The following is a 71132-nucleotide window of genomic DNA, read 5'->3' on the forward strand; positions in this document are numbered from 1 at the left end:
TCCGTAATCTCGGTCTCCGTCGTCACTTCGTTCGTGCCAGTAGTGGTCTCAGCTACAATGGACGAAATCCAACACCAATAATTAATCAATCAATCAATCAATCCAATCAATCAATCAATCAATCAATCAATCAATCAATCATCACATCAGTCCTTCAATCAATCAGTCGATCATTCAAAAATCAACAAATCAACAAATCAATCAATCCATCGATCAATCTGTCAAATAGATTAAACCTTCAACAATCCAAACATTCGTCCAACCACTCCTACAAACACTCGTACAAACACTCGCACAACCACTCATCAAAACATTCATCCAATCAGTCTCCCATGCATTCTCTCCATCAACAATTCAATCCACTTGTCCAACTACTAAGTCAACACAACACACATTATCATTCACACACACACACACACACTCAAACACTATCTCACACTCTCCTTCCCAAACAAACACACTCACTCACTCACTCACGCACTCACTGACTCAATCAGTCAATCAATCAACCAATCAATAAATCAGACAATCCCACACTAACTCACCCACACACACACACACACGAACACAAATTAGTTCACATCCATCCAATCGAGTGCACTACATGCAATCCACCAAATCACCAGTAGTATCAGTTCTGTGCACAACTAACTCAAACACATCTCACACAAACAACACTGCGTACATTGCATACACACAATCAACTAACACACTCACCTGTTGTACTCTCCGTCAACATAACCTCAGTTGCCGTAGTGTCGGTCTCCGTAATCTCGGTCTCCGTCGTCACTTCGTTCGTGCCAGTAGTGGTCTCAGCTACAATGGACGAAATCCAACACCAATAATTAATCAATCAATCAATCAATCAATCAATCAATCAATCAATCAATCAATCAATCAATCAATCATCAATCATCATCAGTCCTTCAATCAATCAGTCGATCATTCAAAAATCAACAAATCAACAAAAATCAATCAATCCATCGATCAATCTGTCAAATAGATTAAACCTTCAACAATCCAAACATTCGTCCAACCACTCCTACAAACACTCGTACAAACACTCGCACAACCACTCATCAAAACATTCATCCAATCAGTCTCCCATGCATTCTCTCCATCAACAATTCAATCCACTTGTCCAACTACTAAGTCAACACAACACACATTATCATTCACACACACACACACACCACACTCAAACACTATCTCACACTCTCCTTCCCAACACACACTCACTCACTCACTCACGCACTCACTGACTCAATCAGTCAATCAATCAACCAATCAATAAATCAGACAATCCCACTAACTCACCACACACACACACACACACACGAACACAAATTAGTTCACATCCATCCAATCGAGTGCACTACATGCAATCCACCAAATCACCAGTAGTATCAGTTCTGTGCACAACTAACTCAAACACATCTCACACAAACAACACTGCGTACATTGCATACACACAATCAACTAACACACTCACCTGTTGTACTCTCCGTCAACATAACCTCAGTTGCCGTAGTGTCGGTCTCCGTAATCTCGGTCTCCGTCGTCACTTCGTTCGTGCCAGTAGTGGTCTCAGCTACAATGGACGAAATCCAACACCAATAATTAATCAATAATCAATCAATCAATCAATCAATCAATCAATCAATCAATCATCAATCAATCATCACATCAGTCCTTCAATCAATCAGTCGATCATTCAAAAATCAACAAATCAACAAATCAATCAATCCATCGATCAATCTGTCAAATAGATTAAACCTTCAACAATCCAAACATTCGTCCAACCACTCCTACAAACACTCGTACAAACACTCGCACAACCACTCATCAAAACATTCATCCAATCAGTCTCCCATGCATTCTCTCCATCAACAATTCAATCCACTTGTCCAACTACTAAGTCAACACAACACACATTATCATTCACACACACACACACACACACACACTCAAACACTATCTCACACTCTCCTTCCCAAACACACTCACTCACTCACTCACTCACTCACGCACTCACTGACTCAATCAGTCAATCAATCAACCAATCAATAAATCAGACAATCCCACACTAACTCACCACACACACACACACACACACGAACACAAATTAGTTCACATCCATCCAATCGAGTGCACTACATGCAATCCACCAAATCACCAGTAGTATCAGTTCTGTGCACAACTAACTCAAACACATCTCACACAAACAACACTGCGTACATTGCATACACACAATCAACTAACACACTCACCTGTTGTACTCTCCGTCAACATAACCTCAGTTGCCGTAGTGTCGGTCTCCGTAATCTCGGTCTCCGTCGTCACTTCGTTCGTGCCAGTAGTGGTCTCAGCTACAATGGACGAAATCCAACACCATAATAATCAATCAATCAATCAATCAATCAATCAATCAATCATCCATCAATCAATCATCACATCAGTCCTTCAATCAATCAGTCGATCATTCAAAAATCAACAAATCAACAAATCAATCAATCAATCCATCGATCAATCTGTCAAATAGATTAAACCTTCAACAATCCAAACATTCGTCCAACCACTCCTACAAACACTCGTACAAACACTCGCACAACCACTCATCAAAACATTCATCCAATCAGTCTCCCATGCATTCTCTCCATCAACAATTCAATCCACTTGTCCAACTACTAAGTCAACACAACACACATTATCATTCACAGACACACACACACACACTCAAACACTATCTCACACTCTCCTTCCCAAACACACTCACTCACTCACTCACTCACGCACTCACTGACTCAATCAGTCAATCAATCAACCAATCAATAAATCAGACAATCCACACTAACTCACACACACACACACAACACACGAACACAAATTAGTTCACATCCATCCAATCGAGTGCACTACATGCAATCCACCAAATCACCAGTAGTATCAGTTCTGTGCACAACTAACTCAAACACATCTCACACAAACAACACTGCGTACATTGCATACACACAATCAACTAACACACTCACCTGTTGTACTCTCCGTCAACATAACCTCAGTTGCCGTAGTGTCGGTCTCCGTAATCTCGGTCTCCGTCGTCACTTCGTTCGTGCCAGTAGTGGTCTCAGCTACAATGGACGAAATCCAACACCAATAATTAATCAATCAATCAATCATCCATCAATCAATCAATCAATCAATTAATCAATCCATCAATCAATCATCACATCAGTCCTTCAATCAATCAGTCGATCATTCAACAAATCAACAAATCAACAAATCAATCAATCCATCGATCAATCTGTCAAATAGATTAAACCTTCAACAATCCAAACATTCGTCCAACCACTCCTACAAACACTCGTACAAACACTCGCACAACCACTCATCAAAACATTCATCCAATCAGTCTCCCATGCATTCTCTCCATCAACAATTCAATCCACTTGTCCAACTACTAAGTCAACACAACACACATTATCATTCACACACACACACAACACACACACTCAAACACTATCTCACACTCTCCTTCCCAAACACACTCACTCACTCACTCACTCACGCACTCACTGACTCAATCAGTCAATCAATCAACCAATCAATAAATCAGACAATCCCACACTAACTCACACACACACACACACACGAACACAAATTAGTTCACATCCATCCAATCGAGTGCACTACATGCAATCCACCAAATCACCAGTAGTATCAGTTCTGTGCACAACTAACTCAAACACATCTCACACAAACAACACTGCGTACATTGCATACACACAATCAACTAACACACTCACCTGTTGTACTCTCCGTCAACATAACCTCAGTTGCCGTAGTGTCGGTCTCCGTAATCTCGGTCTCCGTCGTCACTTCGTTCGTGCCAGTAGTGGTCTCAGCTACAATGGACGAAATCCAACACCTAAATAATATCAATCAATCATCAATCAATCAATCAATCCATCAATCAATCATCACATCAGTCCTTCAATCAATCAGTCGATCATTCAATCAATCAGTCGAAATCAACAAATCAACAAATCAATCAATCAATCCATCGATCAATCTGTCAAATAGATTAAACCTTCAACAATCCAAACATTCGTCCAACCACTCCTACAAACACTCGTACAAACACTCGCACAACCACTCATCAAAACATTCATCCAATCAGTCTCCCATGCATTCTCTCCATCAACAATTCAATCCACTTGTCCAACTACTAAGTCAACACAACACACATTATCATTCACACACACACACACACACACACTCAAACACTATCTCACACTCTCCTTCCCACACACACACTCACTCACTCACTCACTCACGCACTCACTGACTCAATCAGTCAATCAATCAACCAATCAATAAATCAGACAATCCCACACTAACTCACACACACACACACACACACGAACACAAATTAGTTCACATCCATCCAATCGAGTGCACTACATGCAATCCACCAAATCACCAGTAGTATCAGTTCTGTGCACAACTAACTCAAACACATCTCACACAAACAACACTGCGTACATTGCATACACACAATCAACTAACACACTCACCTGTTGTACTCTCCGTCAACATAACCTCAGTTGCCGTAGTGTCGGTCTCCGTAATCTCGGTCTCCGTCGTCACTTCGTTCGTGCCAGTAGTGGTCTCAGCTACAATGGACGAAATCCAACACCAATAATTAATCAATCAATCAATCAATCAATCAATCAATCAATCCATCAATCAATCATCACATCAGTCCTTCAATCAATCAGTCGATCATTCAAAAAATCAACAAATCAACAAATCAATCAATCCATCGATCAATCTGTCAAATAGATTAAACCTTCAACAATCCAAACATTCGTCCAACCACTCCTACAAACACTCGTACAAACACTCGCACAACCACTCATCAAAACATTCATCCAATCAGTCTCCCATGCATTCTCTCCATCAACAATTCAATCCACTTGTCCAACTACTAAGTCAACACAACACACATTATCATTCACACACACACACACACACTCAAACACTATCTCACACTCTCCTTCCCAAACACACACTCACTCACTCATCACTCACGCACTCACTGACTCAATCAGTCAATCAATCAACCAATCAATAAATCAGACAATCCCACACTAACTCACACACACACACACACACGAACACAAATTAGTTCACATCCATCCAATCGAGTGCACTACATGCAATCCACCAAATCACCAGTAGTATCAGTTCTGTGCACAACTAACTCAAACACATCTCACACAAACAACACTGCGTACATTGCATACACACAATCAACTAACACACTCACCTGTTGTACTCTCCGTCAACATAACCTCAGTTGCCGTAGTGTCGGTCTCCGTAATCTCGGTCTCCGTCGTCACTTCGTTCGTGCCAGTAGTGGTCTCAGCTACAATGGACGAAATCCAACACCAATAATTAATCAATCAATCAATCAATCCATCAATCAATCAATCAATCAATCAATCAATCCATCAATCAATCATCACATCAGTCCTTCAATCAATCAGTCGATCATTCAAAAATCAACAAATCAACAAATCAATCAATCCATCGATCAATCTGTCAAATAGATTAAACCTTCAACAATCCAAACATTCGTCCAACCACTCCTACAAACACTCGTACAAACACTCGCACAACCACTCATCAAAACATTCATCCAATCAGTCTCCCATGCATTCTCTCCATCAACAATTCAATCCACTTGTCCAACTACTAAGTCAACACAACACACATTATCATTCACAGACACACACACACACACTCAAACACTATCTCACACTCTCCTTCCCAAACACACTCACTCACTCACTCTCACTCACGCACTCACTGACTCAATCAGTCAATCAATCAACCAATCAATAAATCAGACAATCCACACTAACTCACACACACACACACACACGAACACAAATTAGTTCACATCCATCCAATCGAGTGCACTACATGCAATCCACCAAATCACCAGTAGTATCAGTTCTGTGCACAACTAACTCAAACACATCTCACACAAACAACACTGCGTACATTGCATACACACAATCAACTAACACACTCACCTGTTGTACTCTCCGTCAACATAACCTCAGTTGCCGTAGTGTCGGTCTCCGTAATCTCGGTCTCCGTCGTCACTTCGTTCGTGCCAGTAGTGGTCTCAGCTACAATGGACGAAATCCAACACCAATAATTAATCAATCAATCAATCAATCAATCAATCAATCAATCAATCAATCAATCATCACATCAGTCCTTCAATCAATCAGTCGATCATTCAAAAATCAACAAATCAACAATCAATCAATCAATCCATCGATCAATCTGTCAAATAGATTAAACCTTCAACAATCCAAACATTCGTCCAACCACTCCTACAAACACTCGTACAAACACTCGCACAACCACTCATCAAAACATTCATCCAATCAGTCTCCCATGCATTCTCTCCATCAACAATTCAATCCACTTGTCCAACTACTAAGTCAACACAACACACATTATCATTCACACACACACACACTCAAACACTATCTCACACTCTCCTTCCCAAACACACTCACTCACTCACTCACTCACTCACGCACTCACTGACTCAATCAGTCAATCAATCAACCAATCAATAAATCAGACAATCCCACACTAACTCACACACACACACACACACACGAACACAAATTAGTTCACATCCATCCAATCGAGTGCACTACATGCAATCCACCAAATCACCAGTAGTATCAGTTCTGTGCACAACTAACTCAAACACATCTCACACAAACAACACTGCGTACATTGCATACACACAATCAACTAACACACTCACCTGTTGTACTCTCCGTCAACATAACCTCAGTTCCGTAGTGTCGGTCTCCGTAATCTCGGTCTCCGTCGTCACTTCGTTCGTGCCAGTAGTGGTCTCAGCTACAATGGACGAAATCCAACACCAATAATTAATCAATCAATCAATCAATCCATCAATCAATCAATCAATCAATCATCAATCAATCATCACATCAGTCCTTCAATCAATCAGTCGATCATTCAAAAAAACAAATCAACAAATCAACAAATCAATCAATCCATCGATCAATCTGTCAAATAGATTAAACCTTCAACAATCCAAACATTCGTCCAACCACTCCTACAAACACTCGTACAAACACTCGCACAACCACTCATCAAAACATTCATCCAATCAGTCTCCCATGCATTCTCTCCATCAACAATTCAATCCACTTGTCCAACTACTAAGTCAACACAACACACATTATCATTCACACACACACACACACACTCAAACACTATCTCACACTCTCCTTCCCAAACACACTCACTCACTCACTCACTCACGCACTCACTGACTCAATCAGTCAATCAATCAACCAATCAATAAATCAGACAATCCCACACTAACTCACCACACACACACACACACACGAACACAAATTAGTTCACATCCATCCAATCGAGTGCACTACATGCAATCCACCAAATCACCAGTAGTATCAGTTCTGTGCACAACTAACTCAAACACATCTCACACAAACAACACTGCGTACATTGCATACACACAATCAACTAACACACTCACCTGTTGTACTCTCCGTCAACATAACCTCAGTTGCCGTAGTGTCGGTCTCCGTAATCTCGGTCTCCGTCGTCACTTCGTTCGTGCCAGTAGTGGTCTCAGCTACAATGGACGAAATCCAACACCAATAATTAATCAATAATTAATCAATCAATCAATCAATCCATCAATCAATCAATCAATCCATCAATCAATCATCACATCAGTCCTTCAATCAATCAGTCGATCATTCAAAAAATCAACAAATCAACAAATCAATCAATCCATCGATCAATCTGTCAAATAGATTAAACCTTCAACAATCCAAACATTCGTCCAACCACTCCTACAAACACTCGTACAAACACTCGCACAACCACTCATCAAAACATTCATCCAATCAGTCTCCCATGCATTCTCTCCATCAACAATTCAATCCACTTGTCCAACTACTAAGTCAACACAACACACATTATCATTCACACACACACACACACACACTCAAACACTATCTCACACTCTCCTTCCCAAACACACTCACTCACTCACTCACTCACGCACTCACTGACTCAATCAGTCAATCAATCAACCAATCAATAAATCAGACAATCCCACACTAACTCACACACACACACACACACGAACACAAATTAGTTCACATCCATCCAATCGAGTGCACTACATGCAATCCACCAAATCACCAGTAGTATCAGTTCTGTGCACAACTAACTCAAACACATCTCACACAAACAACACTGCGTACATTGCATACACACAATCAACTAACACACTCACCTGTTGTACTCTCCGTCAACATAACCTCAGTTGCCGTAGTGTCGGTCTCCGTAATCTCGGTCTCCGTCGTCACTTCGTTCGTGCCAGTAGTGGTCTCAGCTACAATGGACGAAATCCAACACCAATAATTCAATCAATCAATCAATCAATCAATCAATCAATCAATCAATCAATCAATCAATCACATCAGTCCTTCAATCAATCAGTCGATCATTCAAAAATCAACAAATCAACAATCAATCAATCAATCCATCGATCAATCTGTCAAATAGATTAAACCTTCAACAATCCAAACATTCGTCCAACCACTCCTACAAACACTCGTACAAACACTCGCACAACCACTCATCAAAACATTCATCCAATCAGTCTCCCATGCATTCTCTCCATCAACAATTCAATCCACTTGTCCAACTACTAAGTCAACACAACACACATTATCATTCACAGACACACACACACACACTCAAACACTATCTCACACTCTCCTTCCCAAACACACACTCACTCACTCACTCACTCACGCACTCACTGACTCAATCAGTCAATCAATCAACCAATCAATAAATCAGACAATCCCACACTAACTCACACACACACACACACACACGAACACAAATTAGTTCACATCCATCCAATCGAGTGCACTACATGCAATCCACCAAATCACCAGTAGTATCAGTTCTGTGCACAACTAACTCAAACACATCTCACACAAACAACACTGCGTACATTGCATACACACAATCAACTAACACACTCACCTGTTGTACTCTCCGTCAACATAACCTCAGTTGCCGTAGTGTCGGTCTCCGTAATCTCGGTCTCCGTCGTCACTTCGTTCGTGCCAGTAGTGGTCTCAGCTACAATGGACGAAATCCAACACCAATAATTAATCAATCAATCAATCAATCAATCAATCAATCAATCAATCAATATCCATCAATCAATCATCACATCAGTCCTTCAATCAATCAGTCGATCATTCAAAAATCAACAAATCAAAAAAATCAATCAATCCATCGATCAATCTGTCAAATAGATTAAACCTTCAACAATCCAAACATTCGTCCAACCACTCCTACAAACACTCGTACAAACACTCGCACAACCACTCATCAAAACATTCATCCAATCAGTCTCCCATGCATTCTCTCCATCAACAATTCAATCCACTTGTCCAACTACTAAGTCAACACAACACACATTATCATTCACACACACACACACACACACACTCAAACACTATCTCACACTCTCCTTCCCAAACACACACTCACTCACTCACTCACTCACGCACTCACTGACTCAATCAGTCAATCAATCAACCAATCAATAAATCAGACAATCCCACAATAACTCACTCACACACACACACACACGAACACAAATTTGTTCACATCCATCACATCGAGTGCACTACATGCAATCCACCAAATCACCAGTAGTATCAGTTCTGTGCACAACTAACTCAAACACATCTCACACAAACAACACTGCGTACATTGCATACACACAATCAACTAACACACTCACCTGTTGTACTCTCCGTCAACATAACCTCAGTTCCCGTAGTGTCGGTCTCCGTAATCTCGGTCTCCGTCGTCACTTCGTTCGTGCCAGTAGTGGTCTCAGCTACAATGGACGAAATCAACACCAATAATTAATCAATCAATCAATCCATCAATCAATCAATCAATCATCAATCAATCAATCAATCATCACATCAGTCCTTCAATCAATCAGTCGATCATTCAAAAATCAACAAATCAACAAATCAATCAATCAATCCATCGATCAATCTGTCAAATAGATTAAACCTTCAACAATCCAAACATTCGTCCAACCACTCCTACAAACACTCGTACAAACACTCGCACAACCACTCATCAAAACATTCATCCAATCAGTCTCCCATGCATTCTCTCCATCAACAATTCAATCCACTTGTCCAACTACTAAGTCAACACAACACACATTATCATTCACAGACACACACACACACACTCAAACACTATCTCACACTCTCCTTCCCAAACACACTCACTCACTCACTCACGCACTCACTGACTCAATCAGTCAATCAATCAACCAATCAATAAATCAGACAATCCCACACTAACTCACACACACACACACACACGAACACAAATTAGTTCACATCCATCCAATCGAGTGCACTACATGCAATCCACCAAATCACCAGTAGTATCAGTTCTGTGCACAACTAACTCAAACACATCTCACACAAACAACACTGCGTACATTGCATACACACAATCAACTAACACACTCACCTGTTGTACTCTCCGTCAACATAACCTCAGTTGCCGTAGTGTCGGTCTCCGTAATCTCGGTCTCCGTCGTCACTTCGTTCGTGCCAGTAGTGGTCTCAGCTACAATGGACGAAATCCAACACCAATAATTAATCAATCAATCAATCAATCCATCAATCAATCAATAATCCATCAATCAATCATCACATCAGTCCTTCAATCAATCAGTCGATCATTCAAAAATCAACAAATCAACAAATCAATCAATCCATCGATCAATCTGTCAAATAGATTAAACCTTCAACAATCCAAACATTCGTCCAACCACTCCTACAAACACTCGTACAAACACTCGCACAACCACTCATCAAAACATTCATCCAATCAGTCTCCCATGCATTCTCTCCATCAACAATTCAATCCACTTGTCCAAATACTAAGTCAACACAACACACATTATCATTCACAGACACACACACACATACTCAAACACTATCTCACACTCTCCTTCCCAAACACACTCACTCACTCACTCACTCACGCACTCACTGACTCAATCAGTCAATCAATCAACCAATCAATAAATCAGACAATCCCACACTAACTCACCACACACACACACACACACGAACACAAATTAGTTCACATCCATCCAATCGAGTGCACTACATGCAATCCACCAAATCACCAGTAGTATCAGTTCTGTGCACAACTAACTCAAACACATCTCACACAAACAACACTGCGTACATTGCATACACACAATCAACTAACACACTCACCTGTTGTACTCTCCGTCAACATAACCTCAGTTGCCGTAGTGTCGGTCTCCGTAATCTCGGTCTCCGTCGTCACTTCGTTCGTGCCAGTAGTGGTCTCAGCTACAATGGACGAAATCCAACACCAATAATTAATCAATCAATCAATCAATCAATCAATCAATCCATCAATCAATCATCACATCAGTCCTTCAATCAATCAGTCGATCATTCAAAAAATCAACAAATCAACAAATCAATCAATCCATCGATCAATCTGTCAAATAGATTAAACCTTCAACAATCCAAACATTCGTCCAACCACTCCTACAAACACTCGTACAAACACTCGCACAACCACTCATCAAAACATTCATCCAATCAGTCTCCCATGCATTCTCTCCATCAACAATTCAATCCACTTGTCCAAATACTAAGTCAACACAACACACATTATCATTCACAGACACACACACACACACACTCAAACACTATCTCACACTCTCCTTCCCAAACACACTCACTCACTCACTCACTCACGCACTCACTGACTCAATCAAACAATCTATCAACCAATCAATAAATCAGACAATACCACACTAACTCACACACACACACACACACATACACACGAACACAAATTAGTTCACATCCATCCAATCGAGTGCACTACATGCAATCCACCAAATCACCAGTAGTATCAGTTCTGTGCACAACTAACTCAAACACATCTCACACAAACAACACTGCGTACATTGCATACACACAATCAACTAACACACTCACCTGTTGTACTCTCCGTCAACATAACCTCAGTTGCCGTAGTGTCGGTCTCCGTAATCTCGGTCTCCGTCGTCACTTCGTTCGTGCCAGTAGTGGTCTCAGCTACAATGGACGAAATCCAACACCAATAATTAATCAATCAATCAATCAATCAATCAATCAATCAATCAATCAATCATCACATCAGTCCTTCAATCAATCAGTCGATCATTCAAAAAATCAACAAATCAACAAATCAATCAATCCATCGATCAATCTGTCAAATAGATTAAACCTTCAACAATCCAAACATTCGTCCAACCACTCCTACAAACACTCGTACAAACACTCGCACAACCACTCATCAAAACATTCATCCAATCAGTCTCCCATGCATTCTCTCCATCAACAATTCAATCCACTTGTCCAACTACTAAGTCAACACAACACACATTATCATTCACAGACACACACATTCAAACACTATCTCACACTCTCCTTCCCAAACACACTCACTCACGCACTCACTCACGCACTCACTGACTCAATCAAACAATCAATCAACCAATCAATAAATCAGACAATCCCACACTAACTCACCCACACACACACACATACACACGAACACAAATTAGTTCACATCCATCCAATCGAGTGCACTACATGCAATCCACCAAATCACCAGTAGTATCAGTTCTGTGCACAACTAACTCAAACACATCTCACACAAACAACACTGCGTACATTGCATACACACAATCAACTAACACACTCACCTGTTGTACTCTCCGTCAACATAACCTCAGTTGCCGTAGTGTCGGTCTCCGTAATCTCGGTCTCCGTCGTCACTTCGTTCGTGCCAGTAGTGGTCTCAGCTACAATGGACGAAATCCAACACCAATAATTAATCAATCAATCAATCAATCAATCAATCAATCAATCAATCCATCAATCATCACATCAGTCCTTCAATCAATCAGTCGATCATTCAAAAAATCAACAAATCAACAAATCAATCAATCCATCGATCAATCTGTCAAATAGATTAAACCTTCAACAATCCAAACATTCGTCCAACCACTCCTACAAACACTCGTACAAACACTCGCACAACCACTCATCAAAACATTCATCCAATCAGTCTCCCATGCATTCTCTCCATCAACAATTCAATCCACTTGTCCAACTACTAAGTCAACACAACACACATTATCATTCACACACACACACACACACACTCAAACACTATCTCACACTCTCCTTCCCAAACACACTCACTCACTCACTCACGCACTCAATCACGCACTCACTGACTCAATCAGTCAATCAATCAACCAATCAATAAATCAGACAATCCACACTAACTCACCCACACACACACACACATACACACGAACACAAATTAGTTCACATCCATCCAATCGAGTGCACTACATGCAATCCACCAAATCACCAGTAGTATCAGTTCTGTGCACAACTAACTCAAACACATCTCACACAAACAACACTGCGTACATTGCATACACACAATCAACTAACACACTCACCTGTTGTACTCTCCGTCAACATAACCTCAGTTCCCGTAGTGTCGGTCTCCGTAATCTCGGTCTCCGTCGTCACTTCGTTCGTGCCAGTAGTGGTCTCAGCTACAATGGACGAAATCCAACACCGATAATTAATCAATCAATCAATCAATTAATTAATCAATCCATCAATCAATCATCACATCAGTCCTTCAATCAATCAGTCGATCATTCAAAAATCAACAAATCAACAAATCAATCAATCCATCGATCAATCTGTCAAATAGATTAAACCTTCAACAATCCAAACATTCGTCCAACCACTCCTACAAACACTCGTACAAACACTCGCACAACCACTCATCAAAACATTCATCCAATCAGTCTCCCATGCATTCTCTCCATCAACAATTCAATCCACTTGTCCAAATACTAAGTCAACACAACACACATTATCATTCACAGACACACGCACACAAACAAACACTCAAACACTATCTCACACTCTCCTTCCCAAACACACACTCACTCACTCACTCACTCACTCACGCACTCACTGACTCAATCAGTCAATCAATCAACCAATCAATAAATCAGACAATCCCACACTAACTCACCCACACACACACACATACACACGAACACAAATTAGTTCACATCCATCCAATCGAGTGCACTACATGCAATCCACCAAATCACCAGTAGTATCAGTTCTGTGCACAACTAACTCAAACACATCTCACACAAACAACACTGCGTACATTGCATACACACAATCAACTAACACACTCACCTGTTGTACTCTCCGTCAACATAACCTCAGTTGCCGTAGTGTCGGTCTCCGTAATCTCGGTCTCCGTCGTCACTTCGTTCGTGCCAGTAGTGGTCTCAGCTACAATGGACGAAATCAACACCAATAATTAATCAATCAATCAATCATCCATCAATCAATCAATCAATCAATCAATCAATCAATCATCACATCAGTCCTTCAATCAATCAGTCGATCATTCAAAAATCAACAAATCAACAAATCAATCAATCCATCGATCAATCTGTCAAATAGATTAAACCTTCAACAATCCAAACATTCGTCCAACCACTCCTACAAACACTCGTACAAACACTCGCACAACCACTCATCAAAACATTCATCCAATCAGTCTCCCATGCATTCTCTCCATCAACAATTCAATCCACTTGTCCAACTACTAAGTCAACACAACACACATTATCATTCACACACACACACACTCAAACACTATCTCACACTCTCCTTCCCAAACACACTCACTCACTCACTCACTCACTTCACGCACTCACTGACTCAATCAGTCAATCAATCAACCAATCAATAAATCAGACAATCCCACACTAACTCACCCACACACACACACACATACACACGAACACAAATTAGTTCACATCCATCCAATCGAGTGCACTACATGCAATCCACCAAATCACCAGTAGTATCAGTTCTGTGCACAACTAACTCAAACACATCTCACACAAACAACACTGCGTACATTGCATACACACAATCAACTAACACACTCACCTGTTGTACTCTCCGTCAACATAACCTCAGTTGCCGTAGTGTCGGTCTCCGTAATCTCGGTCTCCGTCGTCACTTCGTTCGTGCCAGTAGTGGTCTCAGCTACAATGGACGAAATCCAACACCAATAATTAATCAATCAATCAATCATCCATCAATCAATCAATCAATCAATCAATCAATCATCAATCAATCATCACATCAGTCCTTCAATCAATCAGTCGATCATTCAAAAATCAACAAATCAACAAATCAATCAATCCATCGATCAATCTGTCAAATAGATTAAACCTTCAACAATCCAAACATTCGTCCAACCACTCCTACAAACACTCGTACAAACACTCGCACAACCACTCATCAAAACATTCATCCAATCAGTCTCCCATGCATTCTCTCCATCAACAATTCAATCCACTTGTCCAACTACTAAGTCAACACAACACACATTATCATTCACACACACACACACACAACACAAACACTATCTCACACTCTCCTTCCCAAAACACACTCACTCACTCACTCACTCACGCACTCACTGACTCAATCAGTCAATCAATCAACCAATCAATAAATCAGACAATCCCACACTAACTCACCCACACACACACACATACACGAACACAAATTAGTTCACATCCATCCAATCGAGTGCACTACATGCAATCCACCAAATCACCAGTAGTATCAGTTCTGTGCACAACTAACTCAAACACATCTCACACAAACAACACTGCGTACATTGCATACACACAATCAACTAACACACTCACCTGTTGTACTCTCCGTCAACATAACCTCAGTTGCCGTAGTGTCGGTCTCCGTAATCTCGGTCTCCGTCGTCACTTCGTTCGTGCCAGTAGTGGTCTCAGCTACAATGGACGAAATCCAACACCAATAATTAATACTCAATCAATCAATCAATCAATCAATCAATCAATCAATCAATCAATCAATCAATCATCAATCAAGTCACATCTTCAATCAATCAGTCGATCATTCAAAAAATCAACAAATCAACAAATCAATCAATCCATCGATCAATCTGTCAAATAGATTAAACCTTCAACAATCCAAACATTCGTCCAACCACTCCTACAAACACTCGTACAAACACTCGCACAACCACTCATCAAAACATTCATCCAATCAGTCTCCCATGCATTCTCTCCATCAACAATTCAATCCACTTGTCCAACTACTAAGTCAACACAACACACATTATCATTCACAGACACACACACACACACACACTCAAACACTATCTCACACTCTCCTTCCCAAACACACTCACTCACTCACTCACGCACTCACTGACTCAATCAGTCAATCAATCAACCAATCAATAAATCAGACAATCCCACACTAACTCACACACACACACACACGAACACAAATTAGTTCACATCCATCCAATCGAGTGCACTACATGCAATCCACCAAATCACCAGTAGTATCAGTTCTGTGCACAACTAACTCAAACACATCTCACACAAACAACACTGCGTACATTGCATACACACAATCAACTAACACACTCACCTGTTGTACTCTCCGTCAACATAACCTCAGTTGCCGTAGTGTCGGTCTCCGTAATCTCGGTCTCCGTCGTCACTTCGTTCGTGCCAGTAGTGGTCTCAGCTACAATGGACGAAATCCAACACCAATAATTAATCAATCAATCAATCAATCAATCAATCAATCAATCAAATCTATCAATCAATCATCACATCAGTCCTTCAATCAATCAGTCGATCATTCAAAAATCAACAAATCAACAAATCAATCAATCCATCGATCAATCTGTCAAATAGATTAAACCTTCAACAATCCAAACATTCGTCCAACCACTCCTACAAACACTCGTACAAACACTCGCACAACCACTCATCAAAACATTCATCCAATCAGTCTCCCATGCATTCTCTCCATCAACAATTCAATCCACTTGTCCAACTACTAAGTCAACACAACACACATTATCATTCACAGACACACACACACACACTCAAACACTATCTCACACTCTCCTTCCCAAACACACTCACTCACTCACTCACTCAATCACGCACTCACTGACTCAATCAGTCAATCAATCAACCAATCAATAAATCAGACAATCCACACTAACTCACCACACACACACACATACACACGAACACAAATTAGTTCACATCCATCCAATCGAGTGCACTACATGCAATCCACCAAATCACCAGTAGTATCAGTTCTGTGCACAACTAACTCAAACACATCTCACACAAACAACACTGCGTACATTGCATACACACAATCAACTAACACACTCACCTGTTGTACTCTCCGTCAACATAACCTCAGTTGCCGTAGTGTCGGTCTCCGTAATCTCGGTCTCCGTCGTCACTTCGTTCGTGCCAGTAGTGGTCTCAGCTACAATGGACGAAATCCAACACCAATAATTAATCAATCAATCAATCAATCAATCATCAATCAATCAATCATCAATCAATCATCACATCAGTCCTTCAATCAATCAGTCGATCATTCAAAAATCAACAAATCAACAAATCAATCAATCCATCGATCAATCTGTCAAATAGATTAAACCTTCAACAATCCAAACATTCGTCCAACCACTCCTACAAACACTCGTACAAACACTCGCACAACCACTCATCAAAACATTCATCCAATCAGTCTCCCATGCATTCTCTCCATCAACAATTCAATCCACTTGTCCAACTACTAAGTCAACACAACACACATTATCATTCACACACACACACACACACACTCAAACACTATCTCACACTCTCCTTCCCAAACACACTCACTCACTCACTCACTCACGCACTCACTGACTCAATCAGTCAATCAATCAACCAATCAATAAATCAGACAATCCACACTAACTCACCACACACACACACACACACGAACACAAATTAGTTCACATCCATCCAATCGAGTGCACTACATGCAATCCACCAAATCACCAGTAGTATCAGTTCTGTGCACAACTAACTCAAACACATCTCACACAAACAACACTGCGTACATTGCATACACACAATCAACTAACACACTCACCTGTTGTACTCTCCGTCAACATAACCTCAGTTGCCGTAGTGTCGGTCTCCGTAATCTCGGTCTCCGTCGTCACTTCGTTCGTGCCAGTAGTGGTCTCAGCTACAATGGACGAAATCCAACACCAATAATTAATCAATCAATCAATCAATCAATCAATCAATCAATCAATCAATCAATCAATCATCACATCAGTCCTTCAATCAATCAGTCGATCATTCAAAAAAATCAACAAATCAACAAATCAATCAATCCATCGATCAATCTGTCAAATAGATTAAACCTTCAACAATCCAAACATTCGTCCAACCACTCCTACAAACACTCGTACAAACACTCGCACAACCACTCATCAAAACATTCATCCAATCAGTCTCCCATGCATTCTCTCCATCAACAATTCAATCCACTTGTCCAACTACTAAGTCAACACAACACACATTATCATTCACAGACACACACACACACACACACTCAAACACTATCTCACACTCTCCTTCCCAAACACACTCACTCACTCACTCACTCACGCACTCACTGACTCAATCAGTCAATCAATCAACCAATCAATAAATCAGACAATCCACACTAACTCACACACACACACACACACACACGAACACAAATTAGTTCACATCCATCCAATCGAGTGCACTACATGCAATCCACCAAATCACCAGTAGTATCAGTTCTGTGCACAACTAACTCAAACACATCTCACACAAACAACACTGCGTACATTGCATACACACAATCAACTAACACACTCACCTGTTGTACTCTCCGTCAACATAACCTCAGTTGCCGTAGTGTCGGTCTCCGTAATCTCGGTCTCCGTCGTCACTTCGTTCGTGCCAGTAGTGGTCTCAGCTACAATGGACGAAATCCAACACCAATAATTAATCAATCAATCAATCAATCATCAATCAATCAATCAATCAATCATCAATCCATCAATCAATCATCATCAGTCCTTCAATCAATCAGTCGATCATTCAAAAATCAACAAATCAACAAATCAATCAATCCATCGATCAATCTGTCAAATAGATTAAACCTTCAACAATCCAAACATTCGTCCAACCACTCCTACAAACACTCGTACAAACACTCGCACAACCACTCATCAAAACATTCATCCAATCAGTCTCCCATGCATTCTCTCCATCAACAATTCAATCCACTTGTCCAACTACTAAGTCAACACAACACACATTATCATTCACACACACACACACACACACTCAAACACTATCTCACACTCTCCTTCCCAAACACACTCACTCACTCACTCACTCACGCACTCACTGACTCAATCAGTCAATCAATCAACCAATCAATAAATCAGACAATCCCACACTAACTCACCCACACACACACACACACACGAACACAAATTAGTTCACATCCATCCAATCGAGTGCACTACATGCAATCCACCAAATCACCAGTAGTATCAGTTCTGTGCACAACTAACTCAAACACATCTCACACAAACAACACTGCGTACATTGCATACACACAATCAACTAACACACTCACCTGTTGTACTCTCCGTCAACATAACCTCAGTTGCCGTAGTGTCGGTCTCCGTAATCTCGGTCTCCGTCGTCACTTCGTTCGTGCCAGTAGTGGTCTCAGCTACAATGGACGAAATCCAACACCAATAATTAAATCAATCAATCAATCAATCAATCAATCAATCAATCAATCAATCAATCATCACATCAGTCCTTCAATCAATCAGTCGATCATTCAAAAATCAACAAATCAACAAATCAATCAATCCATCGATCAATCTGTCAAATAGATTAAACCTTCAACAATCCAAACATTCGTCCAACCACTCCTACAAACACTCGTACAAACACTCGCACAACCACTCATCAAAACATTCATCCAATCAGTCTCCCATGCATTCTCTCCATCAACAATTCAATCCACTTGTCCAACTACTAAGTCAACACAACACACATTATCATTCACAGACACACACACACAACACTCAAACACTATCTCACACTCTCCTTCCCAAACACACTCACTCACTCACTCACTCAATCACGCACTCACTGACTCAATCAGTCAATCAATCAACCAATCAATAAATCAGACAATCCCACACTAACTCACCACACACACACACACACACGAACACAAATTAGTTCACATCCATCCAATCGAGTGCACTACATGCAATCCACCAAATCACCAGTAGTATCAGTTCTGTGCACAACTAACTCAAACACATCTCACACAAACAACACTGCGTACATTGCATACACACAATCAACTAACACACTCACCTGTTGTACTCTCCGTCAACATAACCTCAGTTGCCGTAGTGTCGGTCTCCGTAATCTCGGTCTCCGTCGTCACTTCGTTCGTGCCAGTAGTGGTCTCAGCTACAATGGACGAAATCCAACACCAATAATTAATCAATCAATCAATCAATCAATCAATCAATCATCAATCATCATCAATCAATCATCACATCAGTCCTTCAATCAATCAGTCGATCATTCAAAAATCAACAAATCAACAAATCAATCAATCCATCGATCAATCTGTCAAATAGATTAAACCTTCAACAATCCAAACATTCGTCCAACCACTCCTACAAACACTCGTACAAACACTCGCACAACCACTCATCAAAACATTCATCCAATCAGTCTCCCATGCATTCTCTCCATCAACAATTCAATCCACTTGTCCAACTACTAAGTCAACACAACACACATTATCATTCACAGACACACACACACACACACACTCAAACACTATCTCACACTCTCCTTCCCAAACACACCACTCACTCACTCACTCAATCACGCACTCACTGACTCAATCAGTCAATCAATCAACCAATCAATAAATCAGACAATCCCACACTAACTCACACACACACACACACACACGAACACAAATTAGTTCACATCCATCCAATCGAGTGCACTACATGCAATCCACCAAATCACCAGTAGTATCAGTTCTGTGCACAACTAACTCAAACACATCTCACACAAACAACACTGCGTACATTGCATACACACAATCAACTAACACACTCACCTGTTGTACTCTCCGTCAACATAACCTCAGTTGCCGTAGTGTCGGTCTCCGTAATCTCGGTCTCCGTCGTCACTTCGTTCGTGCCAGTAGTGGTCTCAGCTACAATGGACGAAATCCAACACCAATAATTAATCAATCAATCAATCAATCAATCAATCAATCAATCAATCAATCAATCAATCAATCACATCAGTCCTTCAATCAATCAGTCGATCATTCAAAAATCAACAAATCAACAAATCAATCAATCCATCGATCAATCTGTCAAATAGATTAAACCTTCAACAATCCAAACATTCGTCCAACCACTCCTACAAACACTCGTACAAACACTCGCACAACCACTCATCAAAACATTCATCCAATCAGTCTCCCATGCATTCTCTCCATCAACAATTCAATCCACTTGTCCAACTACTAAGTCAACACAACACACATTATCATTCACAGACACACACACACACACTCAAACACTATCTCACACTCTCCTTCCCAAACACACTCACTCACTCACTCATCACGCACTCACTGACTCAATCAGTCAATCAATCAACCAATCAATAAATCAGACAATCCACACTAACTCACCACACACACACACACACACGAACACAAATTAGTTCACATCCATCCAATCGAGTGCACTACATGCAATCCACCAAATCACCAGTAGTATCAGTTCTGTGCACAACTAACTCAAACACATCTCACACAAACAACACTGCGTACATTGCATACACACAATCAACTAACACACTCACCTGTTGTACTCTCCGTCAACATAACCTCAGTTGCCGTAGTGTCGGTCTCCGTAATCTCGGTCTCCGTCGTCACTTCGTTCGTGCCAGTAGTGGTCTCAGCTACAATGGACGAAATCCAACACCAATAATTAATCAAATCAATCAATCAATCAATCAATCAATCAATCAATCATCAATCAATCATCACATCAGTCCTTCAATCAATCAGTCGATCATTCAAAAAATCAACAAATCAACAAATCAATCAATCCATCGATCAATCTGTCAAATAGATTAAACCTTCAACAATCCAAACATTCGTCCAACCACTCCTACAAACACTCGTACAAACACTCGCACAACCACTCATCAAAACATTCATCCAATCAGTCTCCCATGCATTCTCTCCATCAACAATTCAATCCACTTGTCCAACTACTAAGTCAACACAACACACATTATCATTCACACACACACACACACACACACTCAAACACTATCTCACACTCTCCTTCCCAACACACACTCACTCACTCACTCACTCACGCACTCACTGACTCAATCAGTCAATCAATCAACCAATCAATAAATCAGACAATCCACACTAACTCACCCACACACACACATACACACGAACACAAATTAGTTCACATCCATCCAATCGAGTGCACTACATGCAATCCACCAAATCACCAGTAGTATCAGTTCTGTGCACAACTAACTCAAACACATCTCACACAAACAACACTGCGTACATTGCATACACACAATCAACTAACACACTCACCTGTTGTACTCTCCGTCAACATAACCTCAGTTGCCGTAGTGTCGGTCTCCGTAATCTCGGTCTCCGTCGTCACTTCGTTCGTGCCAGTAGTGGTCTCAGCTACAATGGACGAAATCCAACACCAATAATTAATCAATCAATCAATCAATCAATCAATCAATCAATCAATCATCACATCAGTCCTTCAATCAATCAGTCGATCATTCAAAAAATCAACAAATCAACAAATCAATCAATCCATCGATCAATCTGTCAAATAGATTAAACCTTCAACAATCCAAACATTCGTCCAACCACTCCTACAAACACTCGTACAAACACTCGCACAACCACTCATCAAAACATTCATCCAATCAGTCTCCCATGCATTCTCTCCATCAACAATTCAATCCACTTGTCCAACTACTAAGTCAACACAACACACATTATCATTCACACACACACACACACACACACTCAAACACTATCTCACACTCTCCTTCCCAAACACACTCACTCACTCACTCACCACTCAATCACGCACTCACTGACTCAATCAGTCAATCAATCAACCAATCAATAAATCAGACAATCCCACACTAACTCACCACACACACACACACACACGAACACAAATTAGTTCACATCCATCCAATCGAGTGCACTACATGCAATCCACCAAATCACCAGTAGTATCAGTTCTGTGCACAACTAACTCAAACACATCTCACACAAACAACACTGCGTACATTGCATACACACAATCAACTAACACACTCACCTGTTGTACTCTCCGTCAACATAACCTCAGTTGCCGTAGTGTCGGTCTCCGTAATCTCGGTCTCCGTCGTCACTTCGTTCGTGCCAGTAGTGGTCTCAGCTACAATGGACGAAATCCAACACCAATAATTAATCAATCAATCAATCAATCACATCATCAATCAATCCATCAATCATACATCAGTCCTTCAATCAATCAGTCGATCATTCAAAAAATCAACAAATCAACAAATCAATCAATCCATCGATCAATCTGTCAAATAGATTAAACCTTCAACAATCCAAACATTCGTCCAACCACTCCTACAAACACTCGTACAAACACTCGCACAACCACTCATCAAAACATTCATCCAATCAGTCTCCCATGCATTCTCTCCATCAACAATTCAATCCACTTGTCCAACTACTAAGTCAACACAACACACATTATCATTCACACACACACACACACACACTCAAACACTATCTCACACTCTCCTTCCCAAACACACTCACTCACTCACTCACTCACTCACGCACTCACTGACTCAATCAGTCAATCAATCAACCAATCAATAAATCAGACAATCCCACACTAACTCACCACACACACACACACACACGAACACAAATTAGTTCACATCCATCCAATCGAGTGCACTACATGCAATCCACCAAATCACCAGTAGTATCAGTTCTGTGCACAACTAACTCAAACACATCTCACACAAACAACACTGCGTACATTGCATACACACAATCAACTAACACACTCACCTGTTGTACTCTCCGTCAACATAACCTCAGTTGCCGTAGTGTCGGTCTCCGTAATCTCGGTCTCCGTCGTCACTTCGTTCGTGCCAGTAGTGGTCTCAGCTACAATGGACGAAATCCAACACCAATAATTAATCAATCAATCAATCAATCAATCAATCAATTAATCAATCAATCAATCAATCATCACATCAGTCCTTCAATCAATCAGTCGATCATTCAAACAAATCAACAAATCAACAAATCAATCAATCAATCCATCGATCAATCTGTCAAATAGATTAAACCTTCAACAATCCAAACATTCGTCCAACCACTCCTACAAACACTCGTACAAACACTCGCACAACCACTCATCAAAACATTCATCCAATCAGTCTCCCATGCATTCTCTCCATCAACAATTCAATCCACTTGTCCAACTACTAAGTCAACACAACACACATTATCATTCACAGACACACACACACTCAAACACTCAAACACTATCTCACACTCTCCTTCCCAAACACACTCACTCACCACTCACTCAATCACGCACTCACTGACTCAATCAGTCAATCAATCAACCAATCAATAAATAAGACAATCCGACATTAACTCACTCACACACACACACACGAACACAAATTAGTTCACATCCATCCAATCGAGTGCACTACATGCAATCCACCAAATCACCAGTAGTATCAGTTCTGTGCACAACTAACTCAAACACATCTCACACAAACAACACTGCGTACATTGCATACACACAATCAACTAACACACTCACCTGTTGTACTCTCCGTCAACATAACCTCAGTTGCCGTAGTGTCGGTCTCCGTAATCTCGGTCTCCGTCGTCACTTCGTTCGTGCCAGTAGTGGTCTCAGCTACAATGGACGAAATCCAACACCAATAATTAATCAATCAATCAATCAATCATCCATCAATCAATCAATCAATCATCACATCAGTCCTTCAATCAATCAGTCGATCATTCAAAAATCAACAAATCAACAAATCAATCAATCCATCGATCAATCTGTCAAATAGATTAAACCTTCAACAATCCAAACATTCGTCCAACCACTCCTACAAACACTCGTACAAACACTCGCACAACCACTCATCAAAACATTCATCCAATCAGTCTCCCATGCATTCTCTCCATCAACAATTCAATCCACTTGTCCAACTACTAAGTCAACACAACACACATTATCATTCACAGACACACACACACACACACTCAAACACTATCTCACACTCTCCTTCCCAAACACACTCACTCACTCACTCACTCACGCACTCACTGACTCAATCAGTCAATCAATCAACCAATCAATAAATCAGACAATCCCACACTAACTCACCACACACACACACACACACGAACACAAATTAGTTCACATCCATCCAATCGAGTGCACTACATGCAATCCACCAAATCACCAGTAGTATCAGTTCTGTGCACAACTAACTCAAACACATCTCACACAAACAACACTGCGTACATTGCATACACACAATCAACTAACACACTCACCTGTTGTACTCTCCGTCAACATAACCTCAGTTGCCGTAGTGTCGGTCTCCGTAATCTCGGTCTCCGTCGTCACTTCGTTCGTGCCAGTAGTGGTCTCAGCTACAATGGACGAAATCCAACACCAATAATTAATCAATCAATCAATCAATCAAATCAATCAATCAATCAATCCATCAATCAATCATCACATCAGTCCTTCAATCAATCAGTCGATCATTCAAAAATCAACAAATCAACAAATCAATCAATCCATCGATCAATCTGTCAAATAGATTAAACCTTCAACAATCCAAACATTCGTCCAACCACTCCTACAAACACTCGTACAAACACTCGCACAACCACTCATCAAAACATTCATCCAATCAGTCTCCCATGCATTCTCTCCATCAACAATTCAATCCACTTGTCCAACTACTAAGTCAACACAACACACATTATCATTCACAGACACACACACACACACTCAAACACTATCTCACACTCTCCTTCCCACACACACACTCACTCACTCACTCAATCACGCACTCACTGACTCAATCAGTCAATCAATCAACCAATCAATAAATCAGACAATCCCACACTAACTCACACACACACACACACACACGAACACAAATTAGTTCACATCCATCCAATCGAGTGCACTACATGCAATCCACCAAATCACCAGTAGTATCAGTTCTGTGCACAACTAACTCAAACACATCTCACACAAACAACACTGCGTACATTGCATACACACAATCAACTAACACACTCACCTGTTGTACTCTCCGTCAACATAACCTCAGTTGCCGTAGTGTCGGTCTCCGTAATCTCGGTCTCCGTCGTCACTTCGTTCGTGCCAGTAGTGGTCTCAGCTACAATGGACGAAATCCAACACCAATAATTAATCAATAATCAATCAATCATCAATCAATCAATCAATCAATCATCACATCAGTCCTTCAATCAATCAGTCGATCATTCAAAAATCAACAAATCAACAAATCAATCAATCCATCGATCAATCTGTCAAATAGATTAAACCTTCAACAATCCAAACATTCGTCCAACCACTCCTACAAACACTCGTACAAACACTCGCACAACCACTCATCAAAACATTCATCCAATCAGTCTCCCATGCATTCTCTCCATCAAACAATTCAATCCACTTGTCCAATTAGTTAATCAACACAACACATATTATCATTCACAGACACACACACACACACACTCAAACACTATCTCACACTCTCCTTCCCAAACACACTCACTCACTCACTCAATCACGCACTCACTGACTCAATCAGTCAATCAATCAACCAATCAATAAATCAGACAATCCCACACTAACTCACCACACACACACATACACACGAACACAAATTAGTTCACATCCATCCAATCGAGTGCACTACATGCAATCCACCAAATCACCAGTAGTATCAGTTCTGTGCACAACTAACTCAAACACATCTCACACAAACAACACTGCGTACATTGCATACACACAATCAACTAACACACTCACCTGTTGTACTCTCCGTCAACATAACCTCAGTTGCCGTAGTGTCGGTCTCTGTAATCTCGGTCTCCGTCGTCACTTCGTTCGTGCCAGTAGTGGTCTCAGCTACAATGGACGAAATCCAACACCAATAATTAATCAATCAATCAATCAATCAATCAATCAATCAATCAATCAATCAATCAATCAATCATCACATCAGTCCTTCAATCAATCAGTCGATCATTCAAAAATCAACAAATCAACAAATCAATCAATCCATCGATCAATCTGTCAAATAGATTAAACCTTCAACAATCCAAACATTCGTCCAACCACTCCTACAAACACTCGTACAAACACTCGCACAACCACTCATCAAAACATTCATCCAATCAGTCTCCCATGCATTCTCTCCATCAACAATTCAATCCACTTGTCCAATTACTTAATCAACACAACACACATTATCATTCACAGACACACACACACACACTCAAACACTATCTCACACTCTCCTAACCAAACACACTCACTCACTCACTCAATCACGCACTCACTGACTCAATCAGTCAATCAATCAACCAATCAATAAATCAGACAATCCCACACTAACTCACACACACACACATACACACGAACACAAATTAGTTCACATCCATCCAATCGAGTGCACTACATGCAATCCACCAAATCACCAGTAGTATCAGTTCTGTGCACAACTAACTCAAACACATCTCACACAAACAACACTGCGTACATTGCATACACACAATCAACTAACACACTCACCTGTTGTACTCTCCGTCAACATAACCTCAGTTGCCGTAGTGTCGGTCTCTGTAATCTCGGTCTCCGTCGTCACTTCGTTCGTGCCAGTAGTGGTCTCAGCTACAATGGACGAAATCCAACACCAATAATTAATCAATCAATCAATCAATCAAATATCCATCAATCAATCAATCAATCATCACATCAGTCCTTCAATCAATCAGTCGATCATTCAAAAATCAACAAATCAACAAATCAATCAATCCATCGATCAATCTGTCAAATAGATTAAACCTTCAACAATCCAAACATTCGTCCAACCACTCCTACAAACACTCGTACAAACACTCGCACAACCACTCATCAAAACATTCATCCAATCAGTCTCCCATGCATTCTCTCCATCAAAACAATTCAATCCACTTGTCCAATTACTTAATCAACACAACACACATTATCATTCACAGACACACACACACACACACTCAAACACTATCTCACACTCTCCTAACCAAACACACTCACTCACTCACTCACTCACGCACTCACTGACTCAATCAGTCAATCAATCAACCAATCAATAAATCAGACAATCCACACTAACTCACACACACACACACACACACGAACACAAATTAGTTCACATCCATCCAATCGAGTGCACTACATGCAATCCACCAAATCACCAGTAGTATCAGTTCTGTGCACAACTAACTCAAACACATCTCACACAAACAACACTGCGTACATTGCATACACACAATCAACTAACACACTCACCTGTTGTACTCTCCGTCAACATAACCTCAGTTGCCGTAGTGTCGGTCTCCGTAATCTCGGTCTCCGTCGTCACTTCGTTCGTGCCAGTAGTGGTCTCAGCTACAATGGACGAAATCCAACACCAATAATTAATCAATCAATCAATCAATCACAAATATCCATCAATCAATCAATCAATCATCACATCAGTCCTTCAATCAATCAGTCGATCATTCAAAAATCAACAAATCAACAAATCAATCAATCCATCGATCAATCTGTCAAATAGATTAAACCTTCAACAATCCAAACATTCGTCCAACCACTCCTACAAACACTCGTACAAACACTCGCACAACCACTCATCAAAACATTCATCCAATCAGTCTCCCATGCATTCTCTCCATCAACAATTCAATCCACTTGTCCAACTACTAAGTCAACACAACACACATTATCATTCACAGACACACACACACACACTCAAACACTATCTCACACTCTCCTTCCCAAACACACTCACTCACTCATCACTCAATCACGCACTCACTGACTCAATCAGTCAATCAATCAACCAATCAATAAATCAGACAATCCACACTAACTCCCACACACACACACACACACGAACACAAATTAGTTCACATCCATCCAATCGAGTGCACTACATGCAATCCACCAAATCACCAGTAGTATCAGTTCTGTGCACAACTAACTCAAACACATCTCACACAAACAACACTGCGTACATTGCATACACACAATCAACTAACACACTCACCTGTTGTACTCTCCGTCAACATAACCTCAGTTGCCGTAGTGTCGGTCTCCGTAATCTCGGTCTCCGTCGTCACTTCGTTCGTGCCAGTAGTGGTCTCAGCTACAATGGACGAAATCCAACACCAATAATTAATCAATCAATCAATCAATCAATCAATCAATCAATCAATCAATCAATCATCACATCAGTCCTTCAATCAATCAGTCGATCATTCAAAAATCAACAAATCAACAAATCAATCAATCCATCGATCAATCTGTCAAATAGATTAAACCTTCAACAATCCAAACATTCGTCCAACCACTCCTACAAACACTCGTACAAACACTCGCACAACCACTCATCAAAACATTCATCCAATCAGTCTCCCATGCATTCTCTCCATCAACAATTCAATCCACTTGTCCAACTACTAAGTCAACACAACACACATTATCATTCACAGACACACACACACACTCAAACACTATCTCACACTCTCCTTCCCAAACACACTCACTCACTCACTCAATCACGCACTCACTGACTCAATCAGTCAATCAATCAACCAATCAATAAATCAGACAATCCACACTAACTCACTCACACACACACACACACACGAACACAAATTAGTTCACATCCATCCAATCGAGTGCACTACATGCAATCCACCAAATCACCAGTAGTATCAGTTCTGTGCACAACTAACTCAAACACATCTCACACAAACAACACTGCGTACATTGCATACACACAATCAACTAACACACTCACCTGTTGTACTCTCCGTCAACATAACCTCAGTTGCCGTAGTGTCGGTCTCCGTAATCTCGGTCTCCGTCGTCACTTCGTTCGTGCCAGTAGTGGTCTCAGCTACAATGGACGAAATCCAACACCAATAATTAATCAATCAATCAATCAATCAATCAATCAATCAATCAATCAATCACATCAATCAATCAATCAATCATCACATCAGTCCTTCAATCAATCAGTCGATCATTCAAAAATCAACAAATCAACAAATCAATCAATCCATCGATCAATCTGTCAAATAGATTAAACCTTCAACAATCCAAACATTCGTCCAACCACTCCTACAAACACTCGTACAAACACTCGCACAACCACTCATCAAAACATTCATCCAATCAGTCTCCCATGCATTCTCTCCATCAACAATTCAATCCACTTGTCCAACTACTAAGTCAACACAACACACATTATCATTCACAGACACACACACACACACTCAAACACTATCTCACACTCTCCTAACCAAACACACTCACTCACTCACTCAATCACGCACTCACTGACTCAATCAGTCAATCAATCAACCAATCAATAAATCAGACAATCCCACACTAACTCACCACACACACACACACACACGAACACAAATTAGTTCACATCCATCCAATCGAGTGCACTACATGCAATCCACCAAATCACCAGTAGTATCAGTTCTGTGCACAACTAACTCAAACACATCTCACACAAACAACACTGCGTACATTGCATACACACAATCAACTAACACACTCACCTGTTGTACTCTCCGTCAACATAACCTCAGTTGCCGTAGTGTCGGTCTCCGTAATCTCGGTCTCCGTCGTCACTTCGTTCGTGCCAGTAGTGGTCTCACCTACAATGGACGAAATCCAACACCAATAATCAATTAATCAATCAATCAATCCATCCATCAATCAATCATTACGTCAATCAATCCATGAATTACTCGATCTTTTAATCAGTCCTCCCTACGTTCATACATTAATTCTTTGTGACCACATTTTCACGAATACTTACTTTGTTGTGTTTTGTGATTTGTTTATTTTTATCTTTTTTATTTTGCTCTAGTTTCGCTCTTTTTCTTGTTTTAATTTTTCTCTGATTTGTCAGTTCGTTTCTTTCATGTTTCTATTTTCTTCTTTCTATGTTTTCCCAAATTTTTGTGTCTTTGAATTCAGTACAATTTTATTCACCTTCAGAATTGTTAATGTTTTCAAAATAGTTCAGCGATTTATCGAACTTCATTTTCTCTCGATGTTTCTATCTACAGTTTCTTCCTTACATGTAAATCACACGGTCACATTTTCATTTTCAATTGATGTTTCGTCAATTCAGTGATTGTTCTACTATTTACCATTTGTTTTTATTCTTTGGTTGTTGATCCTCACTATTTCTGATTTTACATTTGAAGCAATCTCCTTGTACTTTCGACATAAAAGCAGATAATGAGGAACGCGAACTTGATTATGGATGAATTTCCATTACTGCCCGAAATGTCGTTTATCTACTTGAAGTAATTTAGCGTTTGTTAATTTCTTCCACGTGAAGCATAACTCGCTGCTTTCACTATGTGTTTTCATACATACACATCAACTTAATTCGTTCTTAATATAACTATTCGATTTATCAATCGTTCTTATCTACTTTTTAAATGTACTGCCTTACATTCCGACACCCTGATTACTCGTGACATCTTTAATTTTATGTCATATGGGGACCTTACACATACTTCAAACATTTTTGCGTTGTCGCGAATACTGATATATAATATTTTGGATTTTTCCAACTAATTTACTGTCACTCCATATTCTTTTATCTGAGGAAGATTATCTCAATAATACTTCAGTCAAAATTACTGGTCGAAGAATCAACTCACAAAAGTGAATATTCAGAGTATTTTACTCGTACAATTTGCAATCTTAAGACATAAGTTCTCGCGTATATTATCGACTCAGTGAAAAAATTGCAAACCACTTACTTACCCGTAGTCTTGTTATCTTCGGTATTCTGAGATTCAGTGATCACCTCAGTGGTTGCCACATGGATTACAGCTGAAAATACAATGAGAAACGTGTATCTATTCACGTCACAAAAAGCTGAGTATACATGACAATTAATCCTGATTATGATTAGCTGCTAGCCATAGCAGGCGACTAGGTATTTGACAGTAAATGAAGTCGAGACACTTTCGCTGCAGATGGTTTGCAAGTGATAGAGTTGTTTTTCAAACTTGTGAACAATTCCATTTCCTCGTTGATCGAACACTGAACATTCCATTTCGTCGTGTGTTGTGATCTCACCAACTGTAAGACTCTTTAAAATGTAAACGGAATTCTATATCAAACAGCATATATGGAAAGGTCCTATACAAGTGACTGAGGATAAGACAGATTTCTATTGTCTCTCTAGAACAACAAATTTGAAATAGGATCAAACAGTTTCATGAACTAAAATTAAGAGCATCTAATAGATGATCACATCATACATGCATGCTAATTGTTATGCAGGTGATATTTAACGTGAGAAATAATCAGTTGAATCCTACAACGTTCGCTTCCGGTGTCGGATTCCCTATCATCAACTTCCAAGATGCATTGAGAACGTGGCGCTCAACTCGCAGGATAAACTGGTTTATTCAACCGACGTTAAACACAAAATTCAATTTCAATATAGCTCGAAAATATCACATGCACTCACTTTCTACTGTCAAGCCACTTGATGTATCGAAGTACACTTGCTCCGACCCATTGGCAACCATTTCTGCTATGTATGCCACAACAGCATTTCGAACAGTGTCTTTTGTCACTTCAGTCGATGAGAAATTCCCACTTGTGTTACTATGGTCGATGACTAATACTGCATTTCCAACAACTGATCCACGCGAGAAGCCAACAACTGTGCAATTAACATTGATTATTCCCTCAATATTAGTTGAATATATGCTGTCCAAAAGCTTGAAGATTTTGTGAGAAGAAAATCGTGCGTGTTATAACGGGATGAATATTGTAAAAGTTGGAAATTTGGAAAATGGTTTTTGAATTGTTATCATGAATATTGTTATTGCTATCAACTATGTTTTTCTTATATAATTACTAAGCAACTGGATTACTGTGTCTATATAATACGTTAACCACAAGCTTTTGGTTAACCCGTTAACCACTGATAGACAACTCTCCACTCCCAGATTTTTGCCAGTCTACTATTTACGGCTTGCATTATTCACAAACACTTTCGGCTTGTCTATGTATGCTTGTGATTTTTCACTCAGTGGTGCGATGTGGTCCAGCACGACTGTATATGATTCCACGTATGCCTGAAGTATAAGAATGATAGAGGCCGTCTGTTGACTTCTCTCTTTGACTCAAGTTTGAAGGCAAAGAAGGACTTACGAGTAGCGGAAAAATAGGAGCTTGGCTTGCATCGCCACAAGGTGGACGGTGAGGGTCATGCCTGTGGTTGGTCATTGCTTGGACACTGGGTCATGGAGGAAATAGTAAACACGGAATGGAAAAGAAATTAGAGTTAGAATTCCGATTGGTAACCTTAGCACATGATATCAATCAGCATCTCAAGCCACAGAAATGTGAGCGGTGGCTTTTCAATGGAATAGTCAGTAATGAATGAATAAATGAGTTAGTCGCAGTTGATAGTTAATGCGACATCACAATGTATAACATCAGGCAGATGGTGCTATACTGCCACTTAGCTCAGTGAGGCTACCCCATGGTGCCATTCATGTTAGGTTAGATGAAATTAGCTCATCGGCATAAATCATTGTTGTATGAATGTCGAACAAGTAGTTTGGTGGAGTTTTATAGCACCGAAGTTTTACATTCACGTGGAAGGAGAACAAATTGGTTTTCCAAACTCGTGGATTAGCAAATATATTTATCGACTGGGTAACCTCAGTTGTCACTACTTACAATATCAAAACGACTGATCCATTACAGGATCGTGCCCGTGCATGTTGACCACTTCTGGTAATTATGCTATGCATAATCAAACGAAACAAACACATTCGCCTTTATTTGATTGCAACAACATAGTGATTGGAGACCATAGAGTGTTTTGAGACTGCATCAGTTTGTGTAGAGTAAAACGAGATATGATCTACATGGTAAATGGTGAAGAACGGACACCATTAACCACGACGAGTTAAATTCATAATTGCATAAAACAATGATCATGGAATCTACCCAAACAACATCTTGAATTTCTACAGGTACTATTCGTCACAGTTAGAGAAAACAGTTAAATAGTACTCTGTCTTCTATAAATAGCTATTAAATAGCTACATATATTTCCAAAAACCGTCTTCAAATGTCAAACTTCAACCCTTTATCAAAAGACACAGGTTGTCTATACATTTAATCAGTTCTCCTCATTTTTATGTAAATTCAATTGAGAACTCGGTAACAAACTTACCAAATTACAAATTTCAGCTGAATAATTTCGATATAAATCGGAACTAGGATCCAATAAACTGTCATTCCACTCCAAAGACTTGTTCGATCTAGTCAGCATTGATGAGACTGCTACAAAAGAAATTAAATAGTTTCCAACAAGTCAAAGTTCGTTGATTTAAATCCGACTTCTCAGTGAAAGGAGAATATTGAGTTGACTTACTGTTGCACAACAAAACAAAACTGAACGACCTCTCTTCAACTCCACACCACAAATCCAAGTGTATTCGATTATGATCTATCAAAGTGATGGACACTATGAAGTAAATGGTTGTTTGATTTCCCACATCCATGCACACTGAATGCGATATGCTCTTGGTTTGTTATGAAAATAAAGAATTCTACACCAAGTAGTAATGTCTACCCACACACATTGGTTAATAAGTGTAACAATATTGTGAGTGAAGTGACGCTCAGCAAACAAATGTAACGTGACTTCCACAGTTACAGTAAATTTCAGTACTTGTTAGCTTTTATACGAATACAATTAAATTGTTCCACTTGGAAAGATTATGAATCATTCCGGTTTAACATAGATAGTGGCCAACGCGACCAGACGACTCTGAGAAACTCAACAATAAATACTGATTGACAAATAATTTCAATATATGAGCGTACTATATGTGACATCTCTTCGCTACACTGAATTTCCAAGAGGAACAATTCACCCAACCGTTTATGTAATGCAATGTAACCACATATTGATGAATGAAATGGAAAGCAGAATCAAAACAATCAATCAGGAAAATAAATTGGTGTGACAAAACAAACTGCTATATCATATTTTGACTTACCGATTACTACTGTTTTCGTGAGGTTGCCTTCTATAAAACATTTAAGTAGATAACGAAGAAAATTTTCATTAAAAGAACACATGGAGTTTGGTTACATGCAATGCAGATAGACAAGCAGAAACACAAACACAAAACATTGGAGAGAGGAACTTGAATTTAGATAAGCACACAAATGATGAAAACGTGAATTCAGGAGTAAACAATTTGGAGTGAATAGAAGGTCAAATCACTGAATGCCTCAATCAGGTCACTTCACATAATCTACTGCTCACATCAGGTCTGTTTCTAATGATTTCCAATTTTCTAATCGCTTCTGTAGATTCGCCTTTGCATTCAACATATTTCTGTATACGACCTAAATTAAACATATTTCACCAGCCAGTTTGTCATCACATTAATGTGTCTCTTCATTATTAAATGATGGTGTAATAAACTAGATTAGATCACCTTGTCAGTCAATCATCATCAACCAAAACCTTGCAGCAAATGTGTCGTGGCACAATTTGCGATATGATATTGGTACAATCAGATATATTGAAAGAATTCGATTCCCGACATCAATAAAATTAAACAAATAATTATGTTAATGGTAACACCTGAAGCAAACCACATAAAATTTTCAAAACTATTGCGTAATGGAGAATCACTTGCTGGTAGACAAACCTAAATTTGTATTACCTGTTTTTGATTACTCTCAGTGAGTTCATCTGATGACTGAAACTCAATGAAACTTAGACTAAGAGTGTATTGAACTTAGGTATGAAATATATTATGCTACTCTATGACCTAATGTCCATTGAACAATTAATCGATTATAAGTTTTCATCCACCTTAATTTTAAAAGTATTTTATTGTTTTATGGTTTAACATTTTACCATACTCCTCTTTTAATAACGAAGTTTAAATTAGATGAATAAGTAGAAAGTATACACAATTTCTATAAAAGTACGTTAAAAGTATTATGAAAGCTACGAAGAGCGTCATTTATACTCCATATATATTTCTCCCTTCCACAGACCATATTTTAACATCTCATGATGTCTGACTGCCATTTCTTCATCATTAGTTTCTCAGTAAAACTTTTTTCTGGCCTGAATGAATAAATCTTCACTTATAGTAAACATATGGTGAATGTTTCACTTAATTTGATAGAGTAAAACGTGCGATCTCACGCGATAGAATTGAGGTTGGCTCCAACATTTGAGTAATTATTCTGAGGAACTTTTCCTTTAATTGCCTGATTATTACTAAAATATAATAACTAATCATTAATATAAATTTTCAGTTGCTGACTTCATACTGAATATGGAGGTTCTGAGGTATGAGGAGAAAAAGTGTTTCACAAAGTACTTGACGAACTGCAGACTTAATAACTCCAGAAAGTTTCTTGCGCGATAGAAGCTGCTTTTGGCATAAATTACTCCATTTATACATCAACAATAAGAAGTACTATAATCAAGCATCTTTTGCAAACTTGTCATTTGCCGTTAAGATGACAAAGAAACAACAACCAGGTCAACTTAACACATGAAAATAATACTGATTTGATATTCACAAGTGCTGGTTTTTCGCTAAAAGAATGTAGGTTACCTTAATAAAGCAAAATGATATATTAGTTGCAAAATTTAGGCGCTATATTCAGTATGAGATTAATTAGTAAACTCAAAAAAATTATCGAGAATAGTAGAAATGATCAAAGTGAAGTAAAAAGATATTCTGTGAAAATATAAAGGAGATTTAGACTAAGAACCAAACTAGCAAAAATATTAAACATACCTGAATCATATGGAGAAACATCGCCTGAAAAATAAACAAAATGAAATGATTAATAAAAGGTCTAGCAATGTTAATAGTAGGTATAAAAATTATACTAGAAACTCTCTAAGAATAAGATAGGAGAAGACAGAGCTCGAAAATGAGGAATCATCAACTGATGAGACATCAAAACAAAGCGGCGAGAAAATATCGGAGTCAGCAAATAAATACGTATGAGAAATCCCAAGAACGGAACTATGAACCACGTCAGTAGAATAAAAAATGTGCATTGTAGACGTGGACGTAAATACAAAAACAGATGGAATGACAAGTTACAGCATACTTGGAATATGTTGATCAGCGATGAAGATTATCTCCTTTGGTATTGTGGATCCAATGAACGGTGTAGTCAATGTGACTGCACTGGTAAAAGCAATGTTGGTCGTGCTGATATGTGTTGACATTGTGGGTGTAGATTTTCCAGTGCTGGTGGTAGCCACACTACTGGTTGTGTTGACGTCATTAACGATGATGCTGTTGGCCAGGTGACGAACTTAAGTGTGGAAATAGTGGATGTTGTGAAGATTGTTATCGTTGTGGTGGTATCAGTATCTATCTTGGTTTCGATAATCATTCTACTTGTTTTATTAAAGATTTTCGACTTTAAATTTCATCTCGCTTATTTCGTTTTTGCACTACTTCTTTCAGTGTTTTTCCTTCTCGATTGCTTCATCAATTCGTTTTTCACTGTTCCGTTTTGTTTTGTTTTCTTCCTTATTTTTCCGAACAGTTTTCTTATTCTCCCTCCGTTTTTGTTCTTCCTTTTTTTGAGGTTAAGGAACATTCTGTTAATGAGTTAATTTTAACGTTTTTGAATTTTGTAGATTTTTATTCTTTCATTTTTTTAAAATCGATATTTAATATGCTATTCATTGTGTCCAGTACTTCACTTTGAATGAATTTCATTACGTTTTAAAGTTTTTTTTGCTATTTCCCTCATTGTCTACATGTTTTTTGTTGTTATCTTCTTTATTTTAACTTCTCGCTTATTCTTTCTTTACTTTCTGATAAGTTTACGTCTGTGTTCTTAAGCGTATTTATTTTTTATTGTTATCATAGTTAATATTTTTAAATATATATTTGATGTTGGAATCATGAAACTGAAGCGGAAAATAGGAAGGCCAAATATCACATTACGTCGGGAAATAGAAACAGATATGAAAAGAATGAATAACAATTGAAAAGAGCTGGAAAGGATTGCATAGGACAAGTTTAGATAGGGAGTACTGATAGGCGGTCTATGCTCCTCTACGAGGGGTAACAGACGTGAGTAAGTAAGTAAGTTGTATTTGATGTTATTTCAGATCTGAATACGTTCAGACTAATTACTTTCTTTATGTTGTAATGATTTACTTCTCTATATAAATCTAGTCTTTTTCAACGAGTCATAGTTTAAACTTTGTTGGCACTTAGTTATCAATAATAACTCAATTAGTGCTATGATTTATGAAATTTTAGGGATTTGTTCTAATTATTTCATATGGTATTGTGCTTTAATTACATGAGTGTATTATTGCTCAGTCTATGTAAATTATTCTTTCATATTGGAAAGTTATTTTTGTTCTTAGATGAACTATGAATAAATATAATAACTATTTAGTACACCATCCAACAATATATATATATATATATATATATATATATATTTCAATAATGTAATTAGAGCACGAAGATTATCAGAACTATGTGATGTATTAGCGCAATACATTTCGAACAATCTGATCACACATATACTTGTTAAGAGCATTTATATATGAAAATAAAAGGTCAACTAGACTGGAAATGGGGTAAAAGGAGATAAGGATAATGATAAGAGTAATAATAATAATAATAATATGGACACAATTCGAAACCTTTCACACAGAACTTAGTTTTTCACCGGTTGAATGAGCCTTATAGTAACTTAGAATTTATTGATTTTCATGATAATAAGTGTTAGAAATAGTCATGAAATCACGAGAAACTCATGTTTGATAAGCTGATTATGCTTCATAGAAAGTTAATAATAGAACAAAAGTACAGGATATCTGTTTGATTTAGGTTTTCTTTTGGTAAAAATCGATTGTCTTTTAAAATATCCAGTTGCAGTGAAAAGTATTATTCAGAAGTATTATGTTTTATTTAAATTGTTATTGACAATAAACAAGAATAATAAGTTATCACAATTTATCCAAATGACATCGCAAAATTGAATTAAATGATTGACTATTGAATTCAGTAGTATAGAAGAAGTAATAGTAACATGTTGAAATTTATTGATTAGTTATTGTTGTGTAATTTAACGTATAAATTCTTTCATCATGCAATCTGCATTGCTTTTCTTCATCTAAGAGCCGAGTAATCTAGCCTTCAACAAAAAGGATTTGTATCCTAGAATTAGAATGACAACTTATTTGCATCCTTTGAGTTTGATATTTTTTATTTCAGAAGCCAGGTACTGATTTTTACTATGTAATGATCTCAATTTCATGAATCATCAAACCTTTAATCTGATAAACTGCTTACTATGAATAATTAATTTATTTTAAATGAACAATGACTAACCTGTACTTGTTGAATACACACTAACTGGGAAATCTGAAGACGAAGATGTTTCAGATGATATGACATCAGATATAACCTGATCGTCATACGGTATTGTTGATTCCATACTTATCGTTATCACTAAACAATGTAAACAATTACAGGACAATATAAGAAATAAATCAGATAAAGGTATACAAATGTTATATTTAACTGTTAGTTAATTTAAGACCACTGATTATGTACATATCCATATATCACTTACAAGAACACCCACATGAAAGCTATCATGATATCATGTCAAGTAGTAAGTAAATAAAAAACTTAAATAACATTCCTTAGTTGTTAAATTGAAGTATTCTTAACACCAAACGTTTATTTCACTTCTCTTTGACCGAACTCTGACTGAATGAGTTCGAACAGCCTAGTAGTTTAAATAACCATAATATGGTTATTCATTTGCTCTGAACAAGTGGCTTACATTAAGTCACGAAATGTAGGAATTACAACTTTTCTACTCATATGGATATAAAAAAAAATTTATTTATTATGTTTATTATTCCTGAGTTATGTTTTTCTCATTTGGAATTGTAAATTTTCAAAATACTTACTACAATTCCACGTGTCATTCACTCAGATGGATAAGCAGAGTTTGCGAAGTTTAAGTGATTATTATCTCAGTTGAAATAGTCTGGATGTACTCCTGACAGGTTATGCTCTAAGCGTGCTAAAATAACTCCCAGAGTCAACATTTTTTCGATTAATCCTTTGACTTATTTAGTTGGTATGGCTACTTAACGATTATTCATTCAACTTTGCAATATGTACTGTATCTAGATCAGTAGATTACAGGGAGGGTAACTGAGATAATGTCAATACAAACTCAATAGAGTAACCTATCACCACTTGGATTGATCGATCTGATCTAAACAGTTGCTTTGCACAAATTCTTTCAAATTAGCTTAATGACAGAAAATTCAGATATCTTGGTTTACCAGGGATGAAGACTAAATTTCAGTCAAGAATACGGTCTTATGCAATCTATTTAAATGGCTCATCTAAATGTTTGCTAACTGTCACCAGTAAATAGGAATTTCATTTGATTGAGGTGCTTTCTTAAAATTTACCAACAATTCATTTTGTTTGTGAAATGAAATGAATAAAGAAGTTTAACCATATTTCTCACATTTGTCTGTACAAAACTTTTCTTAGTTTCATTTGTATATTATCAATCCTTCATGAGATCGCTAAACCAGGGGAACATACTTATTGTTACAAAATAGCTCATATATAGCTTCAGAAATAATGTATCATAACACAATCTTATCGATTAAATAACTTCTTATTTTAAGTATCATTTGATTTGCATTCTAATGTTTCAGACAAAATCATACTCTCGTCTTTTGGAATAGCTCACATATTTTTATTCAGTAACTCCCATTTTTGCAGTAAATGAGAAAATATTTGCAATCCATTGTAGCATTCGCCATAGTGTACATGTGCGAATAATCACGGACCTTTATTTCAAATAATTTTAATCCATTTAGTCTATCAATAAGTAGATTTTATGAAGAGTAACCTAATTTAAACATAACTAGATGTCAAACAATGACCTCGACAAAAAATGTAGTGTAAGGAGAACAAATAATTATTATGCACAAATAATATTTTCTGGATGAATAAACGACTAAATTGATATCTAACAACTTCAGCTAATGTTTCCAGGATTTGTTAATCAGTTATCGCGAATTCAGAAATTATTTATAAAAAGCAAATATACCGTTAATTTTGTTAACAACAAGTGAGTTCATCCACCTATCAAAAATAATTTATTTATGCATTTAACACATTTGTGCTTCCGTTATCACTTCATGCTGAAATGATGTTCTGACAATAACTGTAGATAATACGACCAAATGACTAGACCTATATAGTGATCGTTCTTGAAGTATCTACTAGTATTTACAAAGACCTTGACATAAACTTAGGTAGAGATAAAATCCGCCTTCTTTCTAAAGTTTATATACTAAGAGCAAGCAACGTAAGATCTTGTTAATTTATTGATTGATGGGTTTTTTTTGCTGTAGTGTTAGAAATTTAGTTTACATTCTCGAAATATAAAAATATTAAATATTTTCTATTCCTTTTAGGACTAAACTAAGAAAAGTAAAGCGCAGTAAGACAGAACAATGTAAAAAGGATAATCAACTGTAAATCATTACTTTATTATACAGAATATTTACTTGACAGAAAAATTGGTAAGAAATTCAACATGTGGTCAGTGTAGCCTCATTATCAAAAATTCCCAAAATTTCAAGAAGTTGCTGATATATTCAACAAGCTAATTTCCCCTCGGATATTATTATTCTTTAATTATTTATAATGTATTCATTTTAACAGGTATCGCCTTTGTAGGGTTATATGATATTTTAAAATATCGTATATAATTTACCTCACAGTATAGATAAAATACAGTGTATTATTTCAAATTATGAGGATCTAAAATAGCAGATCTAGGTAAATGGGTGCAGCCAACTCGAATGCGATTGAAAAAATATAGACTTATATATATATATATTACCTTTTGGAAATTTTTCCAATGACTTACATGATAATGAGATACTTGAATTTGGATCAATGTAAATTCCAAATGTATTATTTTGATCCACAGTTGAAACATACTCATTTATTCCTTTGATTATATTAGTATCATTTAACACAGTTGATGTAGGTTCAAGTGTTGTAACAAATGATGATGAATTCGCTATTAAAATAAGCTCAGCATCAACGTCAATGGACCCTTTTCTGAATTTTATGGTACCACATTCAGCAATCCATAGAGATGATAAAATTGATCTCATAGCTGCTAAAAGCTGAAAGTTTTATTTAAAAATATTTATCGATATTAAATAAATGAATATACTTCTCAGTAGATATATCTGTGAAATAACAGTTTCTACATTCTTTTGAGTACTTTAATCTGCAGGATAGATATTTATTAAGAACTTTCTTTCACTTATGAAGACTTTACTCACACTTAATCGTTTTAAGTGGGATTTATTCTTTCTCTGAATTAGAACACGTAATTAACATGATGCAAATAAGTAGCATGTAGTTTGTTTACATTATTTCCAACAGTTTGACGTAACAATTTACATGAAAGCTTGTTCCATTTGTAAAATTTCCTTTTCCTTGTCTTTTTTATTTAAATCATTGAAGTTATATCTAGTGAATCTTCCTTTGTCATTTGCATGACAGCTGAAAATGTTGCTTTATAGAGACCGACAAAAATGGACAATGGGTTAAATCCATTTGATTGTCTATTAATAGGCAAAGAAAATGTAGACTTAAACATAGACTTAGTCTGGTTTCAATGTTTAGGATTTTAACGACAGCTTACTGGTGTACAAGGCAGATAATAATCATCAGTGATGATACTAAAGAATATCATTGGAATATCATACTCCTTTATGTCCTACTATAAACGTGGTTCAAACCTTACATATTTTGACGTTAATATCACATTTTTCGTTGTCAGTAGCTTGGGATAGAACAACTTTCGACAATCGACAGATTTTCCTAGTGTTTTCATATCAAAAACACATCCTATCATCGAACTTTACAGTTTTCCAGGAACCATTATAAGATTCTTAACATCTGTCGATAACACACTGTGTTTTACTACAGGTCTTCGTTCTGAAGCTGATAGACGTCAACTAGTAAAAGTAATCAATCAAAAACCGACTGCTTTTTTGGTTGGACGATTTTTGTAGTAATAAAAAAAACATAACTGCCATTAGTTAACACATAGTTTTACTTAAATTAATACTAATACTTAAATATATCACGTTTCAATGTTTGTCCCAATCCTAGATGTGCCTGATTCGTTTAATTCTTTCTGATAATATTAATTAGTTTCCAATACAAAACAAAAAACAAAAACAACTTATTTAGAATACAACAAATCAGTCGTATCTCATTGTAATCTCCATAACGACTCACAGGAAAAATTCGTTACATCACTCAAGTTTTTAAGTATTAGTATATGAAAACTAAGAAATGAATCTTTAATTAGAAAACAATAAATTGAAGAAGTTTGATGAAGCACTTTATAAGTTATTAGATAAATAACTCTTGAATTATATACACAATACATACTGCTTTCTAACAAAGTCGGATATTAGAAACTTAAGTGAAACCGTATGAATTGTATCTGTGGTGTGTGCTACTTATATTGACATAAGTAGTAGATGATATTAGTCGTGAACAGAAGGTCTGGCAGCAGAGAAACAAGAGGATCGAACAGTAAAGAATGGAAATAGAATGCAATTTGTATGAGAATGCAAGAACAATGAAGTCTGAGTCATTTCGAGACAATTGATGGACATTTTGCAAATTAAGCATTTACTTTATGATTGTTAGATTTTATTAACAAGTTCTGTAATTTTGTGTTAAACACATTCGATTGTCCCCACTGGTGATCTTGTTCACTAAATATCAACGGATAAATAGGAATCGGATTATTCAAATTACATCTTTCTATTTTCAAAACATTTTTAGGTGTAAATAACGCATTATAGTCACAGTGTTATTTTAAAATTTATGAATCTCCTTAGAAAATAATTATAGTTTGTTAATTATTTTAAATAATTTTAATATATCTACTAAATATTCCATATGTAACAGAAGAATCACAAATAAATGATTGATTTAGTTGAGGGTGATGTACTTGATCTATTTTTATTTGCTTTACTGAACATCATATTGTTTACAGTGAAACTAATTTCACTACTGGAAATTTCATTGTATCGCTTTCTGACTTATATATGAGTTATCAGTCGAAGTTATGTCTGGATCTTCTTGAGTTTATCCTGTTTAGTATTTGTCCAATATCTCATATAGTATTTCTTTATAATGTACTGGTGAAATTAGTTTTTCCAAGAGATTTGAACATAGTATCACACTTATGTTAGTCCGTAACTGTCATGTAGGCTCATGATAAGGTCAAATAAGAAACTATAACGTATCGCAGGTGTGTTAAATTATACTTCTTATATAGAATATCGTATCTAATTTGCAATTATGGACCGTTTATTGAAATATTTGTTAAGATTTGCATATATTTGGCGACGAATCTAACCCTACACTAATTGATGCATCACCTTGTTTAATTAGTACAGTCAAACGTATTTCTTGCAGGAGGAAGAGCTGATACAGTAAGCTAATCAGAGGTCGGCTCATGATTAATCAAAAAATATTTGGCATTTCTTAAGAATGGGAACCGAACAACACATTGGTAATAAACTATAATATTCAGTCTATTATCACTCATAAAATGTATATCTTAAGTTCAGAGATTCATTTAAAACATAAAAACGTATTCTGTCAACAGACAAAACTTTTGTAATCTGATATTTATTAAAACGTATGGATTAATTAATTCACTTGGCATTGTTTTACTTGAATCTTCCCATTGATTTTTAGGACTGAAATTGATCAGTCTCTTATTGGCATATGTGCATACTGTGCGTATTGCCTCGATATTGCCTTAATTTACAAGCATTATAAGCAAAGATGGATAGTGGCTCTCAATGGAATCCAGGACGCGCATTTATCCTATTTGGGACTCGTCAGCTGAATTTACTTGCATCTCAGAGTTGATGTTCACTCTGAGACTCGAACCCAGTACCGTTCGCTTAAAAAAAACGCGCGTTCTGGATTCCACTGCTAGCCACCATCCATCTTTGCTTATAACGCTTGTAAATTAAGGCAATACGCACAGTATGCACATATACCAGTAAGACACTGGTCAATTGCACCCTAAACATCAATGGGAAGATTCAAACAAACAATACCAAGTGAATTTAAACTTCACCCCGTTTCACAAGCAAGTGGCTATCAGGACTCAGTAGCTAAGTGGATAACGCGATGACGTTTGGAACGAACGGTACTGGGTTCGAGTATCAGAGTGATCATCAACTCAGATGCAGGTACATCCAGTTGACGAGTCCCATATAGGATGAAACGCGCGTACTGGATTCCGCTACTAGACACTACCCATCTTTGCATATGGATGAATTATTATCGATAATTATAGCTTATCGAATTATTTATATGAAATTAAGTGTTCTTAGATAATCTAAATGCGCCTGAAGTCAGAAACACTGTTCTAGTAATTGTCATATTACGTAAAGGTGAAGTAATGTCACTAATAATGGCTTAATATTAATTATTTTATCTACTTTCCATAGATTATATTCTTTTATTGCTACACTTTGTAACAATTTCACTTTTAGACTTTTTCAATTTAGAAACTATTCTGTCACCAATGAAATTCTGTTCAAGTTTGTAATCCGTTGGTAAACTTTCGAGGTTCAATAAAAAGACAATAACTGATGAATAGACTGTGATAGCAGTTTATCGCTTGGATTTGGGCTGATCTTTGTTAACTCTGATAGGTAAGTTGATTGTTATTTCATTTAGTTAAATGTGTAGCAAAGAATAATAACACTAATAGGGATAACATTATTTATATTACGAAATCTTAATATAAAACAAATAAGCAATAACAATATTGGATCAAATTGTTTAAGGTAAACAAATGGTCAACACTTACTCTCTATACACAGTTTAGAGTGGTTAGTCCATAATAACTGAATCACATGACGGTTCATGGCTGTGAAATAATCATTAGAGTTGAGCCAACGACTAGTCCTCAATAAAAATCAGTGGTCTCATCATATGATGATGAGATTGATTAACAATATTATAATATATTTTCCATCCCTATTTATCGTTTAAACGTAAATATACATTGCTACACCTAGAGTCTAAATCTCATAACTCAATTGAGTTTTAGTTTAAATAAAGACTTTAGATTTACCATGATCCACTTTTGCTATACACAACAAAATCGTTTGTGTAACTATTTAATTATAGTTCTAAAATAATGGTTAAAATTTCATTGTCTGATATTCTATTGGCGTTTACAAGGCTCTTGCAAATAGAAGTTTTATTAAAAATAACTTTGTATTAAACTCGAATAAAACCACTAAAATGAGAATATTTTACATTCTGTTTTAGCTAAGGATGAATTGCTCTATTATTTTACCCTTCAGTTATTCGTAAATCTGTAAAACTCACAAATAATCTTCATCACAACTTAATAATCTCCATAACTGAATAGTGAAAAATGAAACAATTTTTTTCACCCGATATTCTTCAAATCCATAGAAATTTTAATCTCTAAAGTGATGTAGCTTCGTTGAGATTCACTGTCATGAAAGGTAAATGTAACTGAGAAATGTTTTTCCGTTTCGTTTTACATGTATTAATTGTGTTAATTAAAGCCCTAAGATCTTCAAACCGTAGAGTTATGAACAGTAGTAAATCATGACATTACTATTTAGCAGAGAACACTAATTCCTTTAAACAAACTACTCAAATTAGACAGCCTCTCCACTAATTCTGTATCTCACAAATTAACATAAAAATCTATAGTTTTTATAGTGCGTCACTACTAAAAGGTTACTTCAAGTTTATTCATACTATTATGTCCTGTACAAAGGACCCGGATTCAGGATCTTTGGAATCACTCAAACGCTTAACATTTAGACCACTAGGCCGTCATCCGACGGCGTTAATGTCTAACTTCAACCAAACCAAGATATTGCACAGCGTCTTCTATTGTCCTCGGGGGATAACTGCTTCATACCCGACACGGATTGGACTTCAATGGTCATGGATTCCCACTAGAACTTCAAAAATTAGCTCTTGAAGTCAGTCACTAGTGAGCACATGATTGTGGACGCGAAATGCTCAGGAATCTCGCACTAGGACGAAACGGTCATCCAGTGTTCCCAGGTTTTGAGTGGTGGTCTAACATTGGTTGGTTTATGATCTGCATAAAAGCTAAAAGTTTTGCAATACTCCATAAAGATGAGTTGCGTAATTTATTTGACCTAGGCCAATTATTCGGGCGTTATTCTTCATAGATAATCATCAAATAAATACTCAACATGTACAAGAATCAAAGCTGATTTATTTAGTGTGCTGTCTTTCAGTAACTTTTGAAAATTGCTAAACATTTAACTAGTTTTACTTAAAATTCGAAAATTATTACAGAAGTACATCGACACTATTGATAAGCATTTTAGATATTTGGTAACCCTTTTATAGATCATAAATATATATAAATACTGTCTAGTTAAAACTCCGCCTGGAGTCCCTCTGGGGCTACTGCCGGTCCCAAGCCCGGATAAATGAGGAGGGTTGGGCATAGGGTTAGCGTCCCCATCCCGTAGAAAACTAACTCGCTAAAAAAACGCTAACCAGAAAAAATTATTCAAACCTTTTAAACTCTGCCCTGGGAGTCAGGTCTTCATTTAGAAGAGAAAGAAACGAAAACGGTGAGAGATTTGCAAACCTATGTGCCTTCAATAAGCTGGTCATAGGCGGCACCATATTCCCACATAAACACATACACAAAACCACATGGACTTCACCGGATCACTCTACACGAAACCAAATCGACCATATTTGCATCAACAAAACGTTCAGGAGGACTATAGAGGACGTGAGAACCAAGAGAGGAGCTGATATAGCATCAGATCATCACTTACTGGTCGCCAAGATGAAATTGAAACTCAAGAAGCACTGGACAACGGGGCAGACAGTATCACAAAAGTTCAATACGGCCTTTCTCCAGGATACTAACAAACTCAACAAATTCAAGATAGTCCTCAGCAACAAGTTCCAGGCCTTTCATGATCTACTCAATGGAGAAGGAACTACTGTGGAGAGCAACTGGAAGGGGATCAAAGAGGCAATCACTTCAACATGTCATGAGGTCCTGGGTCACAAGAAGCACCACCACAAGGAATGGATCACTGTTGATACGCTGGATAAGATTCAAGAAAGGAGGAACAAGAAAGCAGCGATCAATACCAGTCGAACAAGAGCAGAAAAAGCCAAGGCACAAGCTGAATACACAGAAGTAAACAAACAAGTGAAGAGGAGCATCAGAACCGACAAACGTAAATATGTGGAAGATTTAGCAACGACGGCGGAAAAGGCTGCAAGAGAAGGAAACATGAGACAATTGTATGACACGACAAAGAAACTCTCTGGAAATCGCCGCAAACCAGAACGACCAGTGAAAAGCAAGGAAGGCAAGGTAATCACCAACATTGAAGAGCAACAAAACAGGTGGGTAGAACACTTCAAAGAACTGTTGAATCGACCAGCTCCACTGAACCCACCCAACATCGAAGCAGCACCCACGGACCTCCCAATCAATGTTGGCCCACCAACAATTGAAGAAATCAGCATGGCCATCAGACAAATCAAGAGTGGCAAAGCAGCAGGACCGGACAACATCCCAGCAGAGGCACTAAAAGCAGACGTAGCGGCAACTGCACGGATACTCCACATTCTCTTCAATAAGATTTGGGATGAGGAACAAGTACCAACAGACTGGAAAGAAGGACTACTGATCAAAATACCGAAGAAAGGCGATCTCAGCAAGTGTGATAACTACAGGGGCATCACTCTTCTCTCAATACCGGGAAAAGTCTTCAACAGGGTATTGTTAAACAGGATGAAGGACTGCGTAGACGCCCAACTTCGTGACCAACAGGCAGGATTCCGTAAGGATAGATCGTGTACAGACCAAATCGCAACTCTACGGATAATTGTGGAACAATCAATTGAATGGAATTCACCACTCTACATCAACTTCATTGACTACGAAAAGGCATTTGATAGCGTGGACAGAACAACACTATGGAAACTTCTTCGACACTACGGCGTGCCTCAGAAGATAGTCAATATCATACAGAACTCATATGATGGATTACACTGCAAAATCGTGCATGGAGGACAGTTGACAAAGTCGTTCAAAGTGAAGACCGGTGTTAGGCAAGGTTGCTTACTCTCACCCTTTCTCTTTCTCCTGGTGATCGACTGGATCATGAAGACGTCAACGTCCGAAGGAAAGCGTGGGATACAATGGACATCTAAGATGCAGTTGGATGATCTAGACTTCGCAGACGATCTGGCCCTTCTATCCCAAACGCAACAACAGATGCAGGAGAAGACGAACAGTGTGACAGCAGCCTCAGCAGCAATAGGTCTCAATATACACACAGGGAAAAGCAGGATTCTCCGATACAACACAAAATGCACCAATCCAATCAAAATTGACGGAGAAGATTTGGAAGATGTAAAAACCTTTACGTATTTGGGCAGCATCATTGATGAACAGGGTGGATCTGATGCAGATGTGAAGGCGCGGATCGGCAAAGCAAGAGCAGCATATTTACAACTGAGGAACATCTGGAACTCAAAGCAACTGTCAACCAACACCAACGTCAGGATTTTCAATACAAATGTCAAGACAGTTCTACTGTATGGGGCAGAAACCTGGAGAACTACAAAAGCCATCATCCAGAAAATACAGGTGTTTATTAACAATTGTCTACGCAAAATACTTCAGATCCATTGGCCGGACACTATTAGCAACAACGTACTGTGGGAGAGAACAAACCAGATCCCAGTGGAGGAAGAAATCAAGAAGGAGCGCTGGAAGTGGATAGGATACACATTGAGGAAAGCACCCAACTGTGTCACAAGACAAGCCCTCACATGGAATCCTGAAGGTCAAAGGAAAAGAGGAAGACCAAAGAACACATCACGCCGAGAAATGGAGATAGACATGAGAAAAATGAACAAGAATTGGATGGAACTAGAAAAGAAGGCCCAGGACAGAGTGGGTTGGAGAATGCTGGTCGGCGGCCTATGCTCCATTATGAGTAACAGGCGTAAGTAAGTAAGTAGGTACTGTCTAGTTAAAGTCAGATGAGTGTTTTTTATAAAAATTGACTGGTGTGTCGGTAAAAAAACTGACAACGAAACACTACTTTCGTTTAAACGTGTCATCAGAACAAACCAAATGTTACTAATATTTCCAAGGATAAAATTTACTTACTAGTTCACAAACATTTCGAGATAGTTCTTGATAAGTGGTTGAAGTGGTGTTCAGTAGATCATCATCCCATGTTAGTGAACTATTAGTTCCTTGAATTGTAAAATTCAAAGCTTTAAAAAAGAAATGATTAAAAATAAATATGCACTGGATCGGGTCATTTATTGTTCATTCATCAACCATATTCATACGTGAGAGCAAATATGTAATTAATTTAATTGATAACGATTTGGATTATCACTTTGATGATATTTTGACTCAAATTTGGTCACTCTTGGTTTGCATCAATGTATAATCTGTGGATCGCCACAATATAGCCACTATGACACAAGGTTACATGGAACTGACGAATTTAGCTACCAGTGAAATCTAGGACACTGGTTTAGTCTTATACCTTTCTCACAGATGAGTGGTTATCTGAACGAGTTAGTGTTCGAAGTGAAAGGTACCAGACTCAAATTTCGGAGCGAATATCAACTGACGAGTCTCATATAGGACGAAACAAGCGTCTTAAGTTTCACTGCTAACAACATTCCATCGGTTCTGCATATGATTACATTGTTCTGAAGCCATAAGTGAATCGAATTATTTAATCATTGAAAAACTAATTTTCAGGGATGATGTTTAGTTCAACTGGATAAGTTAATTGACGATCTGCATTAAGTAGAGAACTATTGGTAAATGAGGAACAAAATGGAGTTTTGGTTTCCAGTTTACTTATTTTAAGGAGTGTCTATCAACACCCGTAGGCAGAATGAAAATTAGAACTTTCAGATATCCCGACTATTACTATTCATTTATACCATCGAGTCGAGATTTGACGATCCACATTCGTAGTGTGCAGTTTTATACATAGAACTACACAAACTATATATTCATCTGTGTTATCATATCCTCCTCGTTGATGAAAATGTATGGGGGTTTTAATATACTCATATGAAGAGCTTAAACTATAAATTGTTAAATGATGCTGATAATTAGTAGGGACTGTAGTTTCTCACGTTGATTAGTCAGAACTGAATTTTTAAAGCATATATTGAAATATGAGCTAAATTAATTAATAATAACCTGAATATGTGTTTGACTTTTATTTCTATATTATTAGGTTTTCCATGAAAAAACAACTATAAGATTTACCTTTTCCGTACAGCACTACCATTAATATTGTTAAGTAATGAGGTTTAATTACTGTGTGCTACTTATATTGATATAAGTAGTATGTGACGCGAGTTAAAGAACGTAATGTCTGGTAGCAGAAGATAGGGGAAGATCAAGAAAGGAAGAGCGGAAGCACAATGCAATTTGTAAGAAAACGCATGAACAATGAAACGTGAGACAATGGATTCATGATTGCAACAGCAACAGTCTGGTTTGATATGATGGAATAATATTTTGCAAATTAACGATTTACTATTTGGTTTTTCTATTTTACTGAGTAACTCTGTAATTGTCCCTACCTGTGTTCTGTTCACTACAGTGTGGCTTTTTAGTTCATGTTTTTAAGGTGTTGTGGGACATTCAATAAATATTTGGATTATGACTAACAGTTTCGCTTACAAAGAAATCGCAAGTCGTGTGAATATAGTTTAATTGTCCTGTTAACTAGTTATGAATATGGCCAAAACGTTTTAGCAATCAAACCATTTTGAGACGAAATATTTTTGCAAACAACAGAACTTGAATCTCAAGAAAAAAATGCGAAGTTCCTGATGAATCATTCTGATGGACGACAAAATGATCGAATCCCTTGCGCATTGTCTTATATCTAACACAATACCAATTTAACAGCTGATTCTAGCACCATGAAAGTTAATAATCTTACATTAATATTGACAATGTGTATTATCAAAGTAAACATAAATAACTTAAATAACCTTACCAGACCTCAATATAACACTCATAGGCACATATAAATAGTAATATTTTATGAACCTACCTACACTATATGTTGTTGTATCTATGGTTTCACCATAAGATAATGTTGATGCCAATGATTGTTCTGTATCCATAAAATCACTGCTAAAGTTCACTGAAATAAATTAAAACATAAATATTATTGTTTTCCTTTGAATAAAATTTCTCATTCAATTTATAGGTTTGATTTATCAAATATAAATCAAAATAAAATACAGATAACTTTTAATAAACAATGAATAAATAATTCCTATATCAACTTATTAGTAATTTGACTACTATGTATCCACATTGATCATCTGAATAAAAAGAATAATTAACTGGTCAGATAATAATAACGTTCATGTAACGAAACGATCTGTGAATGTATTCTAATAATTAATTTATCTTTCAATTTAAAATCATCAAACAGTTTTACCCAACGTACCGAATTTTTATGATCATTGAAGTATTCTTCATTTCATATATTTACAAATGATCTTAAGATGCAGGACAAACCATCCCTAACATGATTTCTAACTGGATAACAGAAACTGATGTAGTACTAATGAAAATTCATTTGATTGTAATCAGATTAGGGATCTGTGGAGATTAGTCATTATAATTGTTCAATTCATTTTTCGATCTAAGCTAGACCACCACTGAAAACCCAAGGGTACGGCCATTTCGTCCTAGTATGAGACTCTTTAGAAGTGTACACGACCCCGCACGCGGAATTTGAATCTGAGACCTCTGACCTTGCATGCAAACACTTAACATCTATACCATTGGACCGGTATCCAACGGTGTTAATGTCTAACCTCAGTCGACTCACCATCTTGCACAACTCTTCATCCATTGTCTTAGGTAGATGATAACTGTCCTCACCCAACATGGATAAGACTCCACTCCACAAATCCACATTCTGATAGTAATCATGTGCTTATTAGTGACTAGCTTCAATGTGAATTTCTCGGAGTTCTAGTGAGAAACCATGACCAGTGGAGTCCAATCCGTGTCGAGTGTGAGTCAGTTACCCACCGAAGACAATCGATTAAGGGTTGTGCAAGATCATGGATCGATTGTAGTTCGGCATTAACATCAGTTACCGACTCAGTAGCCTAAAGGCTAAAGTTTTGAGCGAGTTTGGTGTTCCCAAGTTATAATTCTGTGTGAGGGGTCGTGAACGTGGGCTGTTGGGGAGTCAAACACTGGGACAAGACAGCTGCCTAGTGTTTTCTGGTTCTCATTTGATTGTTTTGTAAATATATAAAATAAGTAAACTTTCTGGATAAACAATTTAATCTGATATACCAACAAAATTTCTCACTGAATGAAAATGCCTCAAAGTCGTGTAGTTTCCGTCGAACTCGTGTCTCACTATCAAGTTTTATCCTGATGCGAATATTTAGTTGGCTATGTTAATGATGAAAAAGTATTGAAGCAAGATTTTATAAGTGAAGCTATGTAAGATGAAGAAAATCGAAATGCCCTTTACATATTATCTTACATTGTACTTCTTCTTGCAATGACGGACAAACTAGAAAGTCGGGAACTAAAAGACATAACATACATAAACATAAAGAAATCACTCAGTAATTCGTATTCATTCAAAGACCGTTCTAAAAGGATCCCAAAATGTTCACTGATAAGTACTTGAAAAGTTAAGTTAGACATGCTTGTAAATAATAGGTTCATTTCATTAGTTCCCCACCATTCCCCAATGAACCACAAGTTTTTTACATAGATATTAATAAACCCTTCAATGTGGTAATTTTTCTTTAGCCTTGACGAGAATCAGAAATCACCCACTTGCCACAGTTAACAAGCATTAAAAATGGTAGCAATTACTCGAACTACTTACTATTTAAAAGTAGTATGGTTGAACGTAAAAAGATAAGCTGAATAGATATCAAACAAGTTTCATAAAGTTCCTCCATTCAAGTGATGTAGGTTAATTTCACAATATACCTAATCAAATTCCGAGAGATATGCCACTACTCATTGGCTTAGAATTTGTTACATATATACGGTTGTACAGCGTTGAGAAAGAACTCGTTATAAAGGATACCTTTGCTGAATAAATTCTTTTATGATTTAATGGGTATATTTTTTTTAATCAAATAGATGAAAGTTAATTCACATATATCTAATTACCAGTGATATTGTATTTAGATTATGTAAACATACCACTTGATCGAATTTCATCCATAGAACTCCTCATGTATGTGTACATTTCATTTGCGTCAGCCATCGTTATTGTTGTCGTCATCGTCGTGATCGAAAGTGGTAATGATGATGATGATGATAGCGGTTGTGATGTTGGAAGTAATACAGTACTTTCTTCTTTTATTTCAGTCACTAAATTTAATTAAACAATAAATTAAGTAAATATTAATGACTAATAATTATTTTTATATCCTTTTATATAGAGAACAAATGAAATAAAGAAATATTTCCCAGTTATTCAGTCGTACTAATTACAACATTGTTTACGGTTATACAAAGAAACTTTTGAATGTAATAAATCATCTTAGCCGTGCGCTGAATATTTTTTAAAACATTCGATTTCTTCTCACTGGTCATGGTTATATCCATTTAAGCTCATTTTCTTTCATAAACATTTTTATGCTTGACTGGTTAAATGATTCCTAGTATCCCAGTAAGACTTCATCCAGCATATCATTGACCAAATGCTCTCTTAATATATGAAGTGGATTATCTGGTATACATAACTTAATTATATTTGCTTGGTTATATATATGGATTCAATAAATATTCAAAGCTTAGTTGGACGAAATTTCTTTAGACAGATAACAGTGTCATTACCAGCGTTTTGCATTTCGTAATACTTACTATTCATTTGGATAAACAGAAAATCACCTTTGGTTACTAATTTTTAAGTCAACTATGAAATAAACCATCTTTGGTAATATCTCTTTTAGGTTCTGACATTATTAAGGCAAGGAGTACGTTATCTAGTATGAAATCTAGATCCATGTCTTCCTTATAGCAGTTGGAATTGCATCTATGTCCCAGTGATTTCTGTATTTTTTTTCCTAGGAAACGTTTTTCATCCCATTTTAAAAATATGTTCGTCTTCTCTTGTCTAATGAGGTTAATATTTTTAAAAAGGAAGTTATTACTTATTACTTTTGGACGAGTGATATTAAAGAGAATAATCCTTTCAATACCACAATCATTAATGGAATTTCCTAATCTACGACAACAATACATGAATCAGGATATTAACTGATGCGAAATTTGAAATTGTCCAACCTCTGTTTATTCCAAAGGTGGAAGCTTTTAAAGTTGTACATTTTGTATACCAGTCTTACTAAAACCGTAGTATGTCTTCAATATGTTCTCAAAGACTAATCTCCCAAGTTAGCAATATATACATTTATATTTATGAAATGTAGGGGATTACGGGGAACTGAAAGGATGAGTTTTGCGCGTATCAGATGACTGAAGATAATAATCTGAAGCAATTTTTCTTCATCACTACCGATCAAATTAATTTGACCACGTGTTTCCTGGATGTGGTTGGTTTTGATGGGACAAACAAAGTAATATGGAGAATTTATTTCATTATCAAATTTTGGCAATAGCTGTAAATTTAATGGTTATCACAAACCATATCGCAACTTCAACACTGCTTTCTAAATTTGTACCATTCTTCAGACTTTCAACTAACAGTCGAGGCCTGCTTGGGATTCTCACAGGAGATTCACTGACGATATCCAATTCAGTAACGCAAATGTATCCAAACTCGCATCACCTTTTATGTCAGGTACTTCTAATTAAAAATGTCATAAAGAGGGCATGTGATTAGTCTACTGATCTTTAACTGTAACTAAAATTGTAGAGGCTATGATTAGAAAATATTCATTTGTTCTTCCGTCAGATGTTAACGAAAACGTTGGCTGACAAATAAAAACGTTTGTACTTGACAAACGTGCTATCTTGTTTACAGAGTTATCCATCGAAGTTAGAAGAGTCAGACGCCAAGTTCCATCAACATTTACAAGATCATTTATTGTTTCCAACCAACTAAAATTAAACTAGTTTACGGTGGAGACTGCATCACTAACTTGATTAGTATCTTTCAGTAAGCCATGGTAATTAGACAACATTAGGTTTCTTACTATTTAACAACTGTATGATGCGAATTGCCTCAAAATACATTAAATAATATACATAATTGGAGTCAGTTTATTCTTAGAACAGATTTAAACTTAATACAGTAACAAAACTTTTATTTCAGTCAAGGAATAAGACATTAATACTTCAAAATCATTTGCCCTAAATCTACCAAAGTATCTGATGACATTTAATCAGCAATCTCCACAATAACTGTGTGGTATGATAATAATAAATTATTCTTGACTTCAGAAGAAAATGCTAAAGTTGATACCGTTTGATCATTCTTATATGTCATGTGATTAAAAAGAATCCGAAAAGAATATTGTATTCACTTCTAAAATATCAGCCAGTCTGTTTGTCTTCTGAACAATATTAACATAGGTTTCTTACAATATTATCATTGGGACTGAAATAACTGATTGTAGTATTAAATTTATATTGTTAGTGCTGAATAAGAAGAATAACTGTGATCCATGTATTAATAGAGTATAAATTCATTTGTATTACTATATTTTGTTTAATTTCTGTATCCCCTTACAACTAATCTTTTGCTATTACACTGCCTATTCAAATAAATTCAACAGAAAAACATTTTATCAAGTATATGGAATACAAGTAAATTATTAGTTAAGTAGTATTTTTTTATTCTATATGTCGATAGTAACAGTTTTTTCTATCCATTTAGTATTCACTTATATTAAATACAAAGAAAACTTACATCTGAGTGAAAAATCTCCATTAAAATTAAATCCTAGAGAAAAATTTTTATCATTAATTATGGAATTGATTAATTCTTCACTGCCTTTTATCAATAAATTTGATAGATCTTGTGAAGATAATAGTGAATAATTCGCTTCGTTAAATGTTAGTATTGCGTTGAGTATAATAGAACCTTTTGTGAATTCTATAAACGTACATTTTGGTTGTTTAAATTGACTTGTATTCGCATGCCGAAAACTTTGTAGTAACTATTTTTTTAAACAAAAAAATAATAATTGAAAATTGAATAAAACCATCGTAGAATAAACCTAAGTTAATAAAAATGATTGAATATTATAAAACAACTTTTGTGGAAAGAAATAAGTTACATAGTAAAACATAATTGAAATGACGAAATTTGTTTGTCGAATGTTTTTTATAAGACAATCTTAAAAAGTGAAGCCAGTAAATATTTCAGTCTCCATTAATACCTAACACTAATATCTGTGTTATACACAGTAATTAAGTGAATTTATTATAAAATACTTTAATTCAACATTAACTATCTTCTAAGTGAACTGTAGTACGGATACAGTTATACAGTTTGTGTTATATCCCGATAAGAATAATGAATGGTAATTTTTGGGATCCATTTATGGACCAATACTAAACGTATATTTTTATCATATAATTGTTATGCAACTAAACTGTTCATATTCATGTCGCTTTTATTATAAGCTTTAATTTGACCCATAGACTATTACTATACAATTTACCATTCTTGAGTTATGACCTGTCTATTAATTACTATCTCCCTCATTCACAGCCACTTTTGGCTAATTCCTGTACAAATGTTGTGTCATATTTTATGGTACGTTGTGGTCTGTCTGGTTGATATATAAACCGAGTATGTTTGAAATAAATGATTCATATTGCAGAGGTTGAGATTGGTGTTCTGGACTTAACTGGCTGGGCTAGACAGGAAGCGAGACTAATCCGGACTCTAGGTTGCTCGCACGTGTTTTATGCGTCACTGGTTCGGTCGATAATTCGCTGCTCTCTGATTGGCGGTATTGTTGTGTTATACAATAAACAGGGCACACAGGTTCACAAGTTATAACAGTTTGTTAATTAGAATTATTAACTTAAGACGTATGTGTGGAAGATATCGTCATATATTCGTAGCAATCACTCTTTCCCTAAAATCATAAGATTCAAATGAACTTAAGTCAGATACAGAAAACTATCGCAATTTGATAACATGATGTACTATTTTGATGTTTTTCATTTAATTTTCTCTAAACATTTCACAGCTTTTCTTACTAACAAAATGTGTACTTACTCTGTTCATTATGACTGCATAGAATATTCGTAATTCATAATTACTCTATAACTTTTATCAAAAGAAATAATCAAATTTCTTATCTAGTTATTAAGTAAACAAAATATTTTAAAACCATTTTTTTTATTCAGATATGATACATATTACTTACAAATTCACAATAACTAGTTGATAACAGTTTGTATATTTTAGATTGTGGATCAGTTAATTTATCATCCCAATTCTTCAATGGAGAATGAATTCTACTTTTAACCAAAACTGAATGTTTATCTAAAAAGACAAACCGAAATCATCAGAATGATGGTAATATTTCAGTTATATTGATCTAATATCAGTGATATATTAACTTGCCTATTGAATAGTTATAATATTTATCAAAAAGGACTATGAAAGTGAAGCTACATCAAAATAGTTTAAACTATTTTATAGACATGCATACAAAGAACATCTTGATCAGATATACATTCACGAAGATTTATTTATTCAGGTCCATGTTCCAAGTGTCTTATCTCAATCCATAATACTGTTAAATGTTTTTTCTATTTAATGGAAGAATTATTTATTACCCTTATCGCATACATAAAGATTAAATGACAAGTTAGTCAATCACTGTTATAGTTGGGATGTTTGCATAAATAATATTATATCAAGGGTACTGTTACAGTCAATGCGACCAATATCAGTCTTTTAAAGTATACATGGTACGATCAGCTATGATTAACAGTTTACTTGTTTAGAAGAACATTGGACTATCTTCCTATTCAAGCATATAGGTCGGTCGCTGAAGTCAGTACAACTTATATAGGTAAGCACCTGTAAAAATTCGAAATCATTTCTCACTAAAAGATTGAACACAATCGATCATGATTTCTAAGCTTAGAACTGTATTTGTATACGCCTATATTAATTAAATCAGTTTGAACTTCACTTAGTTAGACCAAATCAAATTGTAGATGAGTTACGGAAGATCACATAAAGGGTGTTTAGGCTAGATTATTTAGTATAGATATCACACAAGTCCTAAAACACAAAGTTATCTTTCCGAAAAAAATAATATGTCTTACCACTTAAAAAAGTTTCCTCTGAGTTTTGTAAGTCGCGCTTTTCTCGTAAATTTAGAAATCGTGACAGTTTTTGATATTTGGAAGTTATCTCATCTTCAAATAAATCAAAGTGCTTAATTGTTGGAAATTCTCCATAAACTTCAAAACTAATCTCTGGCACATGGATTGACTTTAGCAACTGCTTCTGTCGATGAGATACTCTTGGTTTGATTGGTATTTCATAATTGTAAATTGTTTTATCTGTTACTGTTTCATTTAATATACATCCACATAATAACCCAATATAGAATATAATCTTGGGGACACCAAATGTGAATAAATTCGTTCTTGTCATTTTATGCTATAGTCCAAAAAAATATGAATAAATTCCAGACTATTATGTACTCTTAGTATCCAGTTAAGAGTCAGTGAAAAAACTTCTATTCGAAAAAATCATCCGCCAAACTTTTTATTGCTGTTCAGTATTAAAATTTCCTGTTTTGACTACTCTAACTCAGTTATCTTTGATAATTGAAGGAACAAGCTGTGAATCTAGGTTTTAAATTCTCACTTCACAGTAGATAATTTAAATATAAATAAATGGCTTTTTGAAGTAACATGTCAATTAGGATATGAGCAAAAGGAATATGCTATTATCTACTCTAATAATCTCTAACAGTTATTAGTAACATACTTCAAAACTTAATTCATCAGTGATATTATACATTAGGAAAGTGAAATATAGTGGCTAGCAGTGGAATCCAGGACGTGCCGTCCCTCCTATTTGGGACTCGTCAGCTGGATGTACCTGCATCTCAGAGTTAGTGTTCACTCTGAGACTCGAACCCAACACCGTTCGCTTCAAACGCCATCGCGTTATCCACTTAGCTACCGAGTTCTAAAAGTAAAATATACAACCGTAAAAGCAAATCACCAATGAAAACGAAAATATTAATTCGCACAAAATATTTTAAGAAAAAAAATGCAGCCATTGAGAGTTCCTTCAATTACATCATTAGATGGTATATTCTAAGTATCTGAATCAGATGAAAACATTGCTTTAGCTTTTGGAATAAAGATTTTCAACAGTTGTTTAAAAGTATCAGTTATCAAATTCATTGTGCATTCTAACAAATTCACTGTATTAAATTATGAATTTATCATGATCTGTAGTTAATCCAACCAAATATGACTAACATAAACTTGAAATATACAAATAAAATTAATACTACTTAAGGTTATATACTTAGACCCATCTAAACCAATTATTCTATTTAATATACACTAAGGTAAATAACCATTTCATACAGCGAATCAGTGAAACCACAGCTAAACTATTTAAATAGAAATATATTTTGAATCTTTTAAAAGTCAGGAAATTTTACAATTACAGCTTCTATCTAAACATCATTTCTAAATTTAAACGCTTCTTTTTCTTAGATTAGATTCAATGGTGAAAATGTATCAGTTAATGGAGGCTTAAAGTTGTGTCATGATTTCACTTGACATTGTGATAATAGGAACAATAGAAATACATTCCATGAAACGTTTTACAATATACATTTCAATATAATATTTAACTAATGATTAACTACAGAAAAGTACCAGGTAATACTGCATGACCTTTTAATAAAACGGTATTTTGGACGTATTAGAACCTAAAATAATCAGAAATATTCCTTTTTCTGTTGTATTATTTTATAAAACGATGATTCTTTACTTATATAGGAAGAAAGTAACCGCTGAAATGATAACAGTAGCTAAAACTGATTAAAAATTGAATTATTCTAACCATTTATTTCACTATAGTTCGACAATATTAGACAGTGTACACCTATAACAATTTAGCTTTAATGAGAGCATGTTACTATAAACTAGTTAGGTTTCACCTTGATTATACTCAGAAAAATATAACTACACAAGTTGTAGTTATACATTTTGATAAATGTTATGTAGTAACCAATTCCTTAAAGCAAACGATCTCTAAGTACTAACCAAAACAGTTTAAACATTTTTAGAACTAAAAAATAATTGTACATCATGTGATAAGGTCATGATTATTTAAAATGACCTTTATAGCTACGAATCAACTTGTCTGAAGATAGAACTTTGATACTGACCACTATCTGGTAAATCATAGTATTCAAAACAACTTATGAATGTTACTTCAAAAAATATATATATTAACAGGTACGCGCACTGATCTGTTTGAAAATGACCTTTCCATCTTAGCTGAGCAAAGGAAAGGTAAAAATTATCACGTGGTGGAGACAGGACTTAAGTTTACCATAATAAAGCTTTTAAGGTTGTCCATCGTATTCCATCAAGTTTACCACATAGTCCACGTGGTCGTCTTTTGCGTACTGCATAAGCTGTTGAATTCTTTATCTACAAACCTAACCTTTGTACTCAAAAGAAGTTTTTACAATCTCTCTCCTTATCTTGCAAATCCATATAGAAGCGCATTTTAGCTAAACTTTGGTTAACATCTTTCCTTTTATATAAAAATTCTTCATTTCATTCACCATACATTATCGATCTATAGAAGAGTAATATTTCTCTCTGAAAAAACTAGACTTTGACAAGTCGCAAAGTTCTCAAAACAGTATTGTTCACAAAAAGACGAAGATACCGATGTTAATAAAAAAACAAAGACTTCTACCGGCATATGGTTGATATAACCAAGGTGACTGTACAAAAAACAGTTAGTCAAACATTAAAATGAAGTTCATTAAGAACCAATGTGGTGTTGTTCCTTATCATCACACTACTTGTAATCATACACTTTTATATCACTTGTTTTTAATTTGTCATGTTTACTTGAAAGTATTTTTTCTCCCATTATCTACTTGAAGCTAAACTGGCGAAAAGATCACCTAGTAAAATTGACATGTGTTTAATGTAGATGATGACTGATGTTAAAAAAACTTGTCTAACTTTTGGATCTAAAACAAGTTTATTCTTTAGTAATTTATCTGATTTTATTTAAAAATCAACAACAAATTGCGAAATACCACAATTGAACAATCAATCAGAATGACTTATTTATTTTTTATCAGAAGGGGTTTTTGGATAGTATGGTAATTTCAGTAATTGAGTCAATTGAAGCTAGACAACCATGGAAAACCTGGAAGCACTGGACGGCCGCTTCGTCCTATTGTGGGACTCCTCAGCAGTGCGCATTCACGACCCCACCTTGAGAGATTCGAGCCCAAGACCTATCACTCTCGCGTGCGAGCGCTTAACCTCCAGACCACTGACCCGACATCCTACTGTGTTAATGTCTAACATCGAACAATCCACGAAATTGAGCGACACATCCACAAAGTGATTGGTATCAAAAACTTCGCTGCAGTTACAACACAGTGATGTTAGCATACTTCTTTGAAAAAAGCATTCACATGATAATAAACTTTAATAGGCTAGCTACGACTTGGAAGGCTTAGAGTTAAAGGAGACATAACTCGTTGAGTTACATCATCCAGGTCATTAGAGTTATGTCCAGTGACTCATGATTAAGGTGAAAACTAAAGGCTTTACATTTGTTTTTCCCTAGGATTATGAATGTACACTTGTTAAGGGTCTCAAATTTTATTAATTTCTTCAAATTACTGAATATTATTCAGTTTGTACCAATCTGCATCAGAGGCTATCTCTTTACCAAATGATTTTATTATATCGTAATAAACTACAAAATTTAACTTTACTGATTAGCTCAATAAAAATTATGGTTGTAAGTAAATGCTAAATTGACCTGCTGTATAATGTACTTTTAATAATTAAAACTATCATTTTTGCACCTTTACTGAAATGCAGAACCAAAGAGCATTAAACGAAAGTTACTTAATAAACCTTCCCTTGTTGACAAATTTAAGCCTAACTATGTCTAAAATGTTTAGACTCAATATCATTCTACTCATGTCCTTGACAAACCAATAAGAGTACTAGTTCGAAATACATTCTAGCTATGGATAATAAGTAATAATAACGAATACAATTTTGGCAGTACTAGATATCAGTCACTAGTAGATAAATTGTGATAGCTCATTTCCGTTTAAACTTTCCTCTGATTATACTGATTGGAAAAACAATGTGAACTTTATGACTAAACAGTTTAGCCCAGAGAATATAAATTCATCGAAAAAAATAGTGTGTGGAGTGTTTGTTATAAATCATGTTAATTTATAATGCTAGTTTTTTAGTTGTATGAAAGACTGAATGACAAGGAGAAATTAGAATGGGGTTATTCACAAAAGCGAAGCTCACGCACATAATTATTGTCTTAGAAGTCTTATTAACATGCCAACGAATGTATGCAGTTGGGGCATTTATTTAACGAATAAAATTGTAACCCATAGAGTGTCGTTCTATCGTATTCTGCCAGAATAATCAGTGCTCTCATTGTCTTTTTCATCTTTAATGATAAGTGAATTAGAAGCTGTAGTATGACTAAAGCCGAATTCCGTTATGAATCACACCTGAAAGCCTTTGAACTAACGGATTTAAATATTGTCTGGTTTCAGATTTAAATAGACATGATGAACTAACAAAGGCTAGCTGAACTAAAATATAAGTTATCTCATAGTAGATAGTGACGAACTGATTACATACGTTCAACCTCCAGTTAATTCTAGCTAAAATAATCAAATACTTGTTTAACCTACCATAATATTTGAAGTACTTGATTATGAACTATAAGATGTCAATTTTCCTATGTGAGGATTACTGCGACAAAAAAAGTCGACATGTAAAATCTAGCCCAAGAAATCTACAACATAAAAAGCCAAGTTAAGCTAGATGCTAAATTATTAGTTATAACCCTTTACTTAAAATATACAACAGTTAATCGTCGTAAACATATTCGAATAGACTAGACAACCCACTTTTAAAACTTTCTTATAGAAAATATAATTTATAATATCATAATTCTCCTAATTCAGCTTTTCATATGCAAAATGATTATTGAAGGAATTTAGCCAATAGTGTTAGTTTTCTTTTCTATCCTGTTAGACATTAAACTTTCTTATCTTTAAAAATACATTCATCATATAAGTTTTAAATAAAATATCAAATTCTATATTGATCATTTATTTGTATAAGTCATGATATTATCTAATTATTCACTACTCAGATCAAGATTTATTCACAATAATGATAGTCAGTAATTTTTTCTCTATTTTCATCAGTTTACATAAGTACCACTCTAGTGAACAGAACACGGGTGGGGACAATTGAATGTATTTAACACAACATAACAGGACTTGTTAATAAAATATAACAATCATAAAGTAAATGCTTAATTTGCGAAATGTCCACCAATTGTCTCGAACTGACTCAGACTCCATTGTTCTTGCACTTTCATACAAATTGCATTCTATTTCCATTCTTTACTGTTCGATCCTCTTGTTTCTCTGCTGTCAGACCTTCTGTGCACGACTAACATCATCTACTACTTATGTCAATATAAGTAGCACACACCACACCACTTGTATTAAATGATAATAATGATAATGATGAATAATGATTATTTTGTTTAAATCAATCAAATTATTCAAATAGTACAGTAATTAGTTAAGTTGTTTTGAATAAAGTATTGAGTAACTTGAAAATATATTAGATGATATAATTTTCAAAATGAAAATGATCAATATATTACACAAAATCTTTACAAATTTAAAGGAATATATAACGATTATCTACCAAATTATTAATAACTTATAATTAGATCCTTCAAAGTTTTTATAGTAGAGTATCATCATTGAAGTTGAGTTCCTTAGACCATTAAATCAAGAGTTTATGTAATTTGATAAGATTAATTAATAAATTTTAGTTTTGATAGATGAATGATATCTTACTATCTGGATAGAATATATATGATTATGTTGATTTTATATTTACTTAAAAGTGATGAAAAGGAATACTTTGAAAAGTTTAAAACTAATATGAAATCAATATCATTTCTATCTGTTATCAACTAAGCAACAAAATTATATAAAAAATATATTTAACATTTTTATTTATCAGTTCATTTTATTTTAAAATTCTATTGACAATATAAGTACTATGAACTTGCAGAAAAATATAAAACAATATAGTTAAATAATATGATAAACAAATTACATTCTTAAATTAGCATTATTATATAACTTACTTAGAATACATTTGTTTCCAATCATGTAATGTATAAAATCCAATAAAATAATAATAATAATAGTAGCTATCAGATACTTTAGTGAATTGATCAAACTATTGATAAATTCTGATTATTCTAATTTAGTCCAAAATCTAAGTGAGAAATAAATTTTTTTTTTAAAGTAATTTTTTTTTTCTTGAAAATTATACCAACTAAATTAAACTCATAAAATAATAATTTTAATGAAAATTAGTAATAAAGAGAAATTATTTTTCATTACATAATAGTTGATTGGTTCATTTATAATAAATAATTATTCATTTATGTCTAGAAATTGTATAATCAAAAATGAAATTGATGTATTTCTGTGTAGATATGCTTATGAGTATTCATGTCAAATTTTAATTGTGTTTTTGTATATATGTGTGTGTGTTTGTACGAGAGAGAGAGAGACAGAGAGAGACAGAGACAGAAGGTTAGTGTGTTAAACAAAGTAAGATTGAGTCTATAAAGAAGTGATTTCAGACAAATATTGCACTTTCCATCTTAATGAATATAAATATATATAGTTATATAGGTTTTATTAAATTTTTTTTGATAAATTCAAATTCCAATCAAATCAAATCACAATTACAATGATAATAATAACAATGATAATATTTTTACAATCATTATAAAAATTTAGGACATTAAAATATACTTTTAACTATGAGTTAACCTATAAATTATTTCCATTGTTTATATCATTTTTATTACTAGTACAATTATCATAGATCATCTTCAATAAAATGATTCGATCACTTTTCATTGTCTATTAACCTTAAAAACTGATTGATTTGTTCTTTATGTTTGTTTATAGTTCATTCTTTGTTATGTTTTTTTTTGCAGTAAAAATGAAGTATTTATTGAATAAAATTTGTTGGTTATTTAATATGTACCAAACGTTTTTCGTCTAGGTAATGTTTGAAATCATCGAACGTCTTTTTCTTTTTAATTGGATTCCTCCAAGAAGCTAAATTCAACAGTTTACATATATATATATATATATATATATATATATATATATATATCAAAGAAATTATATCACCTGAAGAACTTAACTATATAATTATTGAAAACTAGGGATCACCAGTTAATAATATTTTTCTAATATGGCACTGTCTAAAAATCCCGATTTACTGCATAAATCCTTGACAGAGTTGCGGTTCTAATATTTATACTTTGTTTTCTACTTATTCAATGATATGATTTCATTTATATCTCTATAGGTAATACTATTTTCACTGAGGTTATACCTTCATATAGTTTGTTAACTGAATTATATTTCTCAAGTCTATTACAATATTTGAGACTGTTTAAGATGCCCTAAAAATGCATTTAATTCACTTTATAAATAGCACAAACGATTTTCAGGTTGAACGTAGGCTTTTTTTATTAAAGCCTGATACGTCAAAGAATTATGTAGGTAATACTTAAGGTGCATTTTAGTAAAATTTACTATTTTGTGACTACAGCAAACTTATGAAAAAGCAGAATAACACTGAAGATATTACACAGCAAATAGTATGAGTCAAATGTACAAACTGTGTAGAATATATTCCCTCAGTGACCAAAACTGTGTTAATTACTGTTTATGAATATTAATGTGATACTCAGAAACTATAACTCTCTCTTTTGAACAATAAAATTTTAAATGAACCAGAATGTGGTCAATATATAATCATATAACACCACAAAGTTTTTTTAAATTAAATTTCAATAAACTTGTTTTGAAATTTATGTACATATATCTCACAGAAGTATTTTACTTACATCAGACATATCATTTGTTTAAAAGTCTATTTCCTTCATTTTCTGTGATGTAACATCATTCAAAAAAGAACTGGAGGATTGATCCTCTTCATTCGTAAAAATTTGTGATAAAAATAGTTTGACTAGTTTGAAAAATATCACTATCATTATAGGACCAAATTATTTCATGATGTGGTCACAAAATGACTAAGATACTCGAAGTATCCAAGATGTTCAACAGTAGAATTAAATGGGGCTGTAATATTTAGAAATTTTGGGGAATTTTTTATCCGTTTTTGTCGATTGCTAAAAAATGTAGACGTGACTCAAAATAATCACTTTCTTATGTAACTGCTGGTAAAACATTTTTACGTGCGTACAGTATATATATATATATATAGTGGACAGACGAAAAATGAGACAAACTCAGGTCAAAACAAAACCAGGTCAAATAAAACATGTGGCTAAATTTAAAGTTACGTAATGACAGAAAATAGTGATAACAAATAAGCAGAAAGACGTGAAGGATTTCAATTCTAAACCCTTGGGATATCAATAAAATAATAAAAGTAGTAGAGAATAACGACTGTATAAATAGCCTGTTTTGACCGTAAAAGTAGAAATTATATTTGAATCATCTGGTTATATTTGAAGAAACCGGTCATACCTTCTTTCAATAATCAATTAATGTTAATTTCAGAGCTACAATTATTTAATTGATGATATATAATGTAATCAACTCTACAATAATTCGTATTACGTTCAGTAAAACCAATCTAATCATAAAATGATAAATAGGAAACATTTTTTTGCATGAAAATTCTATAGATTCAATATTATTACTTTTCAATAGTTTATTAATTAAAAAATATTTTTCAATGAATAGAATTTCTGAAGTCACATCTATCAAGTTACATAATATGTAGTATGCCTAATTAAAAACGTTCAATGGTTAATTTTCAAATAAGTTCCTATATAATCTCAATTTTTTCCAAGCAAAGATGGATAGAGGCTAGCAGTGGAATCCAGGACACGCGTTTCGTCCTATTCAGTACTCGTCAGCTGGATGTACCTGCATCCAAGAGTTGATGTCCACTCCGTGACTCGAGCCCAATATCGTTCGCTTCAAACGCCGTCGCCTTATCCACTTAGCTATTGAGTCCTGATAGCCATCTGCTTGTGCAATCGGAAGATACAAGTAAAACAAAACCAAAATGAATTTAATAATCTTAAATGTTTCCTTTTTAATCACCAACATATCTGTCCAATATTTAAATCGTTTTAATTTAATTGATAATATAAAGAAAAAAACCAATGAAAATTATTTAATTAATTAAAAAATTTAGATTAAGTTTTATTTCGCTTAGTTACTGATTCAAATAAATAAAACGAATCAATTGTTAGAAATTAAAGAGATCATCTATGAAATTTAACTATTTAAGGTTAAAAGTTCACTTTATAAATTATTATAAAAAAACTAAAACATTAATTTTCTAATAAAAAATTCATTTTATTTTTCTTTTAATTTTCTAAGAAAATAAAAAGATAATTATTAGTTGTTTTTTTTCTCTGTCTGAAAATTATTTTTATAGTGAATATAGCGACAATAATAACAAAATCCACAAGAACGACAACAAGAAGAAAAAAGATAAAAATAAGGTTAATTAAAATCCGTATTATATTCTAATTTAATTCTAATCGGAAATTCTTTTTATTTTTTTATTTTATTTTTTTTATTGTTTATATTTGAAATAAATATCAGAAGTGTCATATCCTAGTGAAGATTAAATAACAGGTAACTTCTGAGATCTAATAATGGACTAACATTATAAATATACTCCTATTGTATAATTGTTCAGTAACTAGATTATGTATATCTATATTCTTGTTATTATAAGCTTCCATTTGACGTATAAATTCTTATTATACAGTTTACTGTTCCTAAATTATGTTCAGTTTATTAATTACCGTCTTCCACGTTCACAGCCACTTTTTGGATTTATTTGTGTATGAATGTTATTTTCTATTTTATGGTGTGTTGCGGTCTGTTTGTTCGATATATAAACACAGTATGTTTGAAATATATGATTCGTATAGTGGAAGCTGGTAGTGATGTTTTGGACTCTAGTGGACGGGCTAGGAGAACATAGGACCAATAAGGACGCTAAGCTGCTCATACTGGTCGAACGTCAATGGTTTAGCACAGTGTGAAGATTATATAAGTCGTATTTCGATTGGTGGATAAATCATGTGACAACTAGCGGGTCATGAAGTCATAACAAATAGAAAAATTTACATGTTTTTTACTTACTTTTTTTAAGTTTCAATGTTGACTGAATATTTGTATGATAATAAAACCTATAATAAATGAAAACATTACTCTTTAACAATAAATAGAATTCTACTTAAGTTATAAATATGTATTCTATGGAATGATATTAATTAATAGTTATTGAAATATGAAATACGTTTTGTTTTTAATGATTATGCTTACACATATAGACAATTCATTTCAGTCATTTATTTTCACATCGTGAACTTTTCACATGATTCCCATGTAACTGATTCATGTTATCCTATTTACTAAAAATCAACATCCAAATATGATTAGATTACCACAGTATAGATTTAATTTGGTTTGATTGTTAAAACGTTATATATTTCTTTAACGATTTAGATTTTGGTTATTACCCTGAAGAAGTCCAGACAAGTTAGCTGGACGAAACATTGGAATTATTTTTATTTCAGCCGCTGAGATTATTTCAAATATAATTTTCATATAAAATATCTCCACTATACTCGGCCGTCAATTTTCGTGAAACTATTCGTTCTAATCTTGACGAATATTCGTATAGATTATGTTCTTAGCTTAACAATATGTATAAATTGAATATATATTATAAACTTCAAATTTATATTACATTAGTTTTCA

At 35.6% G+C, this 71132-nt stretch overlaps 1 protein-coding gene across 1 annotated transcript; it reads right to left on the reverse strand.

The window, feature by feature from the left end:
* Positions 1-32548: 32548 nt before the first annotated feature.
* On the reverse strand, positions 32549-60631 carry MS3_00010608 (uncharacterized protein; the record flags this gene model as incomplete). The annotated part of the gene is made up of 13 exons (XM_051218994.1): positions 32549-32625; positions 33272-33527; positions 35000-35109; positions 35832-35861; positions 37608-37631; positions 40191-40310; positions 42778-43042; positions 51157-51266; positions 53090-53182; positions 55237-55407; positions 57911-58160; positions 59385-59503; positions 60298-60631. The coding sequence occupies 13 exons, from the start codon at positions 60629-60631 to the stop codon at positions 32549-32551; spliced, it is 1959 nt and encodes a 652-aa protein (XP_051069295.1).
* Between the last annotated feature and the right edge of the window lie 10501 nt (positions 60632-71132).

This window comes from Schistosoma haematobium, chromosome 3, assembly GCF_000699445.3.
Source record: "Schistosoma haematobium chromosome 3, whole genome shotgun sequence".
NCBI lineage: Eukaryota > Metazoa > Platyhelminthes > Trematoda > Strigeidida > Schistosomatidae > Schistosoma > Schistosoma haematobium.